General features: G+C 37.8%; 4 protein-coding genes across 4 annotated transcripts; 2 read left to right on the top strand and 2 right to left on the bottom strand.

Moving 5' to 3' along the window:
* Positions 1-6,568: 6,568 nt before the first annotated feature.
* Positions 6,569-15,153, top strand: smu1a (SMU1 DNA replication regulator and spliceosomal factor a). Its single transcript, XM_062425410.1, has 12 exons — positions 6,569-6,685; positions 7,720-7,930; positions 8,856-9,008; positions 9,427-9,537; positions 9,665-9,793; positions 9,973-10,092; positions 10,540-10,656; positions 10,989-11,116; positions 11,231-11,357; positions 11,705-11,872; positions 12,646-12,798; positions 14,051-15,153. The coding sequence occupies exons 1-12, from the start codon at positions 6,660-6,662 to the stop codon at positions 14,147-14,149; spliced, it is 1,542 nt and encodes a 513-aa protein (XP_062281394.1). The 5' UTR covers positions 6,569-6,659; the 3' UTR covers positions 14,150-15,153.
* Positions 15,154-16,801: 1,648 nt separating this feature from the next.
* On the top strand, positions 16,802-35,208 carry LOC133986000 (probable carboxypeptidase X1). The gene is made up of 14 exons (XM_062425761.1): positions 16,802-17,059; positions 23,692-23,801; positions 23,892-24,031; positions 24,582-24,666; positions 26,287-26,449; positions 26,540-26,631; positions 28,129-28,252; positions 30,121-30,317; positions 30,414-30,593; positions 32,108-32,305; positions 32,400-32,496; positions 33,393-33,532; positions 33,898-34,000; positions 34,408-35,208. The coding sequence occupies exons 1-14, from the start codon at positions 16,807-16,809 to the stop codon at positions 34,713-34,715; spliced, it is 2,190 nt and encodes a 729-aa protein (XP_062281745.1). The 5' UTR covers positions 16,802-16,806; the 3' UTR covers positions 34,716-35,208.
* Positions 35,209-37,932: 2,724 nt separating this feature from the next.
* LOC133986381 (ADP-ribosylation factor-like protein 9) lies at positions 37,933-40,614 on the bottom strand. The gene is made up of 4 exons (XM_062426203.1): positions 40,375-40,614; positions 39,402-39,582; positions 38,993-39,168; positions 37,933-38,103 (listed from the first exon to the last, which is right to left on the bottom strand). Exons 1-4 carry the CDS (start codon positions 40,612-40,614, stop codon positions 37,933-37,935), a joined length of 768 nt encoding a protein of 255 aa, XP_062282187.1.
* Positions 40,615-42,590: 1,976 nt separating this feature from the next.
* Positions 42,591-57,841, bottom strand: elp1 (elongator acetyltransferase complex subunit 1). Its single transcript, XM_062425757.1, has 36 exons — positions 57,768-57,841; positions 55,954-56,160; positions 55,663-55,815; positions 55,428-55,509; positions 54,883-54,963; positions 54,654-54,739; positions 54,368-54,558; positions 54,111-54,234; positions 53,892-53,985; positions 53,185-53,415; positions 52,923-53,093; positions 52,537-52,618; positions 52,112-52,267; positions 51,882-51,988; positions 51,463-51,566; positions 51,207-51,260; positions 50,951-51,056; positions 50,721-50,836; positions 50,465-50,538; positions 50,079-50,157; positions 49,865-49,944; positions 49,640-49,777; positions 49,427-49,512; positions 49,160-49,308; positions 46,936-47,059; positions 46,340-46,437; positions 45,825-46,026; positions 45,584-45,645; positions 45,318-45,380; positions 45,054-45,114; positions 44,780-44,893; positions 44,089-44,188; positions 43,572-43,699; positions 43,272-43,423; positions 42,882-42,969; positions 42,591-42,716 (listed from the first exon to the last, which is right to left on the bottom strand). The coding sequence occupies exons 2-36, from the start codon at positions 56,101-56,103 to the stop codon at positions 42,649-42,651; spliced, it is 3,954 nt and encodes a 1,317-aa protein (XP_062281741.1). The 5' UTR covers positions 56,104-56,160; positions 57,768-57,841; the 3' UTR covers positions 42,591-42,648.
* Positions 57,842-71,760: the final 13,919 nt, after the last annotated feature.

Genomic DNA, 71,760 nt, shown 5'->3' with positions numbered 1-71,760 from the left:
TAAGACCGACGCTCAGACCTGAGCAGCAAACAGCCAACAGGGGACATTCATCAAGATTAACCCCCCACCAAAAGGAGTGATCCATCGAGATTTATCCCCCCTAACACCATGCAACCACCAATACCTCTCACATCCACCCACTATCACTCGTGACTGGAGGGCTAACTGACTGGCAGAGAAATCCGCCATTAGCAAGGAGCTGCGAGTAGCTTCTCGGCAACAAATTAATGGACCCTTGTTCGTTGTGTTTGGCTGCTGGCTACACTCAAGGGCAAAGCTCTTAAAGAGACATAAACCAAACCAAACAAAGCAATGAGGCCTAGGTTCTTGATTTAGCTATTTTTACTGTTTTCAGAGTTTTAGCACACAATGTTCTCTCTTCTGGCTTTTATTGGAAATGTTGTGAAATGAGGCCAGCATGTGAAAATTAAAACAACCCCTTTAATAAACTTTCTGTGCAAGAAAAGGCAAGATGAATAGGATAACTTCACATAAAAGAGAAGAGTTGCAATTTTACGATAAACTAGTGGATGTATTAGTCCAACAATCTGATTTAAGGTTTGGTGCCACTTTCTAAAAAAAAAGAAAAGCATGCATAACCTCGTCTAGACATGTGAATAATGACTGTCCTTCCTAAGTAGCAAATACAGAAATAGCATTATGTCGGTGAACGTCTGTATAAAGTATTGAGCATGAAGCTGTGGCAGAAGATTTCATTTAAGTTCATTTGTTTATCTATAAGGACAACCTACCTAATTACCATTTCTATTAAATGAGCCAGTGTTTTCATCTGTAGTCCTTTAACAAGATGTTCTGAAATTACAGAGAAGACAACCAGAAGAAATAAGCAGTCTCAGCAGTGCCGAAGCCATGCAGAGCAACAACATCAGTACTGTGATGGAGAATTTGTCTATCAATGGTTAACATCATCAGTGAAGCCCAGGAGTCCAGGATGTCTTAACTGAAAATGTTTATTGAAGCTCAGCCAAGCAGAATCAAAGTATTATCAATACACTTGTGTGATGGATGATGCCACCATGATTCTGAGGAAACTGTCCTCTGTGGATAGTCTTTAAACCTTCACAGATAGTACCATGAATACTCTACGCCCATAAATGGTCATACTCAATGCATCTACAGTAATGGAATTGGTTCGTTATTCTGCAAATAAGGCAAAACAGTTACAGATCTGTGGGTTTAGGGAGTGAGACATTCATATCCTCTAACCTCCTGATTTCCCCAAAACACCACAGACAGCTGCCTTCACCGTATCAAGGAGAGAAACCTTTACTGTGACCTCATGGCCCATGCTTGACCCTAAATATGGAAAATCCCTTAACAGCTACAACAATAAAACACATTCAGCATTCAGTCCATGCAGCCATGCAAGCAAGACAAGACGGTAAAACACGACCAAGCAGCACTGATTATAACCTTTTTTGACACATGCAGACATGCAGAGCAACAATAACAAATAAGACATAAATAAAACAGGACAATCATAATGTTAAGATTGATGAAATGTCAAAAAGATGCAGTTACAAGCTAGTAAAAAGGTAATATCATACATCTAATAAGCCATGCAGAGCTTTTTGATCCAAGAGGCCACAGTTCATGTCTAGTATTCTACTAACAGTTAGTTGTGGTTTCATTAACAATGAAGGCAGCCCTTCCAAAATCTAGACCAATTGGTTTAAGTTGCTTTATCTCAACTAGACTGTAGCTATACAGGTGGCAAATTAAAACCAGCTTTAAAAATAACAAATAAATTGGGGTATTTTGGCACCGGCACTGATTATTTTATAATTGAGGACTTGTTATTGGCTCTTTAACTCCATTTAAAATAAGTGCTACTAATTGGTATCAGGTTTTCTGCAAATACATGAATTATACTTTGCCAAAACCTTATCTACTTTGTGTTTTTTATGTTGGTAAAAAGAAAATAGTAAAACACTGGAAACATCAGATAGAGTAGTTTAAATTGCTTTATCTCAACCAGACTGTTGCTATACAGCTGGCAGATCAAAACTGGCTTTAAAAATTAGCAATAAATTGGGGTATTTTTGGCAACAGCACTGACTATTTTATAATTGAGGACTCTTTAACTCCATTTAAAATAAGTTCTACTAATTGCTATCAAGTCTTTTATTGCTGATACATGTTTTTGTGCACAGATTAAGTTGATATTGCTACAATATGAAAGATGCTTTGCCTAAACCGTATCTAAAAATATGTGTTTTTTTATGTTGGTAAAATGAAAATAGAACTCATATTGTATTTGCATAATCCTGCCATGGTAAAAAATAAAAAATAAAACTGGAAATACCAAACCCTTCATGCTTAGGTTAGTGAATCAGGCTGCAGATTTGAAGCTCGCTGCAAGAAAAAAACTCAGCACTGAACACAGACGATGAAATCTCTCCTTTCTGTCATTAATGCCACACTCGAAACGAGGCGCACGGCACTTCACTTAAGCTGTTCACAGCAGGGAACTCTGTATGTGAAAGAAGCTCCAGGTTTTATCTCCCTTATGTGTATCGCGCATTTGATCTGATATGTTCGAGTGACTGTGACGTGGAGAAAAGGCTGCTTGGGATAGAACTTCTCTACTCTAATCTGGATTGTGAATCAGCAGTACAACATCTTGATCCTGAGTCAAACCACCGGCATGAAGTTTTTGGTATTTGCGTTTCTGTGACTGCTGAGCTTAGCATGCAAAGCATCTTTGCTGTTCTAATCTCAGAAAAGCCAGAGCATCCCTCCTTCCAACAGCACACCTATAATCTCATATTTAGCTGACGAGACAATGCAAAGATTTTGTATTATTTGTAACATATTCTTATCTATCTTAATCCTCATTAAAGAGTAATGCAACTGAATCTCAGCAGCAGCCATTTTTACATCCTATGTTAGTTTGTCAGCGTTTTTTTCCTCATAGATTGAACTCTGAACATCTGAGTGCTGCCTCCTAGCAAATAACCCCACAAATATATGAATATTTTATTGTAAATGACACCTTTACACTGTTGCAATCTAATAAAAACACCTCAATTCAATTTTACCAGTGCACATAAACATAGTGATACAACACTGTGCACATTTCAGCCAACATGTATGTATGATCAACACCTTCCCCACTGCTCTGCTTCACTCTGCTGTGTCGTCACCTATTGGTTAATTCATCTATTCATCCCTTAAACAAGATGCCCTTGGCTCCGTGCTTTGATTTTGTTATTATTGTCAGAGCAGTGAGTGTGAGCAGTGTGGCCAAGTGGTCATTTCAGCTCAGCATTTTGAATGACTGTTGTTTTTGTTTCCATGTGAACACAGAAGACTGGAGTTGGGAAGATTGTGCCAAAAATGCACAATTGTGTGTAGTGTTTTGCTTCTGATTGAAAAGTCCTTATGTTATGCAGATATTTAGAGTTAGGGTTTATATAATGTTTAGAGTTATAGCGTTAAAGGAAATAGTTCACAATTTTTCAAGCGTTAAAGCAAAAGTCAGGTGTCCATATGAACAAAGAAAGAGGTTTTCCTTGCTGTAATCATTCCTCCTGTTCATACTGGCTAAAAATGACACCCTTCAAATGTGCTTTCAATGTAAGTGATGGGGACCTTTTGTACAAAAATACATGTTAAAGTTGACGTGAAGCTTATACGAGGCTTCAGCAAGTGTCTGAGTTAGTCATATCATGTGGATATCTGCTACATTTACAGCCTTTTTTAGCATCAAATTACCTCTTTGTGTTTCCCTGTTGAGCTGTGGTGGAAGTATAGTAACAAAAAGAGGGACTTTGGCACTAAAAAGACTAACGTTGAAACATAGAAGACTTGATTTGACTCATTTGGACGCCTGAAGCTTCATATTAGCTTCAGATCAACTTTTAAATACATTTTTGCACAGAAGGAGGGCTGTGGATTTCGTCCTCCATCACTTCCATTGTGAAGGGATCTTCTAATGGTCAGTATGAACAGCAGGAATTATTATGGCGTTACACCTGACTGAGCATGAGATGCTTTGGGAATCATGTGATGCCAAACATGCATACATAGCTATTTATGTTTGTTTCCTTCTTCACAAACCAAAACTCTCTACATATCTTTGTTGTGGTAATGTGTCCTAATTATGATGGAAACGTGTGACTTTATAAATACATAAACATACATTTTAGATTGTCTTTTGTTTTTTCTCTCAGAAAGGACGATGTGATTACATTACAGCCTTTTATATTGCTGTCACTCTTCCAAGCACAGTGGCGTCTCCCTCATTGGTAAGCATTCCCCCCAAACAGCCTCTGCTTTGTCACGCCAGAAGACAGAGAAAAATTATATTGACGTCTCTCTTCTTCTCTTATGTTAATATATTCAGAATGACTGCAGTGTTATGGTATTGCCTATCCTCCTCCTCTAACTGTCCACTCTTCTGCTTCTCTTCATCCTTTTTTCCTCCCCAAATATATTTCTCCATCTGCAAAACCAAATGAAACCAAGTCTGCTGTGTTCTTGGTGCCAAATTCATTTTCCAATGTGGACGGGAGTCACAGTGGGGATTTTGTGATGATTTCCCAAAACAATCAAACCCAGGCATGGGACCGCAGACTGAAGCTGAACATCATCATAACCTTGAAAGACCTTCACTGGCAGAGAGGAGAGAGTCAAGAGGGCCACGGAGCCATAGCTGTGCAGACAGTGCCCCCTGTTGCTTGACCTAATAAAGAAAAACAAGCCACAGCATTATAAGATAAAATAAGATAAGATATTCCTTTATTAATCCCACAATGGGGGAAATTTGCAGTATTACAGCAGCAAGTGGACAGTAAAAAATAGAAGAGCATCAATAAGAAAGAATAAATAAGTACGAAAATCAATAATAATAATAGTAGAAATATATAGCAGGGTTGTCTGAGCAAACACGTTGATCATTAAATTATTTGTAACAATTATACTGTCGGTCCTCTTATTGATAGGGTTAAATCAATCTCTGGATGTAGGAAGAAAATCAATGAAACCTCTTTTTCCAGTTTTCATGGTTATTTTATTATATATATATTTTTAACACTATTGCTTTTTATTGATTTTGTACTTATTATTTATTCTTTTTTATTGATGCTCTTCTATTATAATATCCACTTTACTGCTTTAATAATGCAAATTTCCCCATTGATGGACTAATAAAGGAATATCTTACCTTATCTTAACAAAAAGTCATGATGTATTTTCTCATTTAACTAATTTATAATAGAAAAATAATTCTGATGTGTCAATTGGAGCCCCTCATGTTCCTGGACTGCATTGTAAGAACAGGTTACTGTAAACTGATCCCATATCAAATCTGAGTCATTAATAATTAACCCCAGACTCAGGCTCATCATTAATTGAGCATGTAAAGGAAACATCAAAATATAAACTGACACCAGTCGTTTACAGTGAGATGACAATAAAATGAAATCATTCACGTAATTATGAGGATCAAATGAAAATGAACAGAATGGATACAATTTTGATGAAATTGTAAAAGCACACCAGCATTGCAAAGAGAGCAAAAAACAGAATAAAAGTAGTATGTGAGCAGTCATGTCCTCATAACTTTTTATAGGCTAAAGAAGTTTTAAATAAATAAAACAGGTTTTAATAAAATATCAAGGCAAGATAAAGCTGACTAATGTCCTGAACAGAGAGATTTGCAGTAGTTGAAGCAGGAAGAAATAAAAGCATGTACTATTGTCTCTAAATCCTTAACAAACAGAAATGATTTTAGTGTTGCAACTTATCTAAAGTTGAAGGATTCAAGCACTTTTATTGTCATTTCAGCCACAGTACATGAAAGAGAAATAAATACTGTACTTATGCCCCACTGATCGTAGTAAAAATATATATAGTTACATTTAACAGCATTGAACTTTCTTACACTCAGTGCACTAAATTAGCACCAGCCACCAGTGAAATGATAGTAAAATATGCAAGTGGCTTGTAGATTTGTTCACCAGATAAAAAATAAATTAAAAAAACAACAACCCTTACTGACGTCACCCATATAAACAGCAGACGCGACTGTAAATAAGCTATTATGTGTAAACAACTAAATAATCTGTTTATCTATAAATGAATATGAGTGATTCAGCATATAATTTATTTTGTAGGAAAAGCTTCTCCAGTTCATCTGAAAGCAGCAGGATGGATAAATTGATAAAACTGCAGCAGTAGATTTCAGAAGTGCAAATAGACAAGATAACAAAATTAAACTGTTTTACAATCAGTGCACTAAATTAGCACCAGCCACCAATGAAATGCTGGTCATGTGTATATGCAAGTGACTTACTATTCCTTTTATTCCTTTTATTTATTATTATATTTGTGCATGATTATATTGTATTTTGATAACTGTACAACACTTTGGTCAACTGAGGTTGTTTTTCAGGATAACCTCAGGAGTTTTTTGTAGCATTAATACATTATTCCTACTTATCTATTTTTTTTATAACTATTCCAAATGTTTAATGAAGTGACTCTGAAATATGAACCAGGACGATCTTATTTTGGAGGGGTTTTGGGACTTCTTCGTGTATTTCCGGCAGTACTTCCGACTGCCCTACGTGTGTCTCGCTGCAGACTCTTTAGCATCTTGTGACAGTTGTTGTTGTTTATTTAGATAAATAATCATGTCTCTGGAAGTCGAATCCGCAGAGTAAGTGACCCGACTAATAACTTACTATTTCAGATCGACTGTACAACATTCAGCCCACTTATTATTCCGCTTTTTGATTGTGTTTCGTGGGAGTGAGGCCTGCTGCAGTGCACTAGTGTTAGCATGCTTAGCTAAGCTAAGCTAAGTTAGCACCAATTTTCTGCAGTTTTGTAGCTTTTATTTCATTTTAAACTGTCAATATGTTATCTGTAGTATACTATTATATGTTACCTGTAGTTGAATATTCTATAGGTTTGGTATTCAGTGGCTCCTTTCTTAATAAAGAGGATTGAAAGCAAATATTAGAGGAGTTAAGATAAGTTAGCATTAATTAACTCAATGCTGCAAGTAACTAAAAGAAAGCTAGAATCACAGAATTTGGATATTTTTTCCTTTAAAAAAACACATAATTAAGGAATTATAAAAAATACCTGGTTACTTATTGATTAAACGACCGATTGGTGCAGCTCTAATAATACTATACCATAAATGTTGCTAAAGTTTTGACCTCTTCAGATCTCTTTTACACCTTACACAGTAGTTCAAGTTGTGCAATAAAATCTCTATTCTGCAAACACAAATAACAGCCAATAAACCACATTATTATTATCTGACTTTTTAATACTTTAAACTATCGGAGAGTTCAGCAGTGACAGTATTTGACGAGTGTAACAGCTGCTCTAGTGTTATAACATGATTTAATATTATAGAAATTAACTGGATAAACTATTTAATAGAAACACTGTTAATAAGATTATTACAACAAGCACATCATGTTCATTTCTGTGCTGTAGTTTCTCATCACTTACACTAATACATACTCACCTGTTTAATCTAATTAAATCCAATACAACAGCTTTGTTATATCTCTACTCTTACAACGTCTCTTTTCGACATTTTCGGAAAGGTAATAATTCTACTTTATGTTTATTGCGTATTTTTAGTGCTCCTATTAGTTTATCCACATTGTTAACATACACTAAGTCTTTGTAACTTTCCAGTTGACTCACTTCATTTTTGTTTTTCCCCCACAGCGTGATCCGTCTGATAATGCAGTACCTGAAAGAAAACAATCTGCAAAGGACTCTGGTCACGCTGCAGGAGGAGACCACAGTGTCTCTGAACACAGTGGACAGTATCGAGAGCTTCGTGGCGGACATTAACAGCGGCCACTGGGACACCGTCCTGCAAGCCATCCAGTCCCTCAAGCTGCCAGACAAAACCCTGATCGACCTTTACGAACAGGTACGGTGTGACTTTATTGTAGCTGGAGTATCCTAATCTGTGTCCTCAGCATCTTAGATTTGCATTGCCTATTACTGTTAGGGCTCAATATCATGTTATGAGACTAGATATCGTCTTAGATTTTGATATCGTAAAATTGTGATATGGCACATTACTGATGATTATTTTTCAAAAATCTCCTGGTGTTATGGTTTTGTGTAGTTTTAGCTATTATAGTAGACATAATATACATATTTTTGCAACATAGAAATTGAAGGATTTGGTCAAAAATATCTATCTATATTTGATTTTGTTCATATTGCCCAGCTCTAATTGTTGTCTTATGCTTTCATGAGAGGTTTAAGGAGTTTAGACATATTCTACCTCTACATTGTCTTTTCATTTCATAACCTTAACATTTACATACTGTTCAGGGTCATATTTGACACATTTTTTACATTTGAGAGAAGAAAAAACACCCTAAACACGTCCACTCTCTCTGCTCTCTGAAAGCTTCATTAAGGCTTAATCACCATTTAATAAATAAGGTATAGAGAGGAAACTGTGACGGGCCAGACCAGTATATAAGGGTTAATACACCAGTTTCATATTCCAGTGTTTTGTTGACCTGAAACTCGCCAGCTTTGTCAAGCAGCTGTTCATCTGTGGTTGATGTATGAAGTCTAAAGTCTTGTATTCAATGAATCAGTGTGTTTAATCTCATGGTAGCTATTGTTTTGTATGTAGATGTTTCTACTATACTCATTTAGCCTAATGTTGGCATCTATTTTCTTGTTACCAACTTTTTGATTTCATATTTTTCTAGTTAAGTGTATTTTAGGTAACGCAGCAGTGGATCTTCCAGTGTACACAGCCTGGTAGATTATGCTTGAAGTCATGTTTCATGTCATTAATCTGAGTGTTTCTATTGTCTTTCACCAACCAGGTGGTGCTGGAGCTGATCGAGTTGAGAGAGTTGGGTGCAGCCCGTTCCCTCCTCAGGCAGACCGACCCCATGATCATGCTGAAACAGACGCAGCCGGAGAGATACATTCACCTGGAGAACCTGCTGGCTCGCTCCTACTTCGATCCCAGAGAGGTGAGTCCAAACCAAATGCACGACAAGATGGGATCAATATAAAGATCAAGTGGTGTGGTAGATCAATTTGACTCTTCAATACTTAAAAGACCCTTTAGTTGGTCTGTCTAAGCTTTAGGCAAATCTGTAGTGCTTTATTGTGGAGGGACTGGTACCCAAACAGCACATCTTTTGGGGTTTTCTCTTTATTTTCTAATATAATGAATGGAAACAGTTTTCTTTTATGAGAGACAAGAACGTTCGTTGTATATTAACATGCAATAACAATAACATTCATTATTAAACATGATATCTGTTTCTACAGTCACAGCTCTCACTAATTAGCTTCCTTTTGTTGTACAAACAGAAATATGTGGGTGAAATACAAGTTGTGTGGAGTGTGATTATATTTTTTGTTGTTGTTCCTGCCGTCCTCCAGGCGTACCCAGACGGCAGCAGTAAGGAGAAGCGACGAGCGGCCATCGCTCAGGCACTGGCGGGGGAGGTCAGCGTGGTGCCACCCTCTCGTCTCATGGCTCTGCTCGGACAGGTAAGACACATCACGAAGCCTGCGAGTCTGGGTTTTGGTTATAATGATTCCCTAATAAGTTACACTATCCTTTAAACTAAGTGCTGATTTTAATCTCGCCCTCTATCTCCGTTCCTCCTCCTCTCAGTCTCTGAAATGGCAGCAGCATCAGGGTCTCCTCCCTCCTGGAATGACCATCGATTTATTCAGGGGTAAAGCCGCCGTCAAAGATGTGGAAGAGGAGCGCTTCCCCACGCAGCTCAGCAGACACATCAAGGTAACGTACTCTCGTCTCAAAGTGTGAACGCTAGGAGACAATATTGATGTTCTGCTTCCCTTGCTCTGATTAGCTCCATCTGTTCAGCACCGCTCAGCTTAACATTACTGTCGTTTTTTATTAATCATATAAACATTGAAAATGTTGTGACGTGGCCTATTTCTTTCCCTCCTCCGCAGTTTGGACAGAAATCCCACGTAGAGTGTTCCCGCTTCTCTCCTGACGGTCAGTATCTGGTCACCGGCTCTGTGGACGGCTTCATCGAGGTTTGGAACTTCACAACAGGCAAAATCAGAAAGGTAACTAAAAGGATACACACAGAAACTAGACTGTCCAACAGAATGAAATTAATGAATACTTTGAAACTCGATATCTCAAAGTGATTTCTGTTTATTCTTTAAATGAAAAAACAAGTGAATGTTTGTATTTGCATGTTTAGAGTAGAGTGCAGAAGCTTGTGAACAACAGCAGTAAAACGTAGATTTAAGTCATTTGTTAATTATGTAAAGTAGCTGTGAGACCTTTAGTTGATAATGATGATGACAGATAATGTGGATAAGTGTTAAAGTGCATCTGAATTGACTGTTTTAAAATGAATTGCAGTTGTTGGCTTGCATCCATTTCCCATGTAGCTATAAAACATATTTTATGTCATCTGAAACAGAACAATGTTAAAGTCTGATTTGGAAGCAGAAGACAAATCCATATTTTCATTGATCTCATGTTGTATGCATTGTGTCCTTCAGGATCTTAAGTACCAGGCTCAGGATAACTTCATGATGATGGACGATGCAGTGTTGTGTATGGGCTTCAGTCGAGACACGGAGATGTTGGCCACCGGCGCTCAGGATGGAAAGATCAAGGTAGACGAGGAAAATTAGGCCTCTTCCTCTTATTACTCTCACATCATTTTATTACCAGTCTAACCAGAGTAATAATAATAAAGAAAATTACATACACCAAGTGCTTCACATAAAAGGAACTGCTGTTGCTGGAAACCTCCAATAAACCAGCAGCAGCAGCAGATGATCGCAGTGTTCTTGAAGGCAAATAATAACAGTTAGTTTGTTTAGATTTAGTCACTTTAAAATAATCCCAGCTCTCAAATTGAAAGATAGTCTTTCATCAACCAGAAGAAAACAAGTTAAAACAACAGAATATGAACTAACGCATTATGTTTGTGTGTAATTTGTAGGTGTGGAAGATCCAGAGCGGTCAGTGTCTGAGGAGGTTTGAACGTGCTCACAGTAAAGGAGTAACATGCATCAGCTTCTGTAAGGACAGCAGCCAGCTCCTCAGCGCCTCCTTCGACCAGATAATCAGGTAAACTCATATCTGATGCTTTAAACCCAACAGTGTCGTTTTTTAGACTCTGAACATACACAATATGATTTTTTTTTGTGATTTTGCATTTAATTCGGTGTGTTTCCGCCTCAGAATTCACGGATTGAAGTCGGGTAAAACTCTGAAGGAGTTTCGAGGTCACTCCTCGTTCGTCAACGAGGCCACCTTCACTCCAGACGGTCACCACATCGTCAGCGCCTCCTCTGACGGTACAGTGAAGGTAAGAGAAGTCTGACCTGTTATCAACATAAGAGAAGATCAAATATTCCTTTATTTGTCCCACACTGGGGAAAAAAATTACATTATTGCAGCAGCAAGTGGATAGCAAAAAATAGAAGAGCATCAATAGAAAGAATAAGAAGTACACAAGCAATATATGTACACAGTATTATTGGTGTCAAATGATTATATACCTGAGTTTATACTGTTATTCCACATATTTTAAATGGAATATATGTATATAAACACACACACATAGATACACAGTTGAACTGAATTACAGTAGTATATCCAACACACCTGTATGTATCTTGTCTCTCTCATAACGGCCGATGTTTCCCGCCTCAGATGTGGAACGTGAAGACCACCGAGTGCAGCAGCACCTTCAAACCTCTGGGCACGTCGGCCGGCACGGACATCACCGTCAACAACGTCATCCTGCTGCCCAAAAACCCTGAGCACTTCGTAGTGTGTAACCGCTCCAACACCGTGGTCATCATGAACATGCAGGGACAGGTTAGTACAGCTCGTCACTGCAGCCGAGCCCTGCGGTAGCCAATCAGAACTCAGCTTATGTGTTACTACAGACTATTTAAAAACACTGAGGAGAATTGTAGGATCACCTTTTATAAATTAATACTCATTAGTTTCTCTCAAGTCACAACTTTATTAGCTTTTTAACTTTTTCAAGTCTTTAACTTTTCTTTGTCTTCCAAATTTTTGCATGTAATTTATCAGACTTAGTGTTCAGTCCCAGAATGGAACTAGCAGGTGGTGTTTCTAGTAAGATAAATTGGTTAGTATTCATTTTTAATAGGAGTTTTAAAGCAGTTGAGATGGCTCAAAGCCAGCAACATCTCATACAGTCTCAGAAAAAAACTAAAGAAAAGCAGGCAGTCCAAACCTCCAGGAAGAGTGCCGGGTTTTAATAATAATAATAATAATAATACATTTTGATTATAAAGAGCTTTTAACAATACTCAAGGACGCTTTACAGGTGAAGAGATAAAGCGTTGTATAAATAACACCAATATTTAAAACACCCTAAACTGTGAAACGTCAAATTTAACACATTTTTTCATCTCATTAGTTTATATTTTTCATAAGTACTGACTAATAAATAGCAGAAGAAATTTGCTTCATAGTGAATTTATCAATATTTGAACATGTTTTATTATGTAACAGTAATGAATGTGTCTACCTGGCTGTCTTCTCACATTTCTTCTCTGTGTGTGTCTGCTCTTCTCTGTGTGTGTCTGAACGTGTGTGTGGCTGTTGCCGCTGTGCAGATCGTGAGGAGTTTCAGCTCCGGTAAAAGGGAAGGAGGTGACTTTGTGTGCTGCACTCTGTCTCCTCGCGGCGAGTGGATCTACTGCGTGGGTGAAGACTTTGTGCTCTACTGCTTCAGCACCGTCACCGGCAAGCTGGAGCGAACGCTGACGGTACGTTACTGCGCTTCAGGAGCCACAGATCAAAGTGTCCCAAAAATAATACAGAGCACGTTCTCCTCCTCCTCCTCCTCCTCTTCCTCCTGCTGATCCAAAAAAAAAAGATCTGACACAGTGTTGGAGGTGTGGGGGCGAAGCTCTGTGATCTTTGTGCAGTTTGCAGGTTTGAATAAGACCAACAGCTGCAGAAGTCACCAAACCTTTTGTATCTTTAGTGTTTTTGTACATTTATAAACATACTGAACTGTATAATGCAGCAGTATTATCACTAACTAGCAAATAATCCAGTATTCATGCACCGTTTCTTTGAATAATTAAATGTTATTATACAAGTTAATACCAATCAAGAAGGTAATTTCCAAAACACTGTTTAGTTATTGCAGGAATTCTGTATTCAGTTTTTGTATAAAAGCTTTTTTATGCATCTCATTTGACTCAAGAACAAAAATATAACACTATCAGGACTGATGGTCTTATTCCCACTAGCAAATGAACAATGATTGATCATTATAAATGGTTATTTATGACATTTATATAGTATATATAGCTGCAGATGTACTCAGGAATTCAGGTTGTTTTGATGCATTTATTTCAGCATAACTGAATTCTTATTGACCAATGAAGGTATTCTGTGGTCAGTATTTTGTTAAAATGACTTGGAACAAATAGTGTGATTTACTGGTGACACCTTGAATAAGTAACACATTAATTTTTAGTTGCTGCTTTTTTCTAACTGTAGATTGAAATTTTATTATAACTTTAAATCAATGCATCAAATGTCAGTGAGTACAGAGAATTATCAGCGACTCTGCAGCTCCTCCTGGCTTTACAGAGCTTTATAGTGACTTTCAGCTCATAGTTTAGCTGCCAGGCTGGAGCTTTACTGTTTTTATTCAATCTCAGCGCTCTCATAACGTTGTTTTTGGCCGCAGCAGGCAGCTGTTTTCAGAGAGAACGCTCTAAAAAGCCACTGTACACTACCTGCTCAGCACCAAACAGCAAGCAATGTAGCAGCTAAGAAGCCAGATATTACATAAACAGAACTGAAAGAGAGTGAATATTGGACTTATATTCACCAGGTGGACAGAAACATGACTCCTATCAACATAAAATTGATGGTTTTGTGCTCACAACTTGTTTCCACTGCACCCAAGTGTCCAAAAAACTCAGCTAACACAGGTTTAAATAGCTCTCTAATGAAACTAATTCATAATAATTGGATCTTCGTCTCCTCCTCTTCCTGCAGGTCCACGAGAAAGACGTGATCGGCATCGCCCACCACCCGCACCAGAACCTGATCTCCACCTACAGCGAGGATGGTCTGCTGAAGCTCTGGAAGCCTTGAGGAGACGTTGACCCCCAAACTGAGACCGGACATTCTCACTCTGCGGCTGCTCTCCTCACTTCAGACACTGCTCCGCCCGTTTTTTTTGTTTTGTCTTTTTTATACTTTTTACATCCTCGGGTGAATCACTCCCAGGTCAACATGGACTGAAAGCTCTGGATGTCGACGACCCTCAGTGATACTCAGTTTAACACGTTCAGCTGCATGTTTCTATTTCAAAATGTGTACGAGTGATTTAAGATATTTGTGTGTTTTTTTACCCTTTGAACCACACAGCTGAATATTAGTAGTTGATGTCAGATTTGGGTTTTTTTTTTGGACGTGTTTTGCACAGTAGAGCCTTATTTTCCTGAATCTGTGAGTCTTCAGAAACAATGTACAGGTTGTCCAGCTAATAAATAATTGAATATGTGTCTTAAAAAGCATCATTTACTTTGTTTTAATGCTATTTATGAATTTGTAAGAGTCAGTGTCATGTTGATCAAGAGGTAGGTTGTCATCAAACTATTACAAGTCGCAGTTTAAATAAATAAGGCTCTGCTGTTAAACACCTGAGCTTACTTTTTGTTTTGTTTTCGGAGGCTTTTTGCTCAGAGGTGTCGGACGTGAGGAGTGTAGATACTAGACTCAATTCTTATTTTTAAAATTCCAATTTTTCTTTGTAAATATGTTTTTTAATAGCATTTTTGATTTTTTTTTTTTTTTCCAAAGAAGACCTGGTTAAATAGTTGTTTTTGTGTTTGTCTTTTTTTTCAAGTCATGGCAAGAAGTGAAGGGTCCCACCACAAAAAGCTTCAAATATATATATTTTGTTTCCTAAAATGATTCATAAACAGCGACTTTGTCAGCAGATCTCTCTAAATGACCTTTAACCTATATGTTTAATAAGTCATTTTACTGACAGGCATTTTTCCTACATTGAGTACATGCATTTGAAGGACTTACATGTTTCCGGATGTACAAATGTCCCATTAATCCGTCATCTGTGTCATTAAAGTTATTTAACCAGACCAGTGAAGTGTTGAGAGCATCTTTAAATTGTGTTTCCTGTGTTAGTGGAGAGCTGGAGTGTGGGAAAAAATGGTTAATGCTCCAAAAATGTGATTTTTAGTGTGAATGCTTGATGAAACAAGGACACCAGGTGTCACTATATAACCGTTACTAAACATCTTTGCATGGTGACTTTACATGTTATTAAACCCTGAATGCCATAATCTCCAGCCATGCATGCAGCCTTTGTGTGATACAGAGAGAAGTCTACAAACTGTGCTCCTCGGATGAAGAGGAGAGTTGACTTGAGTTTAATCTCTGAATAAACTCTGCTGGGACGGTTGTTGGTACAGCAGCTCTGCGGAGAGCAACGTCAAACCAGCCGGCAACACAAACACCAGATGTTAAAGGATGGCTTCAGAATAAAGCTGTAAATCATAAAATGATCACAGATATGTTCATAAAACGTTATTTAATAATCGGGATCCAGAAGCTGTTGGGATCATTTGTTATATCCACAATTAAGTCTGCTAGTAATTTTTCATAAAAACACTATATATATATATTTTAAAATGCATTTGTATTTACCTGATATAAGTTATTGTAAATCCTCATATTTTTCTAATGAGCTCAAGTCACTGTTTTTAAAAGCTGTGACTTCATAAGACAGCTTATGCCTTATCTTATGCGGCATGCCTTATCGTATAAAATATCAGAAAATAAGAAAACAATGGCCGTCATAAATTCCCAGAGCCCAAGATAGCATCTCCAGATTCTTAGTTTTTTGCCACCATCTGTCCAAAACCAAAATATTTTCAATTTTCTGCTAAATATATATGACAAAGAAAAGCAGTAAATGCTCACATTCAAGGGGATATTTCCATTATTAATTAATCTGTAGATTATTTTCTCAATGAATTAATGAATTGTGACAATAGTGAAAAATGCTTGTTATAATCCAAGTATAATGAGTCCATGGTGATATCTTCAAACATCAGATCAATATAATATGGTCTTATATAATATAATATAATATAATATAATATAATACAATACAATACAATACAATACAATACAATACAATACAATACAATACAATACAATACAATATAATATGATATGGTCTTATATAATATAATATAATATTATATAATATAATATAATAATACACAGTCTGATATTCAGTTTCCTTCAAGTATGAGACAGAAAAGCTTCAAATTCTCATATTTGAGAAGCTGCCACCTGCAAATATTTAGCATTTCTGCCTAAAAAAATAACTAAAATTATTAGTTCATAAAAAACATTGTTGCTGATACATTTTCTATTAATCAATTTATCATTGCAGCTTCACATTTGATAATCTGGCATTAGAAATGTTGGGGTATTTTTACTGGGAAAAAAAGACTGCAGTGATAAATCAATGATAAAACTCACTTCATCTTTTCATTAACAAATAGTTTCAGCTCTCCTTTTTACATATTCTTAATTAGACACTTCTTTTCCTAACTACTAAAAAGCTCGTCAAAAACATGGGTTTTATTTTTAAACTCTGTGACCGGAAGTTGCTTCTACATTTCAGGCGTCTTGACAGCGCTGCAGAGCTGCAGGTCAGGGAGGTTGAATGAGTGTTTAGTGTTAGAGGGAAGAGTGTGAAAGGAAGAGTTACTATGGCAGGAGTTCTGCACTTCACTCTGCTTTTATTTCTACATTGTGGATCATTTGTTTTCATTTCCACCACTGTGGATTCAGATGCAGCTTTTACTCTCACAGGAAACAGCACTAAGGTTCCTACCACAGGAGTTTATAGTAAGACAACAACTGAACCCCCCAAAACCACAGCAACGACTGACCATCACACAGCAGACAGAGCAACTCCCAAAGAAGAAGAAGAAGAAGAAGAAGAAGGTCCTTTGGAGTTAGGTGAGTGTGTATCAAGTATTTACTTTGATTTTTATATTTTAGAAGTTTAAATCTCTTTAATTGATCTCTCCAGTGATCTAAATACAGGCTTTATAGTGAACAAATGAATACTAAAACATTTGTTCAGTGTTCTTTTCATGATTCATAGCTTTTATTGTCACAGGATTACAACTTCATGGAAATATCTTCATGAGGGAATTAGAGCTAATCTGCCAAATGCACTTTTTATGGTAATTGACCATAAATAGAAACAACCATGATGTAACATTTTTGAGTGTAAATGTGTTCTTCTTGACTTTTACTGTGAACAAAGTACACAGAAAGTACATTTTGAGGGGGAAAAATGTGATTTTTTAAAGTTTGTATCATTTAAAAACAAATCCAAACTCACAGCTGGTGGAGTTCTGGGAATACTACTCATCAGGTTTCTCACTAACTCACATATGTCAAAGGTCTCATAAAGCACCATCAGGTTTCATGACTCATTGGTTTACAGTTAATGTTGCAGACTTAAGGTTTCCACTTCAAGCCAAAGTATCATTCAGGGTTTCTCGGAGCTTCTTAGATTCTCATGATGTAAAAAAAAAAGCTCTGTGCTGGTTTGCATATCTGCGGTCAGAGAGTCAATGTCCGAGGGTTGGGGGAGGATGTTCCACATTGTACCCTGTGAGCAGTGAGACATTGTAGCCCTGTGTTTTCTCCTGATGAAAACCAGATGTTCAATGTGATGCCTCGGACAGAGAAAAAAGAAAGCAAGAAAGAGACCCCTCCCACTCTTTAAAAACCAGACGTGTGTAATGTTTACTGTATATTCATCTATACATTAAGCTGAATGTAAATAGATGCAAATATCTGCTGCCAAAAACTCACACAAAGCATCATTTATATTAATGTAGTCTTAGGTTTGAAAGCTGGTCCGTGCTACTTGCTGTGCTCTACAGCGCCCTCTGGAGGTGGAAGAAAGAACATAAAGAGTGGAAATAGGGTGAAACAGCAAGCCTGGTGCTGTACCATAATATTGTGAAGTAAATATGTTGAATCTTATTTGTTTCATCTGTACAAAATCAAATGTTACAAACAGACTCATCGGACTACTTCCTGTCTGGGTGTAGTGACTTACTTAGAGAGCTTTAGAGATGCTGGTTGTCAGATTTTTTTGAAAGGGACATAACATGCTTTTCGTGATTTTCTGTCATAATGTTATAAAGTTGGATTTTAAACATAGTCGAACTTCTAAAACTTGAAAACTTAAAACTGCTCCCTGAAAGTCAAAAGTCTGGGCTTCATTCTTCTTCCTCATCGAACTGACATCACATTATTAATGCATGCCCACAAATGGCTGTCCTTTCAGCAGCCTATGTTGCTAATGTTGTTCCATAAGTTGTTCCTGTTGTCCAGTTGCATATTTCAGATCAGATTCTGGTTCGAACTTGTACAGATTTTATTTGAGAAGTTTCCATTTTGAGTAAAAAACAAAAAAAAAAGAAGTAAAATACCACAACTTTTTGTTTTCAATAGCCTGCAAAGCCAGCGAAAGGAGCAGTTTCAGGAAATTAACCAATCATCAGGAGGGGGGACCTTAAAGATACACGAGCTAAACAGCTTGTCTTATACAGAGGCTGATCTGAGTGTCTCCATAAAGAGCCAGTATAAGATAAATAAGGAGTTTTATAAACTATAAATCATGCAAAAATGTTCCAGTGGAGCCTCAGAATATAAATATAGACTTTGAAATGTGCATGATACATCCCCTTTAACATCATACATAACCAGGCTTGTGGTTTCCCGCTGTTTCCAGTCATTATACTAAGCTAAGATAACCAGCTTCATATTTAACAGAGAGTTAAAAGCGTCTCATTTAACTGCAAGTTAGCAACTAAGCATACTTTCCAAAATGTCAAACTATTTTGTTTGAAAGTTAAGATGAATGCAAAACAGTTTTTTCTACAAAGTCCTGATCATGATTTATAAGGTATGCATGTTACTCTGCATAAAACAGTTTGCGTTTTTGTAGAAAGGAGATCCATCAGGAGCATTAAGGTAACAAAGAAGCCCAAAACGGTCCTGAAGAAACCCAAAGTCATCGCCAAGAAGCCAAAGGTTGTTAAGAAACCTCAGGTCAAAAAAAGTGGGAACAAGTCAGTGACAAAGGAGACAGTCCCACGTATGTATGAGGAAAAGCCTCGATATATACAGTATGTCAATCAGTCAATCAGATATTAGTAGCAAAGAGTTTGATATGCTTTAAACATGCAGGGTTTACTGTGTCAGACCAATTCAAGTGCTCTCTAATGAAGTTTTAGACCCAGGTATTTGTTTAAGATCAACTGAAAAACACTTTTTTTTAATATTTAACCCTTACATACTGTTCAGAGTCAAATTTGACCCATTTTTTAACATTTGAGAGCTGTAAAAACACCAAATACGCATTTCTACCAGCTGGACTTTTCCTAATGTGATCCACAGTATACTAAAATGGAAACAAAATGCATCTTTTAAAAAACATTTTGTACAGCTGATGCATATTTTTGTAAAGTACAAGTTCAAACATGTCTTTTTCCCCCATAAATAAATAGAAATACACTTTGTTTACTTTCTGGAAGCTTCATTAAGGATTAATCAACCATGTATTAATGAATATGAACAGTATGTAAGGGGTTAAACTTGCTTTAGACACTGAATTGTTATTCCAGGTAAACCCTACCAATAGTATCATTAAATAAAGCATAAAACTATTTGCTAAATTAACACAATTAAGTGTTAATTTTTCTGATGTGACGGGTGTTCCCTCTACTACACCACAGTGCTGATAGGAGACATACTGTATTTATAAATCTTTATAAAAAATCAACCTAATCTGCTGTTTTAAATAATCGTTGACTGGAAGCACTAACACTGAATAATGTGTAAATACTGAGTCAAAGGTGTTATCTGTAGTTTCTCTTATCTGTCGCCAGCATTGCTTAATAAAATGGGTTTATATTCATATATACAGCACTGTGCAAAAGTTTGAGGCACTTTGGAGGTTTAGATCCTTATCCATTATGCATTACCATCAGGGAAGCGTCTGATCGGCCCCAAATTTATTCTGCAGTAAGACAATGACCCCAAACATACAGCCAGAGTCATAAAAGGACTATCTTCATCAACGACAAGAACAAAGAGTCCTGCGGCAGATGGTTTGGCCCCCGCAGAGCCCTGATCTCAACATCGTGGAGTCAATCTGGGATTAGAGAAAGAAAAAGAAGAGAACGAGGCAGCTGAGACGCTGAAATCCGCAGAAGAAGAAAAAGTGTGGCAACTTCTCCGAGATGCAGGAACGACAGATGTGCAAAGTACCTGAAAAACTGTGTGCAGGTGTCAAAGCTACTTTTAAAAGGAGCCTCATTTTACTTTTAATGCCTACAGCTTTTGCACAGACTAATTCATTTCTCATTAATCATACTCAAGTACTTACTGATATAGTTATTTCCTGTATCACTTTTAACAATTCTTTAATACTCGTGGGCAAAGAAACAAACACATTTTTTATCATTAATCATTTAAATGTTTCATATTTGTTCAATTATCTCTTCTATTAGTATTTTCTCCAGATTGTTTTTATCCAACATAGAGGTCTTAAAAGCTGCTTCAAAGTCTGCCATGAATGTTATTTTGATGAATAAAAATCTGGTGTTTTTTGGACCAGCAGATTGAGACCCAGAGGGAACTATTTCCTCCAGATAACGGAGTCAAACAGAGCGCTGGTATGATGATGAATAAAGGAGCGACTTTGTAGGCTTGGGGAAAAAATGAAGGGCTCTTTGTGTAACAGTGAGCAGAGCAGGTGGATCTAAATGAAGGACACAGCAGGCGCAGGAACCGATGAATGTATCTCTATTTAAGATCAGACGATCCAACAAAGACTGAACTAAACAACCAGACTTTAATACGATCTGAACTAACGAGGGAACAGGTGAACGGACAGGAGGCTGACGAGGCTGATGCAGAGCAGGTGTGGAGGGAAAGCAGAGGGGAGAGGAGTAGAGAAGGCTCGAGACTTAGAAGAAAATAACACAATACAGACAGGACAGTGACAGCATCAGGACACTTTAATTAAGACTTTCAGTCAGTAATCACAGATAAGATCCACAAGTAATAGTCTTGATAAAGAGACAGGATTGTTGTCCTTTTAAAACAGCCCAAATCACCTTTGTGGCACAAATGACAATCATATTTTTGGTGTAATTATTTGATTTAAAAAGGGAAGGCAGAAATAAAATGTAAACATGAGTTAAAAAACAAAAAAACTCCTCCACCTCCACCAACCTCCACCCCTGTGGTTCCTTCAGTGGGTAGTCTATTATTTTTATTTTTATTTAACTATTTCAGGTTTTATATCGCTCTTAAGCTTCTCAGTAGCTTTCCATATGCATTAAAATCCAAAAATTCAAGTTTTGGTATATGAGTATGAATGTTTAAGCACCAAAATGCAGTTTTCCCAAGCCTTCCAAAACCTTTTACCCACATGACCTGATGTTGGTTTCTGCATGATGATGTACCTACATATAAACGAGTATAAAAACTTCAGCTAAGCCAGTAGTCAAACACACACAGAGGGAGCAGTCACTGTTGCTGCTGCTCCCACCAGTAGACATCTCCGGATCAGAGCAGAATCCAGTGTGATTAACGGGTGTTATTCATTGCGAAGCTCAGGCTCTGTTCTCTTCTCCCGGCTTTCAGCAGCTGTCTTTCCCTCCATGAGGTGCATTAACAAACATCTCACACACTCCGACTCAGCGCTGCGACTGCATCATAATATATGTGGATAACCTTACATGCTCTAACATACAGAGAGCGAGTATGTTAGGAAGACAGTTAGTGAACTGTGCATATGTAGAGGGTGATACATCAGTGCTCTAATACATGTCACTGCTTTCTGCTAATGGCTGAGTGGGCGTTTCCATTTAAACAACTTAGAAAAAAATGCAGATAGAGTCGTCCTTTAAAGAGAGGAAAGAAGGCAGCAGGAAATGGAGAAGAGTTTCCAGAGATCAACAGGAGTGATAAAAACAAACAATTATCATTTATTTTCTCTCCTTGTGGAATTTATTTACCCAGATAATCTGCTGGGTTATGAACTGCTTCAGTGTACAAAAAAAAAAACTTGAATGTTATTCTCCTCTGGGCATCATTGTATGATTGCCAAGTTTCTCTGGCTCAACTTCAACAGTTTCAAAAAGAAAAATTGTGGTTTGGCAGGAATCCAGTGGTCAACAGCTACAAAGAGACATTTAAGAGCTGAGCAACAGTTTTGACTCAGCAGAGATCCTGCAGGACTACAAGGCAAGAGGGGGAAAGGGTCTTTAAAAGGAAATGCCACCTACATTTAGCATTCATTTACACTGCTTCTATACTTTGGTGTGAGACTTTTTTAGCAGCCAGTAAAGCTTCCTGGCATGAAGAGAAAGTTTGAACCAAGCTGAACCCTCCAGACAACGAGAGTCTGTCAGAGGAAGCTGGACAGGTTTAAAGAAACTTCATCATTTCTCTTTTTCTTGCCCTCCTTTTTATTTTTATTTTTATTTAAACTTGCTTCTTTGGCTTGATATTTGAAAACATTAGTGTTGGAAATCAACTAAGATTTAAGTGAAAGTTTCAAACCTTGAAATAATCCTTTATGTTGTGTTTTGAATGATAAATTATGGGCGGAGATTTAGTCACTTTATCCAACATTCAGTAACCTTATTATATTTTCATTTATTCGTGTTTTTTCTTGCTTGTCATTTGTTACATTGATCAAATGTGACAAATCTCCCTCAGTGTAACATAATACCTGTGCATAATATAGCATTAACCTAGAAACACAAACCTTTTTCTCCTCTCTTGACTAATTTATCATTTTTACTCACGATAGTTGATCTTGTAATCTCTCAGCTACTCACTCACAAGATCAAGTGTGTGTACATATGTCCAATATTATAAATGTACGTGTGTGTGTGTGTGTGTGTGTTTGTGTCATTGCAGTGCATGTACAGTAGTGTGCAAACCTGCATACACTGTGATATTATACAGAGCAGTGAAGTACGTGGAGATGCTGGTTCCAGACGGTTTCTTTCTTCTAATTGAAGTTTGCATTTGAAATTTGACTTTTTTTATTCTGTGATTTTATTCCTCCCACCAGTTTTTGTTTGTCTAACAGCACTAAATGCTACAGTAGGCTACCCATTTCATTGGCTGGTTGTTATGGAGATGATGTTTTGATTGTCATCAGCAAAAAAACACTGATTCTGATCGTGGAACTGATTCAAGATTTGATCAAAAATCCCAAAGTGGGTTGATTAAAACAGAATATATTAAACAAATTCAAGAAAGCTTAAAAACTATCATTAAAGCAGTGCAGGGATGTGATGTTATATGCTCTCTGGGATTTGTAAGAAGTCTTGCAGTCTCTTTCTTTTCAACACAGCATTTCATTGTGGGTGCAGATGATTGAACAGATGATTTAATGCACATCTAAATGTCAATGCGCTAATAGTCTGACTTTTACATCTGGAACCTTTGCAGCCACTTATTTTATTGCTCTGCCCTTTCCTGATATGACATGATGATATTCATATATGTGGCAAATAAACACCTGTTGACTGTGTCAGAATGTCCTCCGCTGGGTCTGGAGTCACTGAGGGTCAAAGACACTCAACTGAGGGCGTCATCCTACAAGCGCAGAGGTCTGGGTCCTCACCGAGGCCGACTCAACATCCAGGTAACCACGGAGACAGACAGCAAACCAAAAGTTTAATATACTACTTACAAGGGCAACATGATCATTGTGTTTATCCTGTGTGTGTCGTAGTCAGGGATCGAGGATGGAGATATCTATGATGGAGCCTGGTGTGCTCAGTATAGAGACAAGAACCAGTGGCTGGAGGTCGACGCTCAACGGCCGACTCGCTTCACTGGGGTCATTCTGCAGGGTCGGCAGTCCATTTGGAGGTCAGTACCGAAAGTCACCAAGCGCAGTATCTGAATGAGCAGAATGAAAATGTGTCTCTCAAACCTGTCTCTGAAGTGTTATTCTTTAGTGTCTTTACCCACGTAGAAGTGAAATGTGGCAATAAAATGGAAGTGAAAGGCTGCACTGCAGGCCTGAGAGAGTCTAAATCGCAAACTTAACACATTCACTCACTGCAAATAATTTGCAGACAAATTATAAATATAAAGACATTATTTAAATTAATTTATGTCCCCTAAAATTGGGTTACAATTATTATATTATATTAAAACTCAGGGTCAGATCATATGCATTGTTTCATTTCAAATCTTATGCATATTAACAAAACAAAAGGTTGGACAATCACTTTAAGATACACAAATATCAGGCTTGCCTTCCTGGATATATGTGCATTTTTTTTTCTCTAATGGTAGATGCCTTGTTTTGGAGCCGAGCTCATCTGCAGTGTTTTTGTTTGTTTGTTTGTTAGTTTTTGTGCATCATATTTGATAAGATATATGCTAAAGACCTAGATACGTCTTGTTCACACAGTTGGAACGTGGTGCATACCTACAAGGTGCAGTTCAGTAACGACTCGGTGGTCTGGAAGCCGTGTATGAACGGGACCGAAGAGGCTGTAAGTTGCTTTTTTTTAACACATTATTATCATCAGGTCCCCTCTGATTCTCATTTATTTGTTTTGCCCATTTTCACATTTCTAACTCAAAGTGCTGCTGCTTTTTCCATAAACCCAGCGCAGTCTAGAGAAAAGGTTTGTGGACTATGCAGGAGTATGAACTATCCAACAGTTTATAAAAACAGCCATAATTATCTCAACAAACTACATTAAAATGCTGCTTTAAATAATCACAAATAATAATGCAGAAGTCTCATAAAATAAGCATTCCTTATGTTGTTGAACAAGATAAAAGCCAATATGAGGTTAAAAAAATAATCTATTGCAATACTGGGCTCTATGTTATCGTCTGTTGCCATTCTGCTTAATAAATACTTTTACTTTTGCTGCTTTAAAGCTGGAGTGCAGGACTTTTGTCTCCCCCTCCTGGCAGTGAGAGTAATTACAAAAACACTTTCAACACATGCTTACTGCTCATGTTGCAGCTGTAAAACATTGGATAAATCGTTTTTGAGCTTCACACAACTGCCACCCAATGACTTCCATCCATTCAGTCTGATAACATTTAGAAAGTCTTGAAGAGCTGCACGATTAAATCATTTTATCCTCATTCAAGTTAGATCTTAACAGGAAGTTAGCCCATTGAGCATGTGCAGTATTAAGATTAAAAATGTGAGTATACTGCGAAATACAGAGAGATGAATCTGGTGGTGATAGACTTAATCAGCACTGTGTGAAGTCATTTGAAAAGGGATTGAACATAAGAAATGTTAATTTATATGTAAAAGTCCCGCCCTCCAGCTTTAAGTGAATATATCATCTTGTAGTTGATACTAAAATTTGTGAACTGATACGTCATCATACTCATCATGGTGCTCTTTATCCAGCATGTTTTACTGGTTTTGGTAATATTTAATTGCAGTCTTAATTGTAAACTGATTACATTTGAACCTTTATGCGTCATGTTGAAACTCATGCAGCAGATGCTAAATGTCATTTTGTGGAGGAAAATAAGAACGGGAAAGTCATTACAGTTTAATTCCTCCACAAGCTGCTACCGTCATTCCAACAAAAGCCTGTAAAGGAAAATTTAAATAAGGGGATAGGCTGCCATGATGAAAAACACAAAAATGATGTTTTCTTTTACATCCTGCAGTGAACGAACACTTCTAAGTTCCTCCTTTTTGTTAGGAGACTATAAAAGGCTTCATGCTTTGGTTAAACTCCTCTTTGCTTTTGGTGATTCAGGATGTCAGTACAGGTTTGGAAACACAACATTCTTGGTTAAATGTGTTTATTTGACTGGTTTTTCTGGCATGTGGGCCACAGCCACAGCTGACCGTGAGGTGTCAATCATGCCACAGTTTTTTCCACAGGGACCAGACTGGTAGCCTGCAACATTATATAACTGTAAGCATTTACCAGATGACTTTAAGTAAGTAGTAGTGAGTTAAAAAAAAAAAGTGTTTCTAAGTATTCAAAAGTGTTCAGAAGGAAAAAACAAAGCAAAAGAGAGTGAGAGATGCATAAATGGAAGCTAAAAATCATGATCATCTTCAACCATTTGTCCACAAGACTCTTAAGATGCAGTATATTTCACTACATCTCTTTGTGTTGCAGGTGTTTGAAGGGAACCCGGTTAATTCAGAGATACCTGTACTCTCCCTTTTCAACACTTCCACCGTAGCGCGTTACATTCGCATCAACCCACAGAGCTGGTACGAGAACGGGACACAGGGCGATATCTGCCTGAGAGCAGAGGTGTTGGGCTGCACAGTCCCAGGTACAAGAGGCCCAGCTGCTGTATATTGTTATATTCATTTATTTACACCACGTTTGGCCACTGTAACACACACCTTTCTCATTTTTATAGATCCTAATAATATCTACCCTTGGCAGACAGAGGCGACAGAGACCAGAGACAAACTGGATTTCAGACACCACAACTACAAGGAGATGAGAAAGGTAAAGCATGCATGACATTTCTTTGGCTTGCACGGAAAAGCGTTTGCCATCAAGAAATGTGTAAATAAAGCTCTGTCTCCAACTTGACAGACCGGCTAGTTTTTGAAAGCTCTGAAAGTGTGTGGTCTGGTTTCAAAAAACAAATATTATGGGAGGTTTCACTCCTTTGGAGGCAGCGTTCTCACTGTGCTGCCACTACCAGCTGGTCTGTTTGGAGACGCCGCCCGGCATCTGAGGGTCAGAGAACAGCTCACAGAAACAAACACGGGTCCACATTCCACACGTGGAAACTCATTTAGCATTTAAACACAACTCGAGCAGTTAATGAAAGAATAATTGCATGTTAATCATTTGTTCAGCTCACTCGTCTGTCCACTGACTGAGACTCTGCTCTCTCCGCTGATTCCTCCACTCATTACTTTGAGGGTGAATTCATGATGTTTACACACTTGTTAACCACACCACAGGAATTAATCCTCGAGGACAAAAGGCTTTTTTTTTAAAGCATCAGTGCACAAATATTAAACAGTGACATAGGTTAAGAGATGGGAGAGTATTTTTATGTTGATTAACAGAATAAAATAGCACAAATAATAATGTTTGACAGGTTAATTATGTGCATATTTGTTATTAATCTTTAGTTTTAAGGTGTTTTTGTGGCTTTTATTTATTTTAATGTGTAAAAACACAATATTTTGAACCCCCGCTGCTTGGATTCAATCCTGCGTCTCTATGTTCTTGTGCAGGGTTAGGGTAGATTAATAAAAATATTAAAAAATATACACGGCCGCCAATAAAGTTGGAATAAAATGTTTTTTACCTCTTTCCATGAAATGATTGTGACAATGTGATTTATTCTTGATAGATAAAGTGTATATATTCTCAAAATTGTATTGATCTATCTCATTATACCTGGTCAAAGGTGATTACTGATGTGTATGAATAGAAAATAAAAAGAGTAATGTGTCTGAAAACAAATTTATTCCAACTTTATGGGCGACCGTGTATAAAAGAAAAGAATAAAATATAAGTCACAATAGAATAAAGTGAGTAAAACCAGAAATGTTAGGAGTAAAAGAGTAAAAGTAATGAAGTAAAACAGACATAAAAGGTGGGTTATGAAGAAGAAACAATAAAATAGTAAAACTGGGTAAAATAGAAGATAAAAGACAGATTAATAAATAAATAAAATTCAATTGAAAGCCAAATTAAAAAGGTAGGTCTTAAGTTTGCTTTACTTCATCATACTGAAGCGTCTGCATGCATAGAGGACTAAATCATGAGTCCCAACTGCATAAAGAAATCATCATAAAGATAAACTGTAGTTAAGTTTAATGAGTGATAATAATGTGGATTTATTGATGCATTTAAACTGATTCAGTTAATAAATTACTAAATGTGTTCCTTTCTCAATATACATGAGCAGTTTCTGGTAGATGACAGTCACAGTTTCACTTCTTTCAACAGCTTGTTTTTAATAACTTTTCTTTTCAACAGTTGATGAAATCAGTGAACGAGGCGTGTCCTGACATCACCCGCATCTACAGCATCGGGAAGAGCTACAAGGGTCTGAAGCTCTACGTCATGGAGATCTCCGATAACCCGGGAAAACACGAACTAGGTGAGATGCACTAAAGACACAGATGTAAAATGTATCTTCATCTATTTCATCATGGTTTGTCTCTAAAGTGTGGAAGATCCAGTTGGTAAAGTTTAATCATTTTCATCAACCTAAAGCAAAAAACTTAAGTTCCCACCTTTAAAATGTGCCATAATTTGTCATCAGCATCATTATTTATCACTTAGGATTTGTGATAAATGCTACAACAGAGGAATCATTTCTTTTAATGAAGGATGGATCCCGCTTTAGGGGGTCAGAGGGTCACATGAGACACCTACAATGGCTGCCACTGTTTTCCAGTCCGTCCCAAACTACACCAGCGCTGTGTGAAACATTAGACCCGTGCAGAGCCGAGTTCCTCTTCGTTTACTCTGAGGACGTACAAATGTTTTCTTTGGCCTCCTCTGCTCGGCCCACATGGCAGCAGAGCGGAGAGGTTTGCCCGCCAAAAGCACATGGCAGTGAAGGCAGCACGGATACCAGGGAGGGAGGGAGGGAGAGTGGGATGGAGGGAGGGAGGGAGGGAGAGTGGAAGATAGTGATTGCTCAGTTGGCCGTGTGAATGTGTGGTAATGTAATCCTTATTGTGATTATAAAAGATAACAAGTGTTTAAACAATAATCTATCAGTAAATCTCTTGTGTTTTTTAATGAAGCTGCAGATCATTTGCAGATTTTTTCCCCTTTAAATCAGTTTTTCCCTCCACTCTTCTCCTGATTGAACTAATTGTTATGTCTACCTCAAAGTATTTTTCCAGAGAGCACTGTTGGTTTGGTGCTCTCTTAGTTTCTCTGGCTGAGGTTTCAGTTTTTTTTAATGGTATTTGCCATCTCAGTCATCACAGTAGGAAAATGCCAATTGGCTTCAAAGTAGTTAACATTTCCCACCCTGTCTCTTCCTTCCCTTTCCACAGTTTAACTTTTTTATTTTTAGCTCCCCAACCTTTTCAAACTAAAATCTTCTAAATAAATAGAAGTTAATAGGGGTTACATATCCTAACATGCATGCTTGCCGATTGATTATATGCTATTATTTAAATCAGCCAACTCACTCACTCACTATGTAAGAAACTCATCTCAAGTGTGCAGCGTTGCATTAGCAGGAGAGTGAACTAAAAACTCCTCCTAAACAGCTTTGAGGAGGATGTGTGAGATTTATGAGCTGCCTGTCAGTGAAATGTACGTGTACCAAACAGAAACCTCCAGGTCTTTCATTGCTTTCATGCAGCCGTATTTTGAAAACACAGAAAGTTTCAAGGATATTCTTCATCCTTAACTGCATCTGATTGATTTTTGATGTGTTGGAGTGATTATGTGATACTGTAATTATCAGCTGTTGGAGTTAGGAGCCTTATGTGGTCCTTCTTGCTCTGCCTTGATTTTAAAAATAATTGGATAGACTTTATTCTATCTGTATTAACTCATTTGGCCACTTTTAGACATTGTACATCAGCAACAGCAAAAGTAAAAGCTAAATATTAACCTTTACATACTGTTCAGGCTCTAATTTTACCTATTTTTACATTTAAGAGGAGCAAAAAACACCTTAAAAACGTTTTATTTTAGCCAGAAATAGGATAACTTAATCCTAAAAAATCCTCATATTTAATATAATTAATTGAAATTGTTATGTTCTCCTGTGTTAATTAACATTGGACCAATAAAGAATAAACTCTCTCTGCTCTCTGAAAGCTTTATAAAGGATAAATCACCAATTTATTAAAGACTGATGATGATTTGTGGCCCCAAAATTATGTATATAGACTAATTATGAAGTAATACTGTGAAATGCTCAAATATAAACAGTGTGTAAGGGTTAAATGGTTCAGTATTTCAGACCTTGTGTTTGTGTGTTGGCGTCCCCTGCAGGAGAACCAGAGTTTCGGTATGTCGCAGGGATGCATGGGAACGAGGTAGTGGGGAAGGAGATCCTGCTCAATCTGATGCAGTACATGTGCCAAGAGTACAAAGCAGGCAACCAGCGCATCGTCCACCTGATCAAAGAGACTCGTATCCACCTTCTGCCCTCCATGAACCCTGATGGATATGAGTTGGCCTTTAAAAAGGTACCTTGAACTGCATTTAATCCATTTAAATGATGTTTTATAGATGAATAATACTCAGACTCACTGCACAGGCTCCATCCTTCTTCATTTATTCAGGGCTCGGAGATGGCAGGTTGGGCCGCTGGACGTTACACCTATGAAGGGATTGACTTGAACCACAATTTTGCTGACCTAAATTCAGGGATGTGGACCGCCATCGAGCTGGAGACGGACCGCTCCAAACTCATCAACCACTACTTTCCCATCCCTGAGCAATACACCTCAGAGGATGCCTTTGTAAGTTTTTAAATACACATGCTGCATTTTTGGAAAGAAGGGTGTTGAAAATAAGCTCCAAATCTCTCTCATTTCCTTCTCCTTGCAGTATTTTTCTATTTATAAAAGTCAAAAATCTCCATTCCTGCCTCTTTACCTCTATATTCAGTTATGTTTCTAAGGAGTGCTGCCATATTTGATGACAACAGTGTAAAGGCAGCATAGCTGTAAATAATTGTTTATGTGGTTATCTGTTTCAGTTTGTCATAAACATTATTTTGCAACAAGGAACAGCTTGTAAGAAATAGAATCAGTCTCAAGTCAAATTTGAGAACATCTACCTTTATTTTTACTATTGCAGAGAAACAACGGTACTAAACATACTGATAACTTTCTTAGTATATGTCTACAGCTTATACGGTGTTATAAGCAGTGTATAAACTATTACAACTGGATTTTACTATGTTGACATTCACTGTCTGTTCATATACCGTTATCTAGTTTAGGATGCTCACAGGAGGGGTCATAGTCATTTATAAACAGTTAAAGCTGCTAACAACTACATTATAGTGTGTTAAACAATTTATTAAAAGATTATATACTGCTTATTAATGCCTAATAGGGTGACTTTAAATGTTACCAATAAATGATGTCTCATGTTGCATTAAAGCCACTATGTGCAGAATTTTAAAAGTGTAACTCTGGCGCCCTCCAGTGGCCTCACATAAAACAGACATGGGTGCAGACGATGTGTTGTTTTCAATACAGGGTTACTACCTGTGTTTCAAGCAGTGTGTTTAATGCTCATTTTAAAGTATCGCATAAGAAAAGGTGGATAGAAACGGCAAAATTCAAAGAAAAAAAAGCCCTCAATTTTGCAAAAAAGTTTTCAAACTTGAGGTTTTTTTTGCCTTTTTCAACAGAGTTAATGCCTTAAATAGAAGCTGAAATTACCTTTGCTGAATAAGTTCTGCAAACTTTTAACTCACATGACTGATCAGCTGTTTCTGCTGTCAGCGTTTTCTTAGATATTTCTACAATTCACGAAAACATGGCTGATAGAAGTAACAACAGCATGAAGATGAAAGAACAGTTGAAACAGTTTCCTAAAGACCTCTCTCCATTATTTCCTCATAGATGGCCGAAAACGGCTGGTTTTGTTTCAGGCTCACAACCACTATTTCTTCTACTCTGTTTATTATAGCCACGCATAATATAGCCACATCTAGTGAAACAATGTTTAATTGCCTAGTTTAGCATAATTTATTCGCTCCAAACCAGTTGGTGGAAACATGCCTAATTTTTTTGTTTTTTTCCTTTTATGTGGCATTTCAAAAGTTTGCTCAAAATTAATTTGTGACAATTAGATGGAAGTACAGCTGCTTTCTGCCATAATCTCTAAATGGATTATCTCACAAAGCCCATGTAGCTTTAAATATGGAAATAAAACTTTGGGAACATAATGCACCTTTTTAGAAAGTTGTGTAATCTGTCCTCTGCTACTGTATTCCTTTTGTCTAAATCTCCATCACTAGGTGGCGCCAGAAACTCGAGCTGTCATCAACTGGATGCAGAACATCCCGTTTGTTTTAAGTGCCAACCTCCACGGTGGCGAGCTGGTGGTCACGTACCCGTACGACATGACTCGGGACTGGGCGCCTCGCGAACACACACCCACTCCTGATGAGAGCTTCTTCCGCTGGTTGGCCACAGCGTATGCCAGCACCAATCAGGTTCGTATTCCTCGTCCTTTTCAAACACTGATCTTCAGGAAAGAAACTGGCTTCACTACCAACTTAACATGTTGTTGTAATGTCATGTAACCAGGTGATGTCCAACCCAGACCGGCGGCCCTGCCACAACAAGGACTTCCTCAGATACAACAACATCATCAATGGAGCCGACTGGCACAACGTACCAGGAAGTAAGAATGTGTGTGGTTTTTTAAAGTTAACTTAATTGGATCTAATTTTAACTTAAAGCTCAGATATATACAGTTTTGAAATTACTATACCATTATTATATCTATTGATGGAGGTGAGATTTGGTATGTGTCATCCCTACTCTTTCAATGAGGCTTAAATATGAATTAATTGGTGTATCTTACTGTCGATCAACATATTCTTGTAAGTAAAATGTGTTATTATACATGATTATTATACTTTATTGTTATCCCTCTTTTTGTGTGTTCCATATTAGTTATTACATTTTTAGAAATAATTCAGTCTAGTTTTTCACTCTTGACCCCTAAAAAGACAGAGAGGTAAGAGACATGATTTGACTTTAGCACATTTAAGTAAAAGTTACTGTTTAGCTTTAATAATGCATTAAAAAAAGTGTTATTAATTGGTTTTAAGATTCTGCTGTTAATAGTTGTTGTCAGTCACGCTGAAAACCTCACAGATTAGTTGGATTAATGCTCTGTAATGAGCTATTATATTTGACACCTTCGTAATTTTAATAAATGAATTATGTTAATTCATATTTCAAGGCTGACCTACAGTAAACGTGTATAATCCATCATAAATATTGACTTCAGCTAATGGTATTTTTTCCATTTTTAAACAGCCCTTGTTTCTGTGAAAAAGAAAATTGTGCAAAATATTCATATTAAAAGTAAATAAGAGACTTTAAGAAGCAGGTAGATGAATGGAAGTATTACAAAAAGACTTTAAAAAAATAAATAGTATATTAGTATTTTCATTACCTGGTTGATTGATGACACTTTAACTGCAGTCTAACGGAAATATGATGAAAATGTCCTGTGTTAATGTGCAGAAATGGACAGATTTAATGTCTGTATGTTGTCCGTCTTTGCAGGTATGAATGATTTCAGTTACCTGCATACCAACTGCTTCGAGATAACGGTGGAGTTGTCCTGTGATAAATTTCCTCATGCCATCGAGCTTCCTATCGAGTGGGAGAACAACAGAGAGTCTCTGCTGATTTACATGGAGCAGGTCTGGACGCTACTGTTTACATCTTGGTTTTGATTTTGCTTTTCATCTTTAACCCCAATTTAAACTTGATTGTTTTTAATCTTTTTCTGGTTAATCCTTATATCTTAAAACACTCTTTTGAGTAACATTGCAATTCGTCTTATAGAGTCTCCACACATATGAAACATGTAAGGTGGAGAGAAAATCCATGTAACCAATTATTAGGCAAATAAACAGAGGGATACTACATCAACCAGCAAAATGACAATACGATATTACATTACAATATATCTTATTTGTGATTTATTTACCCGCAATTTTATGCTTTATATCCACATCCCCAATAAAACAGCTAAAAGTTCTTTTCCGTAACGTTTTATTTTTAGGTCCACCGAGGAATTAAAGGCGTGGTTCGGGATAAAGACACAGAAGCTGGTATCCCTGATGCCATCATCAAGGTTGATGATATTGATCATCATATCAGATCAGGTACAGTCTTACATCTCACATAATATATGAATTAATAAAGTCTTTGGTTGGAAAACATAAAGAAAGATTTTTGTATGTTGTAACAAATGTATAGTTTGTGTTAAATGTAGTTTTATATTGACTCCTCTTGCTCAATTTTCATCCAAAATAAACACTTTAAAGTTGGCTAATAAAGCTAATTTGATTCATGCACTCCATGGCAAACTTCTATATGAAAAAGAAGAAATGTAGTGTATAAATAAGTTGAATTAAGTGTTTTAACAGTACAAAAGCCAATGGATTTTGAGGGATATACTTCGATCTTACCATATAATATAACACCATTACATTACATGGCAATTCAATTATTTGTTTTCATCATATCCTGAGTTTCCCCAATAGTCATCCTCCACCATTTCTTTCTGCAGTGACTGATGGTGACTACTGGCGTCTGCTGAACCCTGGTGAGTACCGGGTAACGGCCAGCGCACAGGGCTACTTCCCCTCCTCCCGTACCTGCCACGTCAGGTACGACCACTACCCAACCATCTGTGACTTCCGCCTCACCAAGGTGCCCAAGCAGAGGCTAAAAGACATTTTGGCAAAGGGGGGGAAACTCCCCAAAGACCTGCAGCTCCGACTGCGCCAGCTACGCCTCCGTAAACTCCGTGTCACCACCAAGGCCCTCAACCAGAGGCGTGCTGCTGCTGCTGCCAGAGAAGCAAAGAGGGTGTGATGATGATGATGATGATGATGATGATGATGATGATGATGATGATGATGATGATGATGATGATGATGATAATGATGATGGAGGATAATCTGAGAACAAAGCAGGACTTAGTTCAGTTCACGCTGGATTCAGAGACAGCTCTTCTTCACTGGAGTTCAATGTCATTTTTTTCTTTTTTTAAAGCTGTTATTTAACCGGGACAAGACAGCTGGGCACCATGTGTGTTTTCAGCATCACATTGTTTTTACACCTGTAAACACATCTGAGTTATGAACAGTTTCATCCTCTGCTGTGGAGCAGCAGAGCGACTGAGGAAGCAGCTTACGGTTGCTGTTAAAGGACGGCAAATTTTCTTTAATTGTCTTATTGTCGACAAATCTCATGTGAAGAGCCAAACGAACAATGAATTTAATCTTCTTACAAGTATTGTGTGTTAATCCAAAGCCTGATATGTTATTCCTCTGTGTGGCATATCTCCATTTTTGTCCAAAAAATATTAAAAATAAGTAAATGAGTGACAATGTTGCACTGGGTGATTCTTCACCCACAGAAAAAGCTCCAAAGAGTAAACAGATACTAGAACTTCAGTATTAACACTGGAACATGTCTCCCAGGGCAACAGTATGGCTCAGTGAAGTGATTTTAATAGTTTTTGGACAGCAGAGGTCTGCCACACAGAGGAATATGATATTAGACTTTGGATACAAACACAGCCATATAAAATATGTATATATATAAAGTCATATTACATGTTTCAGATTTGATTGTTCTATCACCAAGATTACATGTTCAGTTTATGCAAGTACAATAAAAGAATCTGTTGACCCACAAGAAATCTTTATATATGAAATGAAATATGTTTACATTGTGTAGTTTATGTGCAGCAGTGACCATGCACAGACTTTCCCCAAAGCAAACAGTATTTTGTGACATTTAACTAAAGCATAAAACACACAAAGCTAAACCAAACAGCCAAGAGAAGAAAGATAAATAGCACTCCCTTTTCAAACATAAAGTGAAAACACATATTGGAATAAACATGTATAATAAATGTAGTAATGCTTAAATAAGGTCACACAAAAACAACAATTCCAAAGTATTATTTAGTGATAATGTTTGCTGTTTGTTGCTGCACCCAGCAGGTACACAGATGACCTGAGTGAATCCACTGTATCGTCTCCCAATCTCCCCAAAAACACCTGATTTACTTCCAGGGTTCCTCAAGTACATTAATTCATCTTCATTCATTCATTTTAAAGCTTTTCTATGACAGCAGCATACTTGCACAGTGAAATATTTACTCTTTTTAAAACAACTGCCTGCTTAGAGAAAGTCTTTGGTCAAGATTTGAACACAAAAATGGTTGGATCTGGTAAAAAAATAACTTATTATAGTCTGATTTTTTGTTGTTAGGATACGAAATGTAAGAAAACACATCACATATGAGGTTTTATACAACCCCAATTCCAATGAAGTTGGGACATTGTGTAAAATGTAAATAAAAATAGAATTCAATGATTTGCAAATCCTTTTCAACCCATATTCAATTGAATACACTACAAATACAATATATTTAATGTTCAAACTGATAAACTTAATGTTTTTTTTGCAAATATTCACTCATTTTGAATTTGATGCCTGCAACATGTTCCAAAAATGCTGGGACAGGGGCAACAAAAGACTGGGAAAGTTGAGGCTCAAATTTATGATGCTCAAAAAACACCTGTTTGGAACATTCCACAGGTGAACAGGTTAATTGGAAACAGGTGAGTGTCATGATTGGGTATAAAAGGAGCATCCCCGGAAGGCTCAGTCATTCACAAGCAAGGATGGGGCGCGCTTCACCACTTTGTGAACAACTGTGTGAGCAAATAGGCCAACAGTTTAAGAACAACGTTTCTCAACGTACAATTGCAAGGAATTTAGGGATTTCATCATCTACGGTCCATAATATCATCAAAAGATGCAGAGAATCTGGAGAAATCTCTGCACGTAAGCGGCAAGGCCGAAAACCAACATTGAATGCCCGTGACCTTCGATCCCTCAGGCGGCACTGCATTAAAAAGCGACATCAATGTGTAAAGGATATTACCACATGGGCTCAGGAACACTTCAGAAAACCATTGTCAGTTAACACAGTTCGTCACTACATCTACAAGTGCAAGTTAAAACTCTACCATGCAAAGCGAAAACCATATATCAACAACACCCAGAAACGCCGCCGGCTTCTCTGGGACCGAGCTCATCTGAGATGGACTGACGCAAAGTGGAAAAGTGTGCTGTGGTCTGACGAGTCCACATTTCAAATTGTTTTTGGAAATTATGGACATCGTGTCCTCCGGGCCAAAGAGGAAAAGGACCATCCAGATTGTTATCAGCGCAAAGTTCAAAAGCCACCATCTGTGATTGTATGGGGGTGTGTTAGTGCCCATGGCATGGGTAACTTGCACATCTGGGAAGGCACCATTAATGCTAAACGGTACATACAGGTTTTGGAGCAACATATGCTGCCATCCAAACAACGTCTTTTTCAGGGCCGTCCCTGCTTATTTCAGCAAGACAATGCCAAGCCACATTCTGCACGTGTTACAACAGCGTGGCTTCGTAGTAAAAGAGTGCGGGTACTACACTGGCCTGCCTGCAGTCCTGACTTGTCTACCATTGAAAATGTGTGGCGCATTATGAAGCGCAAAATACGACAACGGAGACCCCGGACTGTTGAGCAACTGAAGTTGTACATCAAGGAAGAATGGGAAAGAATTCCACCTACAAAGCTTCAACAATTAGTGTCCTCAGTTCCCAAATGCTTATTGAGTGTTGTTAAAAGGAAAGGTGATGTAACACAGTGGTAAACATGACCCTGTCCCAGCTTTTCTGGAACGTGTTGCAGGCATCAAATTCAAAATGAGTGAATATTTGAAAAAAAACAATTAAGTTTATCAGTTTGAACATTAAATATCTTGTCTTTGTAGTGTATTCAATTGAATATGGGTTGAAAAGGATTTGCAAATCATTGTATTCTATTTTTATTTACGTTTTACACAACGTCCCAACTTCATTGGAATTGGGGTTGTACTTTGCCACCCAGATTTGAGTTGTTTTATATCCCAACTATAGTCAACCTAGAGATGTGAACCCAACAATAAAGTGGGAAAAGATGCAAGTAACATCATAAAATCAACAAATGAACAAACACAACATGAATGCAGGTCAGTGGGTTTTATTTGTGATCACCAACCATCTGGATCAACAGGTCTCGAGCTTTCTGAACTTCTGAGCTCATCTCCGTTTCCTTCACAAATGTGTGGAAGAGGAACCATCTGCGGTCTCTGATCTCAGACAGGGACAGAGCGTCATAGAGATACATGAGGCTGCAAGCTCCTGGAAGATCCTGGAAAAACGAACCAAACAGGAGGAGACATCTGAATGAAGAAAGGTCTCAACTATTCCCCAAATGTGTCCAAGTATCAAATATGAGATTACAGACTTTAATTAAAGTGTCTTTGTAAACTGCAGTGAAATTATCTTCTGTGTGTTTTTAGATAATGTAAAGAGATCTTTTATTTCTGTCAACCCTCAAAACCTCGTCTACAAAGCAGGGGCGGCCATTTTTTTGGATGGTAATTTTACTGTATTGTATCTCTACTGAAAACTGTAGTAGTGGTAGTGATTTATACAGTCCTTATTAACAATTTTCCAAAGAGAATGCACAAAGACAAATAACATGAAGGAATTAAATAAAAAGGGGAAAAAACAACATTATTTAACTACACTAATCAGATTTAAAAACATATATATCTTCAGGGCTTTTGAGAAGACGTTTAGCGCTGCAGCACCAGAAGCCACCCGCTCGCACTGCCCACCATTTTTTCTTCATTTGAATTGTTCGCACACCCTGAAACCCTGAAACCCAAAGAGATGATAATCTTTTACTAAATTAAAAAGATGAATTACTACAATTCTGAATCTAATGTAATGTTCAAATCCCTTTAATATTAGATCATATTCAATTTTTGTAGAAATATGAGAGAAGTCAGACATTTTCAATTAAAATCATTGATTTTTTGGCACCATATTTGTATGCACTTATGTACACTATATTAATACAATGTGCAAGTAAAGATGGCAAAACAGCATTTTATTTTTTCTCAGAGTTGTGGGGTGCTGATTTAATTAACATTTGGAGGCTAAATGAAAAGTTTCTGGATACAATCTTTGTGCACAAGAAGCGTGCTGTTTTTTGTTGAGGACAGTCGAGTGCGTTTTTCTGTCAAGCTCACCTGTTTGTTGGCCAGAACCATCAAAGGCAGACCGGGGTTTGAGGCCAGCAGCTCATGTAGATGCTTCTTAGTGACGGGGAAGAGCTGTGGGTTGGAGGAGTCGACCACGAACATCAGCAGCTCAGCTGTGGACATGTAAGTCTGCCAGCAGGGCTGCAGCGCCTCTTTATCTCCAACTGACAGACAAACAACAGAGAAACTGGATCTGAAGATTTTGGTGCCAAAAAGTTAAAGCCAACAAAAATCACACAAATGACAGCAGGATATAAAACTGTGTTCAGTATCAGTTGTTATTGTTTGAGTCTGGCCTTCAAACACTTTCAAACTCTGTGCTTTAAATGTACAACTCTCTTGATGCACAACACTAAAATCCAAATAACACGGGGACACTTTGACAGTTCAGACTTACTCTCCAGGAAGTCCATGTGCAGGTCGTCTCTGTCGATGGCGAAGGTACGAAGGTCTTCTTTTGGCTCAGTGTCCCGCTCCAGACAACCAGAGGCCAAACCACGCAGCAGGCTGGTCTTTCCGGCTCCATCCATACCCAGAACTATTACTCGTGCTCTGCCTGACGCCACGGGCCTGAGCTGCTGCACACAGACACCATAAACATACACATCAGATATGGACTGCTAACTAGATATCTCAGTTATTGGATGACCCATCTTCATAGTTCATTTTAATTATAGTGGCTATTTAAACTGCTGCATTTTAGCCTGAATTTAAACAGCTTTATTCTTCCTACACTGCAGAGGACTGGCATACAGATGAGAGCTGTGTATTTCTGTAATAAAACTAACAGTCTACTCAAAGATGAGCATCTTGAAAACAGTCTTCTAGTGTCAAACTCTGCATGTACATCATTTACTCAAACATCCAGCTGTCAGAAGAAGAAAGAGAACATGTTCTTGTGTGGAGAGCGACTTAAAACATGACTTGACTTGAGTTAACTTAACATGATTTAACTTGTAGAGTTCAAAACTGGGATTATCAGGGCCTTTCTAAGTTTTGGCTAGCAGGATATGACTGAAAGCTAAGAGTAAGTGAGACTGTTTTGTCAACTACTGAAGCCCATTTAGTCATTAAAAAAAAAAGAAAGTTTCTCATTATAAAGACTTTTTTCCATCACATTGGCGGAAATGAGCTTCCATAGTCAACCTTTCACAATAAAGCTAAACTTCTCAATCCAGCTTTTATATCACTAATGAGCGTGGAGCGTCAGCGCTGTTGCTATGGTTACCAGTAGCGTTAGTACTGTTGCTACGGTTACCAGCAGTGCGTTTCGGCCGCGATGGGGAAAAAAAACATTTAAAAAGTCTAATTACGTTTATTAATGATCTTAATTAATTAATTGATGTTGTTTTTTTTTTTGTTTTTTTTACCATTGGCGCGTTTTGAGCTCCATCGGCCATGGAAGGTCCTCGGTCCTCAGCTTGGACTTCTCGATCCTCTTCATCACTCTCACCCTCCTCTTCATCACTCTCTCCCTCCGCTTCTTGCTGAAGGTCCTGAAGTTTATTCATCTCGAAGGAGTAGAGGAGGAGGTCCCAGAAAAGATAGGAGAGTCCATTCATAAGACCCTCTAACACAGTGCGGAGAAATGTTCTGATCCACTCAGACATGTTGACTCCTAAATAAAGAGCTTTGAGGAGGAGGAGGTGTAAATAAACCCAGTGTGCACCTCCTCCTGCTCCTAAGGAAACCACTCTAATCAAATAAAAACACACTTTTTAACAAACTAAAAATAAATAAATAATTATTGTATTTTTTTCCCCCTTAAAATTATTTTATACAACTTTAATTATTTTGTGAGCCTGTCTGTTAGAGATGGGACAAATACTTATATGCTACAGGTTCAAATAGTTGTATTTTGACAGCTTTAATATACTTTAGATAGTTCTGTCATTAATATATATTTTTCTCAGGGTTCATTAACTTATCTCAGGGTCCTCTCTGTAGAAATATGTGATTGTTTATTATGAACCATTATTATTATTAAACACTATAGTAATTGTTCTTGTTCTTATTTACGTTATCCAGTGAAATGAGTAATTTAGCAGAGGGGTTTGAACACTTGCAGAGCGTTGTATGTTAAATTCTCATTAGGAGCTGAGCCACCACTAAAGGTCTGCTCCTAGAATCGCCCCTGGTTTTAACCCTCACATACTGTCCATATTCTAGTTTGCCCCCCTCATAATTTTGTCCATACAACCACAGATCTGTTTAGAAAGCATCAATAATCAATCTGACTTATCAATACATGTGTGATTAAACCTTTAATAATGTTTCAGAGAGTAGAGAGAGTGTATTTTTTTTTTCTTTTAGGTTTTACACCATTAATTTTTGGAGATAATACACAATATAATGTCCTATTTTACCTAAGACATGAAAATATAACGGCAATAACAATTATTTAAAATGTACTTTGTTGAAACTGATAACAAGAAATTTATCGAGGTGTGGGGTTTATTATATAACTATACGAGTCATTAGTCTTTACTGCTAATTCATAAAAATAAATACATTTTTATGCATTTTGGGGCCACTTTAGGAAAAGCCATCAAATTTCAGAGTAAAAGACATTTGGGGTGTTTTTACATCTGTTAAATGTCAAAATGGGTCAAATTTGACCCAACTAGTATGTAAGGCGTAATATGTAGGGAAAATACTCTACATTGACTAATCATTTGTGCCTAATAGTTTTTCCACCAAACAAAAAGTTCAATTATCTTGTTAAAAATTCTTAAAATTACATATCTTCTCTCCCCATCATTAAACAATCCCAGGATCTGTCAATAAGCAAATATATTTCATCTCAAAAGTTTAAATGCTGCATACAAGATGTCTCCTACTTCACTGTTTGTGCACTGGAAGCTCCAAAGCATCACACTTTGGAGAAGAACAGGCTCCAAATCCATGAGAGGTGGAAGTAACGAAAATTAATTGATGAAAATAAGTGAGATTATATCAAAGGATTTGATTAAAACAAGTCGTGATATGATGACAGCAGACAAACATTTCATCATTTTTCTTGTCTTGAATTCATCATTCACACCACAAAACAGCCATTTATCATTTAAGAAAACTGGCTTCTCGGGTGGGAGTAACAAACAATAACTGAAAACAAAATGGATGTGATGAAAATGCTTACAAATTAGTTTCCATTATATCATGAATTGAACAGTAAGTGGGTGGGATAATTAAAATATACCACTTATAGTAGCATTTCTATACAGAGTTGGTGTTTCTGCAACAGCTTACCAATTATTATATTTTTCATATAGTCTAATATACTCACAATTATTCCTCACTTTATCTTTTTTATTGCATCCAGCTCCTGTAATTGTGGATATTTCCCTGTAAATGATTTTGACACTGTTGCTACATGGCAGCTTTATGGAGGAGGCCTAACTCATTGATTATTCAACTGATTTCTGAGACTGTCTTGATTGTTTTAGATCAATCAATGAGACATTTTTTCAATGTCTATTGTCGCTGTTGGAAATGAATTAATGTAACATTGTGTCGTTATATTTCTAAACTCCAGAGAAGTAAAAACAAAAAAGAAACATGACCAGAGAAGACGTCTAACTGGATCTTTATTCATACATAATTACCACTTTACAGTAAAAAGAACATTAAAAACAAAACTAATTTTACTTAAGAACAATGAGCTTCCACTTCACACCGTTTCTCATCTTTGGTGGCGGCGGGATTTCAGCATCTATGAAGAAGAAATGAGACAATATTAGAAACAGAAACATTTCTTCATCTCATCTGCAGAGCCTAAAAAAATCATTTACATGCATTCCTACTCTCACATGTGGCACAGATAAGATATGCATTAAAAACTCCCCCAACATATTTTAATGCTAAACAGTCTGCTAACCTTGTTGTGAAGTTACAGGTTTTTGCTGCTGCTGCTGCTGCTGGAAAGAAGCCATGATGCTGTTTGCAGTTGAATTTGGCCCTGTGAGCTGAAGAGTGGGAACAAGGAGAAAGTTAAGATTAAAAAAATGTGAATAAAACAACACACACAAATACAATAATGCATTCTCCTCTACTTTTACTTCACAGAAAAAGGTCCATTGAAGAAAGTTTAATGTCTGCAAAAAAATGTAATCTTGCCTCTTTTGACTTCTCATTGCTTGTTTAAACAGACCTGCCAGGGTTAAATTACCCAAATAACAACTGGCAATTAAAATGAATTAGATTAAGAGAAAAGTGAGAAACAGCAGATCGCAGTTGGTACATATAATAAAAAAGATATCATAGTTACCGGGGCTTGGTTGTTTTGCAGGCCTTCTGGCCACACTTCAGGCACTGCTGCCTCCATCATCTGCAGCGCCTCCTCATACACCAGCTGAAGCTTCTCCGCCTGTCTGTCAAACTGAAAGAGCACGAGGGCTTTGAGCAGGTTGTGCACTTCCTCTGCAGGAGAGAAGGAGAGAAAAAAAAGTGAGGCATTGTCGCTGTGAGAAGACAGAAAACTGCTCGGAGAAGGAAAGGAAAAATAGTTCAATATGTTTCAGATTGTAAATACCATAAACCTTTCAGCTCTTAGTGTTTGTGTATGTACCTCTCATCTTGTCCACAGTGGTGATGATCTCACTCAGAGCGTACATCAGCGCTCTGTCCTCCATCGGACTTCCTTCCTTCAGACTCAGCTTCTTCCGCTCGGCCTTCCGCCGGTTCTTCGATGATCTCCTGCAGACAGAGCGTGCACATTAAACCACAAACCAAAACTACATGAAATTAGGCCAAATTATGTTATTTGCACCACAGGATAGAGACTGATTGGCCAGTTAGTTAATGCATCAGTGTGTTTCTATTCCATATTTTTGCTGAAACTGCATCCCTGGCGGCAAAAATTACAAAAAGCTTTACATTAAGAAAAGAAAACACTTGTAACACCTTAGTTTTTTAAATGTTTTTGTTAAGATTTATGTTGTATGTCTCACTATAGGAACCTGACAAGCCCTTATAGGTTTCATTGGCTTCTTCTGCACATTTCTCTTTTGTTACTTTCTGTTTTCTTTACTTAATCTCAAAACAACAAGATTCATGTGTGTGTGCTGTGAGTGTGTTTGTCTTACGAGGAGATGCGGGAGTTACTGTGGGAGTATTTGGAGCCGGTCATCACACTGCTGGCTTCAGAGTAAAGCTCAGCATCAGGACAGTCTGGACCGTCCTCATCTGATGGAAAACACAGAGTTACTACTGTTAATGCAGGTTTTCACTGTGATGTTAATCAATGAATATAAACATATTCTTTATACTCTTTAGACAGTATAAACCTGTTAACACTGGTCTCTCATAACTAAATGCAAGCTGTAAATGGAGGCACTGTAATGGGTCATATTTTGGGGAAAATATGATAATAAAACTAAATAGTATAAATACTAAAAACTACTAATTGCCTGATAAATACCTGTTTAGCCACACAGAGAGAAAAAGAAATACCTTCTTTTCTCTTGTCTGTCACATTTTACACTGTGAATCCATTTCTCTGCCCAAACTATATATATCTTAAAGTATAGATTGTTTTAAAATAGTGGCATGATGATTTTTTTTATTTTTGACTTTTTCATCTTGGTTTAAAGTTCTTCTTTTTTTAGTACAGGCTTAATTGAATATCCCACACTAATGCCCCATATTGCTTGTGGGTGTGATAAATAAAACCTTCAATTTTGGTGAATAAGTACGACAGACAGAGACAGAGTTGACATATAATCAAACATGCTGGATCAGATACTTCATATCCTGTTAGTTCGGACTCATTCTCACCGAGCATGTTCAGTCTGGCCTTCTCTTTCTGCTCTCGGACCAAAGCCAGCCGGGTCTTGTGCCGGGTGAACGCTGCGACCTGAGCCTCCAGGAAGACGGTCTGTGCACCGAAGGCTGACAACAGACAACATCACGAGATCTTAATCATACAGCCAAAGGTTTCTGTTTGTGTGAATCTTCCACTTTATCTCTGGTGTGTTTAGGAATAAACAGTGGAAGAAAAGCTGAGTAGTTAGGATGAGAAGCTGCAGTCATGTTTCTGAGCTTTTCTTACCGTCCAACAGAGCAGGTTTCAGGTTGGTTTCAGTGATGTCTTGTCTGTTGTGCATGTAAATCTGAAGCAGACAAAGAAAATGTCTCACATAAGCATCATGTAAGTCATAAAGAAGAACATACAAAAAATGTGCTGGGGTTTAAGTATTTTTGTTATTTTTTAAATGTGTTTAATTTGTATATTCAACACCATTTTACAAATTAGTAACAGCACCAAACTAAAATAAGAGAAAAGAAGAAAAGGATGTTAATTTCATATACTGACCAATCGGAGTGCCTCCTCCCATACTGCACCATTGATCAGAGCCAAGATGGCCTCCTCACAGTCCTGTTGGAGATAGAAACATTTAAACCTTCAGCTCTGACAGTTGTTTTATTTTACAAGCAAATATGTGAATCAATAAATTCAATAAAGGTCTGTTTGTGGATGATTTGTAGCAGATTTTAATCACAAATCAAACCCTTGAAATTCCAGTTTTTTTTACATTTATGCATCTAGTTTTGTTCAGGTGACAAACAGTGAAAGCTTACTTTGGCGTACTGGTCCAACAGCAGAGCAGCTTCTGAGTACCGCCGCTGTTCAATTAACTTCTCTGCAAGAGAGAGAAACAACAAATCATAAGATAAGATAAGATTATCCTTTATTAGTGTCACAGTAGGTTTAAAAACAAAATCAGCATGTGACGGAGTTATTTCATGTGGAACCAGCTCACCGCTATCTCTCTGTCTGACCTGTGTTTGTGTCTGTCTGGCTACCTGTTGTCATGGTTACCTGCCAGGTCTCGGGCCAGCAGAGCTAACTGGTCTGGCGGCAGCGGCAACTGCTGAGCGACGCAGATGGCGTTCCTCCAACTGGAGCTGCTGGCGAACGCCTGCAGGGCGCTGGCTGGCTCGCCGCATCGCCATAGCAACAGGCCAGCCTGCTCCGCCTGTTGCTGCTCCATCAGGTGCTCGGCGTAGGCGCAGCTCAGAGCCTAGAGGTCAAAGGGAGAAGTATATGAGGTGAAAGTCAGGTTTAATGTGCAAAAGTCTTTCTCTTGTTTTTTAACACTGAATACACATTTCCTGTATTATCTGGTGGTTGTGTTCTAATTAAGAGACTGAGAAATAATTAAATATGGTCATTATAGCATTGCTAAAACAACAAATCTAATGATGGACTTTTGCACAGTACTGCATGTGTGTGAGCTCAGGTGATTGAGTCAGGGGGTTGATCTTCTGTAATAACGAGTGATTTCCAGGAAGTAACTTCAGGTCGAGTGGGCACAGCTGTGTTTATGTCTGTACCTTGTATTGAGCTTTGTCTGCTGCGTACAGTCTCAGAGCTTCATTGTAGAGTTTCTGCTCCTTCACCAGCTGTAAAGCCTCAGGGAAATGCTCCTGTCCTGTATATAAAACACAAGAGATCAGACTCTGAAAAGCACCACAACCTCATTTACTACTTATTATTTCATCACTTTTTACACCTTTTATAGGTTAATGGATTTTAATGTTGTGTCATTATGAGTGAGTGTTTTAAACTGAAAGTAAAGGTTAAACTAAACATCTGAGTCCAGTTTTTATTTGCTTATGATTGTGAGTACTGTGCTGACTTTATCATGTTTGCTATGATATTTTCTTTCACATATCCTTTACACAGTATAACAACTATCAAGTGGTTTCGGCTGATATTCAGATAATCTTAAAGGTACATTCCTCAATATTTTTACTATCTGGAGGAGCTGTTTTGTGAAAGGATTGAGACAAAAGTCCGATTTTTTTGACACAAAGCTGTATGAGATACATTTGGATATATAATCATAATTGAGTCCTGCAACTGGCTTCCAGATAAACTCAAACAGCAGCAAACAGTGTCGACAGCTGACAGAAACATTCAGACTGACCACACTTGCTGAGGTGGAGCAGAGCCTTCCTGTAGCGTTTCAGGTGTTTGTCGATGGTGTAGCGCTGGTAGTTCGGCTCCAGGCTCTTCAGCATATTTAAAAAGGGAAGATACTCTTTGGGGTCCTGCAAAGATCGTAGATTATAATTAACCGACATACGCAGAAAACACGCTGTTTAATCCATCCACATATCACAGCTTAACCATCAAATACACAGTTGGGAGTAATTAAATGAATATGTTCCTGTTTTTGAATATTTGGCTCCCTGGAATGTTTGAGAAGTTCTTCTGAAAAGTATAATTTGCTTTTAATTTTAACAAATTCGGTGTTAGTGCTTGTTAATTTAATATAATCTCACTTTAATGGCTCATTTGTGTTTCCCACAAACACTCCACAGAGCAAAACTTCCCAATAAACGTATTTCTTTTCTCCAGTCAGAGCTGATTATTTAATGTGATTTTGCAGAAAATGTTGTGATATATTTGGCTGCTTAAATGCCTTTTGCTCCATTTTGCTCCATCTGTGCTGCTTTTGTGCATAAATCTGAATATTAATGAGGATAAACTGTTTTCCACTAAAGTGTTTAGCAGGATTAAGAGATCACAAAGTTTACAGGTGGCAGTGTTTCCCCTACCATTGTACAGGCCTGGCGGGCCGCCTGGCCAAGGTGACCTGCCACCAGGCCAAGAAAAAAACAATCAATATGCCAAAATTAAGCCAATTCAATTCATTCATAAATCAGTTATCATTAGGAGCGCCTCTGTGCAGCGCAAAGCGAGTCAACCTGCTTCGTTGCCTAGTAACGATGCGAGTACCGCTGCTGAGAGCGCGGGCATATATTCTGGGATGTTTAAGATTTGCTAACCAACTATGGCGCCGCCGAAGAAAAGAAAAAATATCGCGGGTGACAAACAACTTAATATAAAGAAATTTTTCTGCCAGACCCCGGAGCCAAGAAAAATAGATGAAGGGAGAGTAACAGAGGCAACTCCAGAAAAAATGACAGGTGCAGGTGAGACGGAAGAAAGGGGGGCAGATTGCAGTGGAGAGGGGGGCTGCTCGGTTACTGCCTCTGACACCGGTCCGACTACCGACCCCCGTCCGACGGGTGACCGCGGGCCCGGTCCGACTGGTAACGTTGACCCAGCAAAAAAAAATACAGCTAAACACAGAACATCTGGCTGGGATCCCGAATGGCTTAACAACCACAACTACAGCCCTTGGTTGTACCACACTCCCCATGGTAAGTTTACAATTTGTTGTTTAGCTTATATTTTTGTGATTGAGGAGCTTCTCTCTCTTTTCTTTTCTTTTTTTTGGTAAGCAATAATGATGAAAATAACACAGACAATAGGCTAGTTTTCCCAGGCATTGTCAAATATATGTAACTCTGTTATAATAAAATGAATAAAAAACGTATGTGTTTATTAAAAAAAATATTTATAACTGATAGAATCTCAATTATGTGTAGGGATGTTTTGTCGCTTATGCCGTCAGCATAAGCAGCCCGTTAAAAGAGGACCATCCCAGAGGGTTTTCATTGAGATCCCTTCTGCAATGTACAGAAAAGATGCACTTGATGCTCATATGGGCTCAGACCACCACGCTGCAGCCTTTCAGGCCCATGCAACTTTGATTAAAAGTTAGATTAAGCCTAATGATTTCATTTAAGTGATATAATTCAGTAATATAGGCCTACAATGATTTTTACACACACACACACACAATAAATGATCCTTAAATTTAACAATTTACTAAATAAGCTTTCTCATTTTTGGTAGGTGAAAACAGACCTCAGGAACAGGCTGCAGGGGGAGCACTTGGGGGCCTGCATGAGAGTTTCTATCAATGGTCCCCCTGTGGCCAAGTTCCCCTACGACAAGGCCTTGGTGAAGTTCTTCACAAAACCCAGAAAAATCAAGTGCAGCAGAGAACGATGCACACTGTGTGGTTGAAGTGCCAATGTAGCATGTTCCATTTGTATGCAATAAATGCACCTTAATAAGTCACTCTCTCCTTGTGATCTTGAATACGCTCTGGGTGAACAAAAATTTGAATGCATATATAATAATTGCAGAATTGCAGACTGCTTGCTGTGCCTTGCTGTGCGTGTGCCACACGCGTCGCGTCTGTTTAGGGTTTTTTCGGTGGGTACCACCGGGCCTGAAAAAAATTCTAGGGGAAACACTGCAGGTGGTATACCTCCTCTTTCACCATCTCTTACCTTTTGGGATTTCTCGGCCACCATGAGCACGAGGTCGAAGTCGTACGTTCCCAGAGAGTGTTCGTACAGGTCGTTGACATTGACCAGAAACAGCAGGTACTTCAACGCCTCTTCAGCACTCACAGCACCGGGAGCTTCAGGAGGATTCACTGGATAAATAGAAACACACAGTTAACTTCTACTCACAATATCTGCTACTCTGACTGTGAGTGTGTTTGCATAGCTGAGTGAATGGGTTAAAATTCAGTGTATTTCAGGTGAGCTCACCTCGAAGTTCATGGACCTTCTGCAGAGCGATCTCTAGTTCAGGAACAGTCTTCTTCACATGAGTGGTCAGTATAGACAGACAGAATCTGGACAGACAACAATATGGTGATGCTGTTATGTTAATCTATCAGTTTTGTGTATGTGCCATCTGTTTTTAAGCCATAAATAATGATCAGCACATAAAAATTAGAAACAAAATACAGCATCACTGACTTGTTTGGATCCATTGATTCCATGGCGCTCCGTAAAGCATCGCACACAATGTCTACCTTCTTCATCCCAGATGCAGGCTGGGGCTGGACCGGGCTTCCCTCAGGAGGAGGGTACATGGTACTAGTGGTGTTCTCCTCTCTGGGTACCAAAAACATTCTTAGACTTAACAACTAAAATACCAGTCTTTGGTTTAATTGTGTGATAATCAACTCCTGTGACTCTTACTTGAGCTCGGTGAGGAAGAGGTTGATGTGGTTGATGGAGTTGAGTTGTGTGATGAAGGCGATGATGGTTTCAAGGAAAACCTGCAGGAGAAGACAGATTCCAAATTACACTTTTTTATTTATGCACTGGTGAAGATCAGAAACAGACAGCAGCTTGAGGGCAATCCAGTCTGCAAAATGATGACAGGAAAATAAGATACTTGTGTTGTTCGTACCTTTGGGTTGTGGTCATAAATAAGGTTCAGGTTGATCCTCAGCTTCCTCATACAATCAAAAGCTTCTTTGAATCTTAAACTGTAAAAATAACAAACAACAAGTAGGGTTTAATTTACTCCAGAGTACGGTGCATTTTCACCACTTTTTCACCATACACTCTCAGCTTCCTTTCTCCAAATATTCAGCTAAAAAAGGTGAAATTAACATAAAAGCTACAATCATTAGACTTCAGTAGTTTTTAACAAAATTGAAAAAGTAGGAACTTACAGATGAGATTGGTGTAGTTAAGGTCATTGTTGGCCTGATAGGACTGTTTGTCACTAATGTTTTGACTACATTCAAAAGTGATGTGACTCTCATCATATTTTATAAAAATCAAACCCACCTGTCCAACCATTTCCTGAGCTGAGCCAGCACCAGTGCTCGATGATTTACTGTCTCCAAATTCCCACGCGGCATCTAGACATACACACACCATAATAAATCATAAATTAGTTTCTCAATTTGTCATTTTAATAACGGAAAATGTTCCAAAATCTCAATCTACATCTGGATCCTGCATCTTCATAATACACACAGTCATAGACAATCACATTAGCTGCACTGCTGTGGTATTTATATTGAACGTGTGTTAAACTGACCTGCAGAATCACTCTGGTGTCTTGCGGCACCACAGTGACGATCCTGGATCCTCGCTCCACCCGCCGCAGCGTCTCGTCATTCTCACCTCCATCTGAGGCCAAAGCTGCCTGTAGCGCTGCAGGGGTCAAAGGTCATGAAACTCAACTGTAGTGCTGCAACGCCATCCTCTCACTCTGGGCTTTTTAATGTACTTGTGAATGTGCATGTGTGTGTGTGTGTGTGTCCATACCTTTAACACTGAGCGTGCTCAGTTGGAGGCAGCGGCAGGTGTGTGAGTGTGTGGTGATGATGAGGAAGTCGTTGCAAACAGCGAAGGAGGAAACATTGGAGGCGAGCTGAGAGAGAGGCAGATATACGCAAATTGGCACACTGTAAAGAAGAACATCTGCTATGTGTCCATATTCAGACAATTAAGTTATGTTTTACACCAAATTACATCAAACGTGTTACAAAAGCAGACTGCTGCTTTTCAGTTGACAGCATACCTCTGTGTCTCCAGCGTAGAGGTGGGATCTGTCCGTCAGGCCGAGCAGATACTCCTGCAAACGTGAACCCAAAGCAAAAAGACACATTCAAGCCTGCACACAATGATTTACTTATAATTAGAAATCCCCACAGGTCTCTACTCTCTACATTTATTAGAGATCGCTCATTATCACCAGCGTTTTGAGGAGAGTGCTTTGATATTTACTTTCTAAATTCATTGTCTCATAAATTAATATGCAGGTGATGTGTTTCTACCTCTCCACTGATGCTGCAGAGGGCCGTCTGAACACAAGGAACAGGAAAGTTGATGGTGCATCCGCTGAAGTCACGCCAGTCCTTCACTGACAGCTCAGGACCATCTACACAGAAAAAACAAAAAGGTAAACCAATGCATTTTATATGCATGTATAGTGACTTTCTACTCAGCTATGAAAGCAAGGATCAACATAAGTTCATAAAAATAAAACTGCAAAATAATGGTGGAAAAAGCCATTTAATACCAAAGCTCATACTTTCACTTAAAAATCTATTAAACTGTGTTAAGAAGTTTTAATCTGTGTCTCTATTTGCATCAAAAACTTATAATTAAAAAAAGCGAGAATACATAAAAAATACCACTTATTTAGGAGTTAAATGTATGAACGAATACAATAACAATAAATATAATAACTGACCATAGAGCAGTTTCTTTATCTGTCCGTCCTCCAGCTGCAGTGCCACAGTGCCGGTCTGGGAGCTGTGAACCATACTGACCACCATACCGTCCACTTCTACCTCAGACCTGAAGCATAAAAACAAGCAGCTGAGTCCTGATTTCAAACATGGCCACTGAATGATTCAACAATACAAATTTGATGCAATTTAGTTAAATTATGATGTTTTTCAGAAGACGTATGTTGCTGACCTGACAGAGAGTGTGTCAGTGGCGTCCTCAGCAGGGCGGAGCAGCAGCAGGGTGGAGGAGGTCGGCAGCAGACTGGAGCTCACACCCACAAACAGCTCATCCTCCAGCCACAGCAGCTGCCGCAAGGCCAGAGGTTCCTCCTGGAGAACCGAAACTCTGCAGGAGGATGAGAAACAAAATCATTGAGGGAGCAAAGTAAACAATGAAAAAATGACTTCTAGCATCATTACCCATAAGCTTCATGAAACACCAATTAGTTGACAATCAGCACATTCTGATTTTATGCAAATTGTATTTATTAAAGTTGCCATGACACTGATTAATTGGGTGAATTTCACAGAATGAATCAGCTGTAAACTTGCAGGAATTAAAACAACAACATGTGCATCAACAGGAAACAGCAGCTCTGCAGATCGATGTGTTACCTGAGGGTTTTCTGGAGGACAAGAGGTCTAGACATATTCCTGAATCCATCTGCTGTTTTGTCTGTTGTCTGTTCTCCTGAATCTAAACACACACAGGAAGGTTTGTGGGTAAAATTAAGAGGATCAGGAAAATATGTATATGGAATAGAAATAGGCACACTTTGGCGTTACAACAAAAGCTACATTTTGAACCAAAACTGGCCAAAACCCACTTAATAAAGTCTAATTAGTTGCTTGTCATGGCCAAATGAGCTAAACTAAACTTAACTAAAAAAGTTGGGTTTGAGCTCAACACAGAGTTTAAATGACATATTATAATTAATATAATTTTAATTGGCATTCACCCTGATGACTGGATCATTATGGAAAGCTAATTATAAACCCACCTTGGCTGAAGATTGAGATGTTTCCATCAGCTGTGAATGCTGACAGCTGATTGGTTCCCTGAGGTTTGCAGAGGAAGGTCACCTGGTTGACCGGTGACGTCAGCTGGAGCTCGAACGAACACATGGGAGGAGGAACCACACACTGCCTGAAGGTTGTCACCAGGACTTTATCTGAGGAGAGTTTAGACAAAACATTAACAAAGTCCATCATGCTGGAATCGTCCTTTAGGTGCTTCTTCCCTCTCGTCTCATTGGTCCTCACCTCCTTCAATCACAGCCACGTTGGCCTTGTCGGCAGCGTCCAGCCCGAGGCTCCTCTCCGTCGTCCAGCCCCAGTCGTAGGTGATGGTGGTCCAGCTGCGGTTCACCACGTGGAGCCGTAGGGGGCGCTCAGGATCCCAGCACACACTGACTGGAGCCTTCTGATGGTCTCTGCCAAACTCCAGGCTCTGCTTCAGATACCAGTGGTAGTTTCCCACCGTCCACAGCTGGACTGCAGAGAGAGAGGGAGACAAGTTAAAGTTGAATTCAGCACACAATGACAAAACAGGAACACACATCTGATTTAAATAAACATTTTAGTTATTTATTGCATACATTATATTATATATTATTGCTCATAAACATGTTTCTGGAACTTTAAATACTTTCCATTACCTGAATGTTGTATTTGTGAATCATTTTGTTTACATAAAATGCAAAAGTCTGACATAAAGCCATAAGACAATATTCTGGATTTTATAAATGTATCATCATGTAAACACTTTTTTTCTTGTTACTTTCATCTGAATTAGATCATAATGGGTGTAAGCATGTTTCATTTAACCCCTCATGTTTACTGCACAAATCTTCTTACCTTTTTTAACTTGACAAGTGGCTCCAAGTCGTAATATAATTTTATTAAAAGATGCTGTAGTAGATGGTAATAAATGCTGCTACACAGTGCAGTTTATCTTTTGCTGAACTTACTGTAAGTGTTGACCTGTCCGTCCTCTCCAGCGGTCATGTCTTCCAACCAAACCGCTAACACAGTGGAGTCACTGTTCCACAGCAGCTCCTTCACCTGAAACACACATTAATCAAATAATCTGATCACATAACCTGCAAGACTGATCACTGCTATTCATGTGTTCATCAAAAATATATTGTTCGACATGTTTTCTGTGGGTCAGATTTAGCTGAATGTACCTTAGCTTGGTCTTTGCTGAAGGGCAGAGTGAAGTCTCCATGTAACAGTCCGTTCTTCTCCATGAACACCACGCTGTGTTTGTTGGGATGACGCTGAGTGCTCGCTATCAGGCTGCCTGAAGGCCTGAAACACCAGGACAAGGTTTAACATGGATTCACACTTCTTATGCACATTCAACAGTCAGTCCAGGATGTTTTTTTGCTTATTTTTGACGCTCTCCAAGTGGAAAAGAGCAGAAACTAGAGTTAACTCGTACTTCCAGCACAGCGCCTGCTCCAGGCCATTGACGGGCTCACTGGTGGCCTGCAAAACGCCCTCTCTGTTCCAGACCCGAACCTTCCTGGCTCCAGTCTGAGGACAGACGGCGCTGACGGCAAACAGCTGGCCGTCACCTCTCCACGTCACCCGGGGCCTGCGGTCGTCCCACACTGCTGTCGGCTGAACCTCCTGTGGGGACAAATATTTCATAAACCTTTCAGAGGTTTTGATGCTTTTCCATTTTATTCAAGCTCTGATGTTTGTGTAATTAATGAAACACTGACCTGGCTCTTCTTGTGTGCTGCCTGTTTCCCCTCTGAGCCGTGAAACTGAGTCTCCTTCTTCCCCCAACCCACCGTGATGAACTTTCCTGCAATATGCACAATATACATGAACAAATATTATCATTCAACCATAATACAAACATGTATACAGTCTTATGACCCTATATAGGTCTTGAACCTTAGGTTGAGAACAATTAATCTGCACAGAGTCCATTTGGAGCCACAGTACCTTCACCAAAGTCGTCCTGGTGGATTCCGACCTCAGTGATCGGCTCAAAGTCTTTGGTCATCATGATGACTGTTTCCTGACCTGCAAGCACAAATTATTAAGATGTATTCATTTGTAACGTTGTTTAATATGTTTTATTGGAAATAAAACGGGATTAACTCAACATTTATAGGTCACTGAGGTTATATCTTAGAGAGCAACAGTGTGTTTGACCACAGTAATGTTACAACTGAAACTTAGACAATTTCCAAAAGATGTGTTGCTACCTTAAAAAAATCTACTACCAACGACTACCTATGCTTTATAATAATCCAGCTCACTATGAAGACCACCTTCTTCCCCATCTTTAAGGGTAACAACTGTCTAAATGTTTATGAAACTGGGTTGAGTTGTGTGCAGTTAAGCAGAGATAATCTGTCAATAAAACTTATAGATGATTCACAACAATAAACTCAAGGCGAGGCATTTAATTTAATCTTTATCAAGAACAGTGATTTAACATGTTTATGAATAACATGCTTTTGACATTTGTATAACATACTGACCAGTGGTGAGAGCGACGAGTTCCTCATCAGGACTCCAGCTCATCGATGTCAGACCGCTGTCAACACTGCCGACACACTCCAACTGTAAAAACCCAACCAAACACATTCAGTAAGGACCTTCCTCTGCCCCTTATCTTAACCCCTGTAACTTAAAACTAACTACAACATTGACCCTAAAGCCCAAAGATGAACTGAAAAATGTGTTTATACTTTGTGACTTTTCTGTGCTACCCACCTGGCAGGTGTTGAGGTTGAAGAGGACGACGTCACCGGTGGCTGTGGCTAAACATGCCGACTCAAGTTCTGCCAGGTCCTGCAGTCCGACCACCAAACCGGTGCCGTCCTCGGGGAGAAACCCATCAGCTGTCAACGAGGCCTCGCTCACCACCTGCAGAACAGAAAGGAGAGTCGATAAGGAATGGTAGACTTTCATCTGCACTACATGACCACACAACTGTTATTACACAATGCTGAAATCTTCATCTCTTCTTGAGGCTCAGAAACAGTCACGTTGCAACCAGCGTACCTGACCAGTCCGGGGGTCGAACTCTGTGATGGAGTACGGAGAGGCAACCAGCAGCGAGCTTGTGTCTGCCCGCACTGAGAAACACTGCGGGGAGCCCGGACCCTGCAGCTCTGAGCTCCGCAGGCTCTTCAGCAGCTTTAGGTTCCTCATCTCACCTCAAGACTGAGGGAAAAACAACACCGTCTGGTCCGAAACTCTCCAAAAGACCTGTTACAAAAGAAATGAAAACACTTCAACAAACCACTGACAGAAAGATCTGGGTGATTTATCATTAACTGGTGATTAAATATAGAGATGTTGTATTTTCTTGATCTTAAAAGAAAATTGTTGAGTCCATGATGATTTAAAATTGACAGCAAATGCTCTGCCATCTTTTTTCTTACGTGAAAATATTTTCAAAAAGCACCGATAGACATTTATTATATATTATATTATCTGAATTATTAATGTATTCAGTCAAAAGTAATTGGACAACAGACTTTTCTCTGTTGTGGAGGATTTTTGGGCTCAATGTCTGACCTGCACAACCTTCCAAAGATATTAAATAAACTTAACATTAATCATTTTAGCAATTTATAGAGTAAAGCGGCATTTGTTGGCTCTATTATAATTTAAATACTATATGTGTGTCAGCCTGAACACTTTTAAAACATCACTGAACTCATGTTTTAGCAGGTTTTACTTCATTTGGTGCCAACACAGCTGCAGAATTACAGTAGTCCATTATAGAATAGAATATAATAGAATAGCTTTATTATCATTGCACACAAGATACAATGAAATTTAGGGTAGCTTTCCACTTAAGGTGAAAACATTCACATAAACACACATACATTTGTACACACACATCCATACAGTAAGTAAAAGGCCTGAGTTACTCTGCAATATGCTGTATATTGCACAGATTAAAAATTAATCTTTACAAGAAACCGAGATAAAAAAATGAATCCACAGACAGTCAGACACAAGTTGCATGAAATATAACTGAGTAGCTTTACAAGTACTCTAACAACTCTTTTACAAAGTATTTAGTGATTTGTAGATCATTTAGAGAACAGTGGTGATGGTGGTTCTAATTATACATTTATATTATCTGAGATTTGCTTTTAAAGTCACATAACAACTAATTACAAAGCATCCAGTACAGCATTTATTAACAATTTAAAGCATAATGGGAATTAGTAGCCTGTTTGTAGTGGAATATAAATCACATGTTCTCAATTAGCTCCTGAACTGGGCTGACTTTAAGGAAAATAATCAGGTTTATTTTTGTTTAAGAAAGTTTAATATAAAGGTTTTGAGATTAAAATTAGTCACCAATCATAAAAAATGACACACTGTAATGAAATATCTTCATATTATCCACTCTCCTCTCTGACACTCTTCCATTTTTGATCAAAAACTTAGATGACAACACCACCTGTGAGGTTAGTAAACAACTTATAACAAACTTAACCAACATAACTGTAATTACATAAAACATTTTATCATTTCTTGGATCATTAAGTGTAATATTTCTGTGCTCTTTACAAGAAACAGAAATAAAACAATGAATCCAATGACAGCCAGACAAAAGTTGCATGAAATATAACTGTGTAGCTTTACAAGTAGTCTGACAGTGTAAATAGTTTTATAGTAGTTTTAATGAAACTGATGGTTTAGCTTTAAGGAGAGACTGATTACAGCCTGTCCGACAATGGAACTATGTCTATTAGCTTACCTTTAAATGATAAAGGACGACATTTTATTAAGCTGCAACAATTCAGCAAACTAAACTAGATATGACTGCAGTAACACTGCAACATAAAACTCACCCAGGAGAATCAGCTTGAAGTTATAAAATCTTGTCAGTGATCAGCATCAACAACAACATGCATGTGGCGCTGTGACCTCTGACCCGCAGCCGGTGACGCAGCTACATGACGGGACCGGCGGTGTCGCCCCCTGCAGGCTGGGAGTGAACATGCATCAAATTATTTAAAACAACTGCAGCATTGGAGATAAATGCTATCTTTTTAATGTAAATGTTAAAAGTTTCGCTCATTTTCTTATATATGAAATACAGTGAAAAATAACTTGTAGTTGCTTATTTTCTTACTTTTATTTGGAGGTTTTATTATTCTAGATCTGGACCTTAAGGTAAAGTTGGCATCTACCTGCAGCCCCCAACTAAAAGTGCATTTATTATGATCTTTAGAAATGAAAAATACTGCTTTATATTAGTATTATAACTCATTCTACCCCAAAATATATTACACAAGACCCCAAAACTGTATTCTTCTGATTCACAGGAAAACATTGTACTACTAGATTAACCTGGCAGATAAATGCTTCTGATTATGCTGCAGATTCCGTTTTTAATCGCAAGATATAACACAATATGATACATTATTATTTATTGAACTATCCAGCATTATAAATAAAAAATAAAAAAACTCCAGCTCTGCATGTACATTTAATTACACTTTGCTAATAATGTCTCTCATTCACTCTTCACTGCCAGTACCGACAATTACAGTTATTTCCAGTTTATTTAGCAAAATCCTACACAATATATCTTTAAATTTAATCTTTAACCTTTCAATAGGCAACGTGCACCAGAAGATACATATATTTTTTTTTATACATTAATAGGGGGCAAGGTATCCTGGTGGAGATAGGCCCACAACATATACGAAATGTTTACTTAGGTGCAAATGAGAATTCTAATAAAAATCAAAGTCAATAAAAAGTATATAAAAAGAATAATTAACATCTTAATTTCCACTCCTGCCTGTTTAAGCTTGCTGCTTTTTAACCTGACAGACGAACTAGTAGCTGATGCTGCAGATTCATTTTCTTAATCGCAAGATATTACAAAATATGATTATTAATCAAACTATCTATAGCATTATATATATATATATATATATATATATATATATATATATATATATATATATATCCAGCTCTGCATGTACATTTAACTACATTGTGCTAATAATGTCTCTCATTCATTCTTCACTGTCAGTACCGACATTTCCAGTTATTTCCAGTTTATTTAGCAAAATCCTAAACAATATATCTTTACATTTAATCGTATCTGCTTATTTGTTTTTCGGCTTTTACTCTGAAAACAAAACGGATGCTGCTGCTGTTTTTTTTTAAACTGCTTTTATTTTGTACTGTAGAGGCCGGAAGTCTTGTCGGCGTGTTATCTTCAGCTTTACAGGCTGCTGACTGACAACAGGTGAACATTGAACATTAAAGCTCGGAGCTCATTCACAACAACACTGCAGCTGGAGTTAATACGCGATGAGAGGAGGGTCAGCTTAAAGGTAAATGTTTTATTTCATCATTTCATCATCGTTATTCATCGTCTCTATCTAAACACATGGCAGCAGACACACCGCAGTATTTCCTCAACCTTAAAAAACAAAACGAGGCTCTGCAGCAATTTTCTTCAGTCGTCATGTCTACTGAGTTAATTGAGATTTAAGTGAAGAAAATGTTTATATATATTTAAATAAAATAGTGTGTCTGCCCTCATCATTTCATTGCTACTGAAATCAAAAAACAATCAGGTGCTGTTGTTGCTGATGTGATTCAGGCTGTAAAAGATGACAACATGCTGTCAGATAAAATGTTAATTACAGCAATTAATTAGCTTTATTTTATGTTGAATAATTAGATTTATGAGAAATTTGTGCTTTTATTTACACTAGTAGCTAGAGGGTTAAAATGATATTCCTTAATTATGTCCACCTGTTGCATTTGAAGCTAATATTGATTAAAAAAATAAAGATTATGAGCACATATTTAAGTTTAATGTCTCACATACAGTCTTAAGTGTGTGCCACATTTGTATGAATAAATACTATTAACTATTATTGTGTATCTCCAGTGTGGATGCAAATGAATAGTATATTCAATTGACTTGTTTTGATACTCAGTTCATCATTTTTAATCTATTTTATTTAAGAATAAAAGCAAAATCCTCAGGTTTCAGTTTCTTAAATGTGAATATTTTCTTCTATGATAAGAAACGGAGTATTTTTGAATTGTTGACTGACAAAAGGACAAATCAAGCCACAGGTTAATCAATAATAAAAATAAATGTTATGTGTAATGTACAGTGTTATGGGCAGCTATACATTAACAGTTGTCCATTAACTATTTTCATGTTGGATTTAAAATAGGACAAACAGATGGGCCGCCTGTACGGCTTCCTGAGAGATTGTTGTTGGTTTTTCAGACCAGATCCATGTGTCGCTCGACTGATTTTGATACTCATTCATCATTTTGAGTCATCTTTTTAAGAGAAAAAGCCAAATATTTAGGTTTCAGCTTCTTAAAAGTGAATATTTTCTGATCTTCTATGATAGAAACATTGAGTATTTGTGAGTTGTGGACTGACTAAGGACAAAACAGGACATTTAATGTTGCATGTTTGGCTTCAGGAGACATTTTTCACCACTTCATGAAACAATGAATTAATGGCTTATTCGAGAAAATCATCAGCAGATTAATTGATAATGAAAATAAACGTTATGGGAAACGGCCCATTTACTATTTTCTTGTCTGATTTTAAAGTGGGACAGATCTATCTAGAGAGTCTGTCTGTAACGCTTCCTGAAAGATAGCTGCTGGTTTTCCAGACTAGTATACAGATGGAGAGATAACCACACTACGTACTCCTCAAAAATGTTGTTTACTTTGTTTTGAATTGTTTTATTTCAGATTTCCACTGATTAGGAAGCCGATGTTGCCATGACGTTTCCTCCTCTACCTCCTCGTTCTTCCACGGATGTCCTGAGTGGAGCTACACTGAGAGCACAGACCTAATGCATAGAGGTAATATCATCTTTTTAGGAATCCTGGTGGATGTAGCCATACCTTCTACTTTCAATTTGTTTAAATCTCTTAGTGGGAAAAATGTGTCACCAGAGTTACATCACCGGATATAGATGAGATCTGTGCTGGCTAGTCACGTTCTTTTACACCAAACTGAAATAAAGGTCATGGATCTATGTGAACGGAGGCATTTTCTATTTCTTAAACAGGAAACACACTTCCCCAAACTGTTTCCACAAAGTTTGCAAATAGATTTCCTTTTAATTTAGAAATAATGAAACTAGCCTGAATCATGAAAAACAGCCCTGCACTGATTTTGCCTGGATGATTCATCTTAACCCGTACATACTGTTCGGGGTTAAATTTGACCCATTTTTCACATTTTAGAGCTGTAAAAACACCATATACACATTTCTATTAGCTGGACATTTCCTAATGTGACCCACAGTATACAAAAATAGAAATAAAATGCATATTTTTTCAAATTTTTGTGCAGCTGATGCACATTTTTGTATATGCATATGTACAAAATTTGACTTTAAATTCTTCATATTCTTTAAAATGTTCTCCAAAACCATAAAATAGTGATTGTGAATGTCTTTTTTTCTCTATAAATAAATAGAATACACTCTTGTTTGATCTCTGATAGCTTCATTATTTATTAATCTAACATTTATTAAGGACTGACGGGGGAATTTATGAATATGAGTCAGAATACGAACAGTATGTAAAGGGTTAACTGTGCATTTTGGATACAGAAGTGTCATTTTTTCTTTCTTCAAACTTCTGTCCAATAAACTTGTGGATCAGCAGCTTGTGAGTCCGTGACCTACAGTACAGTGTGAAACAAGTCAAATGAGGAAGCGTTGCCTTTTTCTCGCCACCAAACAAAGCAAAAGTTTTGATGATACTTTTTAATCTGCTGTCACTCACACACTCATCCTTAAATAATTGGGACTAATCCTGCAGAATGTGACTGCGTGCAATCGTCACTCAGTCGTCACACTTTCAGTTTAATGCCTTGTCATCATTCCTCAGCTGTTTGTCACTGCAGCAGATAGACAGCTTCCAGTAAAGCAAGTGATTCCTGCTTAACACTGACTTACATTACACTACTCCAGCATTAAAGAAGAAGAAGGAGAGCATGTACTGTGGTGGCAGTCAACCTAAATACCACCAGACTCAAGCATGGTCTTTATGTGAAGACGCACACAGGGTCATAAACTAGTCCAACCCTGCAATTATAAGAAATATAGTTCTGCATTTAGCCTTCGACTCATCACTCCACCCAGCTCTGAGTCATGTTTCCACATCACTCATTTACTATGGTCGGACTTAAAAACTGAGCTTGAAGTGTGAGCCTACATGTGTTAAGCACGTCTTGAGCAAATGCACTTATTTATGGACAAGTGCACCAATCTAACCAGTCTAAATTATTATATGATTGTCTGTATTTGCTTATATGTTTGTTCCACAGACACAAAATCATGAATAAAAACTTGCAAGATCTTTTTTTAATTTTATTTTAGACCACAGCTATCAAACATTATGTTGCTTCTCATGATTTCTTTCTTATTATCACAATGTTTTTGCTGTTTTTTTGATCTAGTTGAAAGTTAGACTGTAGAACAAGCTGATCCAGATAATTCTTGACCTGCAACGACAGGGCATCCTTGAAAATGTTTGGGTTCATAATGTTTTCAAGTCTGCCTTAAAACGATAGTCGGGCGCCCAAATTCTTGTCATAATCTTTCCTCCTGTTCATACTGGCTTTGAGAAGAAGGCTTCATAATGCACTTACACTCCACAAGCCTCCTTCTTTTAAATAATACTGTGACTGTGCACATTGATCAGAGGTAATTAGATCAGTTCCTGCACTCTCTTACAGGGACATTCCTATCATAGTTGCCTCATCATATTGGACATTGTGTGTTTATATGTTTATCATATTTCTGAGTGAGCAATCTTGTGCTGCACATAGTCTTAAATTGTCACTGAATGCTGTTGAGAATCCAAATAGATGTCTAAACATTTACTTTCAGTTTGAAGCTTGATGCTTTTTCAGCTGCAAATCACCAAACTCGTTATTACTGGATCAGATGTGAGCTTACAGTCATTTCTCTAAATATGTATTTTTTAATCTTTAACTATATGTTTCATATGAAGTTGCTGCCCCCTTGTCAGAGCTTTAACATCTAATGTAGGTATAGCCTGATACACAGACAGATTACACAACTTTATCTAAATCTGGTAAATGATTGATTAAAACACTGTTAACTTAAAAATTATATAAACTCTTTTTACTGCTTTGATTCAGGCTCTGTAACCGCTATGTTTTTTAAATAAATGTTCACTGTCCACATACAACATGCATTATTATCTCTACCTCCACCGCCTTTTATTCACCTGTTGCCATGGTGAATCGTAATATCAGCGCTCCGGTGATGATGTTTTTTTTTTAAACACTCGCTTAACTCGGTGAGAACATATTCTGAGTTGATCATACTGAGTCAGAGTTCATGGTTAAGCTCAGAGTTTGTTAAACCTGCTTTGTGGTATGGACCCCTGCCTCCACACACACACACACACACACACACACGAGGTGGGGGGCTTTCTACAGGGGAAGTGGCAACATGTAGAGAAACTCAGGAATCGTGACATTTCAGTCGTCCATATGAGTCAAATCAAGTAGATATGTTTCAACGTTACAGTGTTTTTAGTACCAAAGTCCTTCTTTTTGTTACTATACTTCCACCACAGCTCAACAGGGAAACACAAAGAGGGAATTTAATGCTAAAAAGACAGTAAATGTGTCAGATATCCACTTAATATGACTAACTCAGACTGCTGAAGCCTCATATAAGCTTCAGATAAACACTGACTGTGGATTTTGGTCTTCATCACTTCCATTGAACGCACATATGAAGGTGGATCTTTAAATAGCCGGTATGAATAGGAGGGATGATCTCAGCGATAAAAATAAACCTCTTTCATTGTTCAGATTGGCACTTGATTGTTGTTTAAAGACTCACCCATCGTCAATGACAACAAGCTTTAAATGATTCATGAGTTTTTTTTCCTGTCTTGTCAGTGGCATACCTCTCTTGGAAAGGCAGGTTTTGGTTCTCAAAAAAAAAAAGAAATCAGCAACAGCACACCCAAAGCTGTCATCACGATCAACACAAGTCAGCTGGTATAAGAATCCCGTCCGGCAGCATTCCTCCCTCTCATACCGATCTGATGAAGCCGGATTAGCGGCTACCTTCCTGCCTCCCTCATTCCTCTCCATGTCTAACGGCAATGAATGACTTCGTTGTCTCAGACCGAGTTCATGCTCTCACAATTATCTGACTATCCTCAGGCTTACTAGGCATATGCTAGGATGGCCATTTCAGTGTGTTTTTTTTTTTTTTTTTGTTTAAAGAGGAATGCTGAATCATATAAAGGCAAATAAATCTGTATAGGAAAATGTCTTTACATCTTTATCTTTCATTGAAGGCTGCATATAGCTAATTTGCATGTTTGACAGCCCCAATCAGACAAATTAAATTAATTTCCCAATTTAATCTCTGAATTAGATCAGCAGTGATTCTGGTTTCCTTTCAGTCCTCTATGACAGTGATCTTTGGGTTGTGGACAAAACAAAACGAAGATGACGCATTAGGCTTTGGAAAAAAATCAAAGCAATCAACATTTGTCACCATGGTCTGATATTTTATGGACCAGGCAACTAATCGATCAATCAAGAATATCAATAATAATAATGATAGTAAGCTTTATTTATATAGCACCTTTCATAAAAACGTGTTTACAAAGTGCATCACAAACATAAACAATGAATGATAGACAATGAATAAATTAATGTAATGAACAATAATAAAAGCAAAGGTCAGAAATAACTCATTAGTTAAAAGCTAACCAATGAAAATACGTTTTTAAGAGCGTTTTAAAAGAGGACACTGAGGAAGCGTGGCTGATTAGTTATTATGAATTATTATAGATGAAGTTAAAATGAACATAGTTATTAGTTTCAAGTCAAGTCAAAGTTTCTTTATATAGCACATTTAAAACAACCTCAGTTGACCAAAGTGCTGTACAAGCTGAAGACACAAGATAAAGCAAAAGAACAATTATGAGTATGATGAACTATAAAAGCAAAGGTAATTGGGTCAATGACGTATAAGGATTTTCAACAACTCAATTTTAGAATAATAAAAACAAGCATATCTAATGCAGTAGTTCAAACATTCAGAATGTTGTGTACCTGAAAATTCATATTACAATTTGAAAGTGATTTTAGTGGGTTTTTCAAGATTAATTGGCACTGGCCTTAAAAAAAAGTCATGTGGTGCGACCATGATTCATCTTGAAATGTCTTATATAAATAAAAGATCATCATTTAAAAAATGTTTTAAAAAATGCAAATACATGACTTTTCTTAAGGCCAGTGCCAATTCATCTTGAAAAAATCCACTAAAATCACTTAATTTCAAATGTATAATATGGATCTTCAGGTACATGCTTGTTTTTTATTATTCTACAATTGATTTGTTGCAAATCCTTATACGTCATTGACCCAATTACACAATAAAAATCAGGATGTCAAGCTCAACTAGGGTTAAGATCCAATGCAAAGAGGTGAGTTTTAAGCAATGATTTAAAACTTTGTAGGGTCTGAACAATTCGGATATTGTAAGTTTGGAGCAGCCACTGCAAAGGCTCTGTCACCTCTGGTTTTGAGCCTTAACCTCGGAGCATACAGAAGCATCTGTTCGGTTGACCTCAATGCTCTGACTGGAGCATGAAGGTATAACTCAGATAAGTAGGTTCAGCCCAGCTTTGAAGCACATCTGTCAGAGTTGTGCAGCTCCTGGATAAGAAGTGTTGTCGTTTGGATCAACTTTCATTTTGTCAGTCGATATCTTGGATTGTTGGAAAGTTGTCTCGCCCAGTTTTGACATCTTCTCCACTGATAAAACATCTGAAACTCAAAGGAAGATGACAACAATGAAACAGAAAGACGTGATGATGATTGAATCTTGTCTGTTCTGTCAGCGTTAAAGCCTCGAGCTTCTTACTTTGTTGGATTTGCAGCAGCATTTCCTGTCTCGACAATATCAAACAACAGATTTCCTGAGTTGAAGGACGGTTTATTCTGTGAGAGATGACAGGTTGACCTAGCGATGGTTTGGTGGAGCCACAGACGAGGAAACCACAGATATGGTTTCACTGTGAGTAAGATCCTGTCTCTATCTCTTAAAGATTCAACTTTCATTGGACTTGCTTTCGAAATTGCTAATAGGTAACATAAAGCTATTTTCCAAGTGTTACTAAATGAATCTACTGATCACAGAAGCAGCATTTTACCAGACTGCGGGCCACAACTTTTATTCCAATATAGATCAGGTTTTGGTATCACTCCCTGAGAATCAAAGAGCAATGAGGGGATTTTCTGTAGAGCTACATGATGATATTTAACAATCAAATAGCAGCAAGTCTCTCCTAGAAGACCAATTTCAGTCTATCACAGGGTTACTGAGCCAGCACTTTAAGTCTCTCTGCTTTGTGTATGTGATAAAATCAAAGCTTGATATTTAAAGTAAGTCATCTTTATATACGTAGCATCTTGCATAACAGAAGTTGTGTATTATAAGTGTATACAGAAAGGACATAATCAGAAAAAATGTGTTTTGGTGTCTTCACATCATTATTTTGGTTTCTGTTATCCACTGATGTGTTTATAGCCACGCCAGCAGCTACAGTTTGAGATATCAGCCTGTCTTCTTCAATAATTTCAACAAATATTGGATGAGTTTCCATGAAATGATTATGGTAATATTCACGGCGCCGAGAGGATGAGTCTGAATGACTTTAGTGGCAGGATGTGTTGGCACTAAATTATATGCAGATGTCGGTTGGTTGGATGGTTTCTAGATGAATCCTCATGAATTTTTCCTCTGGCGCCATCATTAAGTTGACATTTTGTTTTTTTAAAGGGAAGCTTTTCAACAAATATTGGACAGATATTTGGTAAAGATATTCATGACTCCACTCAGGATGAGTTGTCATAACTTTGTGATGCCGTAGCTCTCCATTTAGCGCCATCATCACGTCAAAAATGTGTCCAATATTTTGTTTTTTTAACCAAATATCTGCAAAATTAGTGACATTTCCATCAGCCTCACCTGCACTCTGTGTTTAGTGCTAATTAAAAACACCAAGATTTCCAAGAAGACATATATTAGTGCATAACTTAGTATTTTTTAAATTAAAATGTATTTATATCAGGGACCATGTACAACATTAATCTCAAAAAGAAGAGAGAAGATTCTTTGTTCCAGATTAAGCTAGCAGCTTATTTCCATCTGCGGTCCCTGGGAAGGTAAAGGAATCAGCAACACAAAGGAATCGTTGTTCTCTTCTATAGTTTTGGGACATATGCCTCAAATTAACACCCTAAAAATATGGTGAATACTTACATTTGTTGGATACTTTTCACGGAAAGTTTGAGTGAATTAACCCGTTTAATTGGGATGAAAGTAAAAGCATTCAGTTTGTCGTTATTTATGCTCTGGACTTCTCAAAAGATCCCAACTTTCATTAACTTGTTGGTGCTCGGTGGGCATACACTCTGTTTACCAGTTTGAAACTTTAGACACAACTGTCATAAATCTTTTATTTCCGGTTGAAGAACATCCAAAGGAATGAGCAATAAGTCTTTGTTGTTTCCCTCCAGCAGAAAATCCAGACAATCCTTTGGCAATTGGAAGAGGATGGGACGTCCCGCTGTGCTTTTGTTTCCTGTGAGAGGAAAACTTCAATCGCTTCAAAGCCGCGCCTTCATTGGTCCGTCCAACGTCCCATGAGGCCTCTCAAGGTGTCGTCCGATTGGCTCTCTGCTCTGCTGTGAAGACTTTTCCAGCCAATCGGCCTTTGCTTGGGTGAGTGCCACTTCCTCTTCCTCCCACCAGCTGCTGCAGTCAATCAGCTTATTCAGCAACATGAGTGTGTGTGTGTGTGTGTGTGTGGCCTCTCTCCCCCTTTTTCCTCTACAAACTGCCGGCCCACCCTCCTTTCCACTCCCATCCCCCCCCTTTCCTCACACACTCATACATACACACACACACACACACACACTTGTGAATATATACACTCACACACTTCTTCCACATGAGGCCCAGCAGCAGCCTGCTGTGGGTGAGTCACTGGAGAAAGTTACACCAGAGTGTGTCTGTGTGTCTGTGTGTCTGTGTGTGTGTATATGTATGTATGTGTGTGTGTGTGTGTGTGTGTGTGTGTGTGTGTGTGTGTGTGTGTTTTCCATGCAGCAGCCTCTCCTCTGCAGCAGATTTCTGCCTCAGTTGGGACAGAGCACAACAAGGCAGACCGAGGTCCACTGCAGCTGAATCAGGGAATCTGCACAAGGTAATAAGAGCTTGATCTAATGACTTTAATGATACTCTGTCACTCTCACACACACATGTTGTTGTTGTTGTTGTTGTTGTCGTCAGGATTGTAGAGAGTTTGCTGTGGTTTAGGTTTTAGCTTGTGGGCAGCAGATGTCTCAGCCTGAAGCTTTTGACATTTGTTTTGTGTCTTGTACGTCTCAGAATAATCTGTTCAGGTGTTTATTTGTTTGATCTAACTCTTAGAATACAATCATATAATTCATAAAAAGCTAAAACCTAATTCTGCTCCTTTTTTCGGTGTTGTAGATCTCAGTTATCCCAAACTCTGGGCCACCATATGCTCCCTAAACCCCCTCAATCTTTTGGTGGAGGGAAAAGATAAATCTGTGAGGATTAGCAAAGGATGATTATGACAAAAAGTCACAATAACCCGCTTTAACACTGAAGTGGTAAAAGGCACTTAAATGTAGTCATGCAGTTAATAAAAAATAAAGAAGAAAAGAAAATGTTGTTTTAAGTTACGAAGAAAAGACACAAAATTGAAAATATTTAGAAATAAAACTAAAAGTCAGAGTTAAAAAAAGTGATGTATTAGTGTTTAAACCATGAAAACAAGGAGAATAACATTTTAAATATATGTTCAAGATGTATTATAGTTCAAAATATTAATCTCATTAAAGAAAAGATCATATAAAGTGTTTATTTTAAGACGTATTCTCATTAGGTTTTATTCAGTGGTCAAATTTTAATCAGTGTTTGTGTTTTAACTTGTGCTGATTATCCTTATGCATTAAGTTTTAATCTTGTCAGATCACAATTTTGACTAAAACGTTTAAAAATAGTAAAAAATAAAATAAAAAAATTACTATTTTCCAAAACCCAAAATAATATCTTTAAATTACTTGTTTTCTCAGACCAACAACCCGAAACCAAAATATAATTAATTTACACTCAGAAACAGAAACTATCTCCTGCCTGATTTAATCCCAATAGATGAGTAGATGTTCAAACTTGTTGTTGATAAATTGTGTGCGATTACTTATCTATTAATTGACTTCAGCCTCCGTATCACAGTTATGTAATAATGAACAGGGAGGTAGACAATAATAGGAAACACTGCTGCGTAAGAGTAACAAGTTATATTTAATTATTAATAACAGTGTTTAATCATCTCCCTTGAAGTAAAATCACATTAACTTCATAACTACAAAAGATGCACAAGAATATATTCTTGTGACTTTAATGAAAGGAAACATCAGTTCATCTTGTAGTGATGTAAGTCCTCACTGACTCTCACAGCTCAGACAGCGGAGCCTCAAATACTTCAAGTGAGCTCAAACAAGGAAAAACAAACAGCGTGAAAGAAAGTAAACATTGCACCATGAAGTAAAACTAGTCTGTGTGTGGTCATGCACATAATAATGAGGTCTGTTGATTCTTTAAGTGTTGTCATGAGTCATTTCTTATGCAGAGGATATCATTTAATCACTGAGTCAAAAATAAAACTGTCATTAGAGTCTTCCCATCAAAGCCACAGAGAGCTCTTCAGCTGGACCTCCACGTAAGGGCTAATTGTCACAGCGGTGGCAGCATTAGTTGCTCTGTAAGCAGCTTGCCAACCTCCTGGTGAGCTGCACATGTGGTGCTCCAGCTCAGAAGATCCACAACAATACGTCTCCTCTCACCTCCTGCATGTTAGTGAGCTGTAAACAATCCACACAACTAGGGGTTGCAAAGGGGCGGAAAATTCCCGTAAACTTACCACGGGAATGATGGGAATTAACAGGAAATTGTTTTTTCTTTGTTTTTAGATTTATTTTTTGGGCATTTTTTGGCTTTATTAGACAGTATGGCATCCAGGACAGGAACAGGAAATATAGAGAGAGAGGGGGGGATGACCTGCAGCATAGGTCCCTTGCTGGAATCGAACCAGGGATGCTGCCATTATGTGGCTTTAGCAGGAACCACTTGGCTACCAATGGGCTCCAAATTTGGGAAATTTAGGGTAATTTATACAAACTGTATCAACTGGTCTTCTCAAGCCTGTGGTTTCTGTGTGTTCTGCATTTTAACTCAGTGTTTTCAGGCCTCAAACACATTTTGATTTAATATCCGCAAGTTAAACTTTAATAACATAGATAAAATATATTTGCCCCACTAATATCATTAAAACTCACTTGACTTTATGTTGTCATTGGGTTAAAAAATGTGGCTTCAATAGTCCTGGGTTGTAGAAATCATGTGTGCATGTGATGGAGGAATGCACAGTGCATGTAGGAGGTGTGGTGGTCCTGCAGTGAGTAATGTACTGTGTGCATGTGATGGAGGAATAGGGGAGATATCCAACTGTATTTGCACTAAGTCTGGTTGTTTTAACCAAGATTATGCTACAAAATGTTTTTTACATTTAAATTCCCTGTTATAGGCTAACATGCAACTTTGTAAATTTCAAGTTTAATTCCCTTAATTCCCATGGAAAGTTTCTAACGTTGAAAATGTCTGGAATTTTTTGCAACCCTACACACAACACATACACAGCTCTGCCTAACTCACATGTCATATTAAGGTCTTTTATCTATTAGAACTATTAGTCATGATTTTTTCACTTTACTCCTAAATCATAAACCTTAAATTAAAACCAGGATTTGGAAATTCCAGGAATATTTATGCAGAAGACTTATCAAAAACCAGATGTTTTAAAAAAAAATGTTTTCTTGAACTCTTTCCTCACTTTTGTGCTCTGTGAAACCAGACAAGTTACTACACTGACTGCAGACAAATAACCCTCAAACTGAGAGGGCTGTTTAGTAATAATGAATTTCTTCACCAGCTTGTCCTCAACTCATTTAAAATATTCCATGCTCCTATAATCTGTAGCTTTTCTGAAGGACACATACAGAAGAGAGGCACAGATGTATCCTAGTCAGTAGTGGTAAAGTGCAACTATTTAAGTGTTTTCTTCCCCTGTTTGAATAACACAGCAGTGAGAGATGCAGTATAGAGAGGAGGGGCGCACACAATGGCTGCGTCTGCATCCATCTGGGCCCAGTTTGTTTAATCAGCATATAAAAACACATTGTTCTCAATCAGCTTCTTAGCTAGGACTAGTTTTTTGCACAGTTTTGGCTTTTGCATATGAAAGATTTCAGTATTTGTGTTTTTTAAATTTGAGTTTAGATAAAATAATAGAAAGTGACATTAATTTACACTATGTAACTATGTAAATAACTATTAAATAATGTGATATTAAGAAGAAATACACAAGCAGAGTAATAAACCAAGAAGTCAGCTGTGTTTTCTGAGTATAGTTTGTATTTTTTAGTTTGTACCGCTCCAGATGTCTTCAGATATTTTGCCGTGCTGTGCTTCATGCTAGTGCTGCTCAGTAAAAACTGATATGTGATCACAATTAGACGATTTAATTAAGACACTCTAAAAAGGAAGAACAGTAAAGGGGGAAATCAACAAATGTCTGCCTAATCAGTTTTAGCAAATGAGTTGTGTTGTGATCATATTACAGAATCAGCTTATTGAAGTTGGTAGCTTAGCAACTGTCTTGTTGGCA

This window comes from Scomber scombrus, chromosome 9 (genome assembly GCF_963691925.1).
Source record: "Scomber scombrus chromosome 9, fScoSco1.1, whole genome shotgun sequence".
Taxonomy (NCBI): Eukaryota; Metazoa; Chordata; class Actinopteri; order Scombriformes; family Scombridae; genus Scomber; species Scomber scombrus.
This window is presented reverse-complemented; position numbering and strand designations above follow the sequence as displayed.

Excerpts from the sequence above, each read along its gene's own strand:
- smu1a (XM_062425410.1), top strand. The coding sequence starts at position 6,660 with ATGTCTCTGGAAGTCGAATCCGCAGA. Across the intron at positions 9,538-9,664 it reads TCATGGCTCTGCTCGGACAG|TCTCTGAAATGGCAGCAGCA; the intron begins GTAAGACACATC and ends TCCTCCTCTCAG. Across the intron at positions 11,873-12,645 it reads TCATGAACATGCAGGGACAG|ATCGTGAGGAGTTTCAGCTC; the intron begins GTTAGTACAGCT and ends GCCGCTGTGCAG.
- LOC133986000 (XM_062425761.1), top strand. The coding sequence starts at position 16,807 with ATGGCAGGAGTTCTGCACTTCACTCTGCTTTTATTTCTACATTGTGGA. Across the intron at positions 30,594-32,107 it reads ACACCTCAGAGGATGCCTTT|GTGGCGCCAGAAACTCGAGC; the intron begins GTAAGTTTTTAA and ends CTCCATCACTAG. Across the intron at positions 32,306-32,399 it reads CGTATGCCAGCACCAATCAG|GTGATGTCCAACCCAGACCG; the intron begins GTTCGTATTCCT and ends TCATGTAACCAG.
- LOC133986381 (XM_062426203.1), bottom strand. The coding sequence starts at position 40,614 with ATGTCTGAGTGGATCAGAACATTTCTCCGCACTGTGTTAGAGGGTCTT. Across the intron at positions 39,583-40,374 it reads GAGCTCAAAACGCGCCAATG|CAGCTCAGGCCCGTGGCGTC; the intron begins GTAAAAAAAACA and ends GTCTGTGTGCAG. Across the intron at positions 38,104-38,992 it reads TGGTTCTGGCCAACAAACAG|GATCTTCCAGGAGCTTGCAG; the intron begins GTGAGCTTGACA and ends TCGTTTTTCCAG.
- elp1 (XM_062425757.1), bottom strand. The coding sequence starts at position 56,103 with ATGAGGAACCTAAAGCTGCTGAAGAGCCTGCGGAGCTCAGAGCTGCAG. Across the intron at positions 47,060-49,159 it reads TGGCCGAGAAATCCCAAAAG|GACCCCAAAGAGTATCTTCC; the intron begins GTAAGAGATGGT and ends CGATCTTTGCAG. Across the intron at positions 46,438-46,935 it reads GCTCCACCTCAGCAAGTGTG|GACAGGAGCATTTCCCTGAG; the intron begins GTCAGTCTGAAT and ends TTTTATATACAG.